The 70999-nt window shown below is 42.4% G+C and overlaps 5 protein-coding genes across 12 annotated transcripts; 1 reads left to right on the plus strand and 4 right to left on the minus strand.

Annotated features, from left to right (window-relative positions):
• Nucleotides 1-5753: 5753 nt before the first annotated feature.
• LOC133902982 (uncharacterized) lies at nucleotides 5754-7637 on the minus strand. Its single transcript, XM_062344316.1, has 8 exons — nucleotides 7351-7637; nucleotides 7224-7257; nucleotides 6963-7133; nucleotides 6722-6811; nucleotides 6392-6457; nucleotides 6191-6282; nucleotides 5951-5998; nucleotides 5754-5856 (listed from the first exon to the last, which is right to left on the minus strand). The coding sequence occupies exons 1-8, from the start codon at nucleotides 7635-7637 to the stop codon at nucleotides 5754-5756; spliced, it is 891 nt and encodes a 296-aa protein (XP_062200300.1).
• A 22949-nt stretch (nucleotides 7638-30586) lies between these two features.
• On the plus strand, nucleotides 30587-35611 carry LOC133900060 (uncharacterized). Of its 6 annotated transcripts, none has more exons than XR_009906500.1 (10): nucleotides 30587-31145; nucleotides 31248-31329; nucleotides 31670-31985; nucleotides 32475-32573; nucleotides 32682-32828; nucleotides 32929-33054; nucleotides 33261-33472; nucleotides 34325-34463; nucleotides 34572-34723; nucleotides 35470-35611. XR_009906500.1 is itself a non-coding variant. In XM_062341155.1 (4 exons), exons 1-4 carry the CDS (start codon nucleotides 33050-33052, stop codon nucleotides 34657-34659), a joined length of 444 nt encoding a protein of 147 aa, XP_062197139.1. In that variant the 5' UTR covers nucleotides 32880-33049; the 3' UTR covers nucleotides 34660-35579. The 6 variants fall into 6 exon arrangements, 1 of the variants encoding a protein (XP_062197139.1); XR_009906502.1 differs by having other exon boundaries at nucleotides 30587-30774; nucleotides 30963-31145; nucleotides 34572-35579; XR_009906499.1 differs by having other exon boundaries at nucleotides 34330-34463; nucleotides 34572-35579.
• Nucleotides 35612-39922: 4311 nt separating this feature from the next.
• On the minus strand, nucleotides 39923-42523 carry LOC133900079 (probable protein phosphatase 2C 2). The gene is made up of 4 exons (XM_062341185.1): nucleotides 41987-42523; nucleotides 41132-41326; nucleotides 40809-41044; nucleotides 39923-40716 (listed from the first exon to the last, which is right to left on the minus strand). Exons 1-4 carry the CDS (start codon nucleotides 42152-42154, stop codon nucleotides 40137-40139), a joined length of 1179 nt encoding a protein of 392 aa, XP_062197169.1. The 5' UTR covers nucleotides 42155-42523; the 3' UTR covers nucleotides 39923-40136.
• Nucleotides 42524-54624: 12101 nt separating this feature from the next.
• On the minus strand, nucleotides 54625-61435 carry LOC133900086 (probable tRNA N6-adenosine threonylcarbamoyltransferase, mitochondrial). Of its 3 annotated transcripts, none has more exons than XM_062341198.1 (13): nucleotides 61093-61433; nucleotides 60928-60972; nucleotides 60687-60761; nucleotides 60503-60599; nucleotides 60032-60122; nucleotides 59335-59384; nucleotides 58136-58326; nucleotides 57020-57105; nucleotides 56423-56501; nucleotides 56257-56340; nucleotides 56059-56173; nucleotides 55700-55788; nucleotides 54625-55039 (listed from the first exon to the last, which is right to left on the minus strand). In XM_062341198.1, exons 1-13 carry the CDS (start codon nucleotides 61351-61353, stop codon nucleotides 54902-54904), a joined length of 1401 nt encoding a protein of 466 aa, XP_062197182.1. In that variant the 5' UTR covers nucleotides 61354-61433; the 3' UTR covers nucleotides 54625-54901. The 3 variants fall into 3 exon arrangements, 2 of the variants coding, with proteins under 2 accessions (XP_062197182.1, XP_062197192.1); XR_009906504.1 differs by having other exon boundaries at nucleotides 54991-55039; nucleotides 55747-55788; nucleotides 56059-56163; nucleotides 61093-61435; XM_062341208.1 differs by having other exon boundaries at nucleotides 54991-55039; nucleotides 55747-55788; nucleotides 61093-61435.
• Nucleotides 61436-61699: 264 nt separating this feature from the next.
• Nucleotides 61700-66060, minus strand: LOC133900099 (brassinosteroid LRR receptor kinase BRI1-like). Its single transcript, XM_062341224.1, has 3 exons — nucleotides 63295-66060; nucleotides 62531-63193; nucleotides 61700-62217 (listed from the first exon to the last, which is right to left on the minus strand). The coding sequence occupies exons 1-3, from the start codon at nucleotides 65468-65470 to the stop codon at nucleotides 61868-61870; spliced, it is 3189 nt and encodes a 1062-aa protein (XP_062197208.1). The 5' UTR covers nucleotides 65471-66060; the 3' UTR covers nucleotides 61700-61867.
• Nucleotides 66061-70999: the final 4939 nt, after the last annotated feature.

The raw sequence follows: 70999 nt of genomic DNA on the forward strand, positions 1-70999 counted from the left end.
TGGCCCCAATGTTGCAGGACGTAGCCTGCCTTTTAGGCTTACCTTGCATCGGAGCCACTGTTGGAGTCATCGACGTGGATGCAGACTGGATGACCGTCATGCACCAGTGGTTCGCGTCTGTTCAACAGACAGATGATGCACCCGCCTACGTACCCGAGTTCCAGGTATAAGTGGATCATCCAGTTTCAGGTACCTTGCATTTTACCTTCCCATTTACTTTACAATTTCAAAGATATTTTACTCGTCATCATTTGCATTACTTCAAGCCTGTATACATCGCCCGGACGCCAGTGTGTATTCAGTCTCGAGGCACTTAGAGGCATACCTGCTTTGGTTGTTCGGCTAGGTTATGTTCATCAACGGCCAAGGCCACCTGGTGTCAGGGACTCTTGTTCCGTATGCAAGGGGGATCGCAGATGCGGAGCCTGATGATGTCCCCCAGTTGAGCTGGGCCTCCGTTGTCCTGGCGGTGACGTATCGGGTCATATGCGACGCGTGCGCAAAGAAGGAGCCACAATCCACATTTGCTGGGTGCCCACTCCTGCTGCAGTTGTGGTCATATGAGAGGTTCAAGATTGGCCCGCCCGTTGTGGACCAGTCCCCGTACCCTGAGGAATGGTACGGGGAACCCGAGGAGGACGGGCCCACCATGGACTTCTTGTGGTGTCGACATTAGATACGGATGAAATATAGCTCTGTTTCACTTGCCATATGTTTTAATTCTAGTTTCTTACTATTTTTCTTCACAGCCACACTGGGCGCACGAGTAGGCCCACATCGCATACGAGCTTTTTAGGTCGCAGTTCGACCGTCTGTGTCCAGAGGACGTGGTCTGGACCCCCTACAACCACTTGATGATACAAGCCCGTGCACCTTTTGGTCTGTCTATGTTGTGCAGCCGCAATGAGGACTACTGGCTTATGAAGAAGCCACTCGTCTTTGACATCTATGTCGAGGAGTACTCACCCCACCACATGATGAGGCAGTTCGGACGCTTCCAGACGTTCCCCCTCATCAATATTCGTACGGTTCTGGGCCACGTTCACATGTAACTAAAATCAAATATATAATCTATAGCATTCGTCTCATTTATAGTCTATCTAACATAGTTGACTTGCAGGTATACACGTAAGGACCAACTGAGTGGAACCCTCTGGGCAGATCGCTTGGCGTCATACGTCTCAGTGTGAGCCTATATCCTTGAGGATGTCGTCGAGGAGCCTCATCCTTTTGCTGACCCGAGCTTCAAGGAGTACCTATGGTGGTACATCCCGTATACACGTACATGGGTCACCTACACCCTGGATACTGTTCGGAAACATGTCGCTTTGACTACAAAGGCCTACCCGGGCCATGGGGATGAGGACGTTGCATTAGCGATATGTTTAATTAATGTCTCGTTTATATATCATATAATCTCATAAGAACCACTATAAACTGAAATTCCTATTTCATATTTGTTTCAACAGGCTGATATCATATATGATATCCATAGGGATGCAGCTGGAATCATGGAGCGGCTCAGGCAAGGGATGCAACGTAGTGTGGCAGATGTAGCGGGATTTGTCAAGCGGATTTTCAACAAGACAGCGCAGGCCCTGAAGGTTACCTCATGTCGATCCACCACAGACATCACCGGTGCTCCTTCCAGCTCGAGTGGAGTCCATGCAGAGTCGTCCAGGAGGTTTGATGTGCAATGACCTCCACCGAACCGACATCCACACCGCCACCTCGACCATAGCCTCCAGGGCCAGACACAATAGGTACACATTTTTCATATGCACGACAGTTAGCGATATTTTTTTGTCACTGATGCATTAATTTCAAAAAATATATTATGTACACCTACATACTTATTGACGCTGACACCTAAACCATGGCCAGTGCCGACACCTTCACCGTTCATAGACCACTCAGATAATGGGCACCAATATACTGTCGCATTCAATATATTCAATAGTATATTGAATATATTCCGCAGGTTACTACGGTGATGAAATCGGGACATCTTCATCTGCAATCACGCCTGGCCGTCTACTACTACACTGCATACCATACATATACAACATTGCATTCTATACTAATACATTTATTTGCACATTTATCGTATCTAATAAATTCATCCATTCGCAGGCCCCTCAAGTGATTATACATGGACGACGGCGGCATCATCGTAGTTGTCATACCCGAGTCAGGAGACTGAGCCTAGATCAGACCCCCTATTCGACCTTGTGAGGGACTTCTTCGGGGCTACACCAGACTGCGACGTCATCACGCGATCCCAGTTGCCCAATGCTCCACTACCGACGCAACAGACCCAGGAGAAGGGCTCGACACCTATGATAACTACTAGGCCTACCAGGTAGGTTGGTCCACCGAACATCCTGACCTACTCTAGGGGTCACGTGAGGGCAAACTAGTGGCAGCGGCTATGGGACCATGATGGTGGGAACGGCCGACGGCAGCGGGGGAGACAGCAGTAGAGTTTTACCTTTGCTATTGTAACTTATATGTTTGTTTCATGATGCATCTTCGATTCACGAACTAATCTTACATATTCGGACTGTCTACTTTCTATGTACTACTTACCATGTCATTACTGCATTTCTTAATCCCTCGTAACCGCACGCTAGTTGCATTTCTTCAACAGGTTGACCCATTCCTCGTCCTCGGCTTTGATGTCGAAGTTTAGGGTAGGTTTTAGACCCAACGATGAAATAACAACACATTTGTCCTGACTCAGGCTTTAGACACACCAATGCTTATGGTGGTGTCCTCTTATGATTAATGTGGTAGCACGAGTTAATGTTCTAGCATGAGCACCTTGGGAATGGCATAGACTGGGTTGTATCACCAGTACCTCTGGGACTAACATTGATTATAGCTCTAGCATCAACCATGTGATTGTATGTACCATTCAACACACAAGGATTGCTTGCTTTAGGATGAATGCTTAAAATAAGCTTTCACTTTGCATTAAGATCAAAGGGATAGATGATACTTCTACACCCATGCAAAGTCTATTCTCCAAGCAAAAGGGCATCCCAAATCATGTAATCACAGTCAATTACAATAAATTCTGAACCTTCAGGGATGAATTATTTTTAATTTACTTGTTAATTATTTATTAATATTTGTTACATATTAATTATGATATTTAATACTTGTTTAATATTTTTAAATAGTCAGGGACTCATGCTTCGGTGCAGAGCCATAACGTTGCAGTGAAGGATCAATAAATCTATGACGGGATCTTCAAGTACAAGCTTTCCATAGACACCTGATACCCTGATAGCATTGACTGGCACAACTAGCATTCTTCCGCTAATTTGTGTCGCCACTTTCCTTTGCCATCTTGAGATGATCTAGGTATTCAACATCTATCTATTAAGAACTATGTAAATGCCATCCATGACTATTTCTTTTGTTTACATTTCCATTTCATTAGTTTAGTTCGATGGGTATATGGTTACTATCTTATATTATATTAACGTACTATCCAAGTACAATTCTATCCAATATATGAAAAGCATTACTTAGAAAGCTACTGATACACGAAGTGACCACACAACAGAGCTTCAAGTATGAAATGATAACACCTCTATTGTGAGTTTGGCTTTAGAAACGAAGTGACCACACGACTTAGCTTTAACCATGAAATGACAACCTCTATCCTGACACAGGCTGTAAACATAAAGTGACCACACGACAGAGCTTTAATCATAAATTAAATGACAACACCTCTATCCTGACACAGAGAATCTCTATCTAGGACAAATGCCACAACTTTTCCATCTTTCACAGGGAATCATATGCTCTAGTCCCCAGCCAAGCCCATGCACTCAGTTTATGCACCAGCCTCCAGCCACCATAAATAACCTCATCCTCATCTATAGATAAACCACTCCTTCCTGAACTATCTTAACTGCAGTGTCTTCCTCACCTCCATCAAGCCCGCCCAAGGAACATTGGACGATTTTCATTCCTCAGGGGGTCAAACCGCCAATGTGCTTCTGTGACGATCTTTATAGGCTCCACGAGTCCCAAGACATCTCATACACCTATGGCTTACGCTTCTTCATATGTGCCAACTACCAATACGACAAGCCTCAACATGGACCGTATGAGTACCCATCGGGTATAGTGATATAGATCACTCATGTGGTATTTTTCATATGATTTTATGCACTATTTTACTAATCTCACATCTTATTTTATTTGTTCAGTCTCCTCCACATATCTATGACTTTATGGAATGGCTCAACATGGAGCAAAATAAAAACTAGAAGTAGTGGGTCGATATGAGCATACCGTGGAGCAGAGAAACGTACAAACGTCGGGAGTACAAGCAACAGCAAGAGGAACTACGGATGAAACGGGAAGAGGAGGATCGTATGAGGAAGGCAGTGGAGGAGCTCGCCGTGGCTCAAGCATGCGAAGCAGAGAGGATAAGGGAGCGGGAGAGAGCCCGTCACGCTAAGGCGGGTGGCTCTGATGCCCTGAGAAAGGGCAAATATCCTAGATACACTTAGTAGAGAGCATCTACTGTAACTCAGCATATTTGCACTCACTAAGACATGTTAGGATTAGCAACGACATACTATTAGGTTAGTCTTTAGGCATACCGTATATGCCAATATTTGTTATTGTCATGTCTTTATGGTTATGATCCATTTGCGCAGCAATAATAAACCCCATATCTCATGTAATATTTATCAGCTTATGTAACCTTCGTGCCGGGTATTATACTAATAGTGCTTCACAACTACAATTGTTAAAAAAATAGATTTTGTATCCTCCCAATATTACGTTATAAAAAATTACTCATATAATTTTACATCAAATAAATAAACAAATATCGAAAAATTTACATCGATCCATAATTTTCAAAAAGTAACTAGTCTGTGATGCTATTTTGACCACTTTTTGAACAACTAACATTTTTCATCGATTGAATGTGCACCATTTTTCAAATTAACAAATAATTTAAATTCCAAACGATGGGGCTAATCGCCGCTAAGAGGGCGGCAAAGGCTAACCACCCTATCAGAGGGTGGTAAGGGGCACTGCACAACGGCGCTCGGGGTGGGCCCTACCCGTTCTTTGAAAAAACGGTAAGGGGTAGCGTTGCTATTGTGACATTTTTATCGTCCTTTGAAAAGAGTGAGGATGGTATGCGTCTATTTGTGTAAGTATTATCATCAGAGATGTATTTATTTAAATATTAATGATAATAAATAAACTCTACGTGCTGGCATACGTTGGGCTGATCTCGCTTTTCCTGCCCAACTCTCGAGCAGGATTGTAGGGAAAGCGCAGGGCCGGCCCAAATGGTTGTTTATAGAAAGGGTCTCTTATAGAAAGGAGTTTGCGGATCGTGCGACCCCCTTCCAGCATCGTCTTCCTCCCGCCTACGTGTCTTTCTCAGTCTGTTAAAAATTTGAAGAAAAAAAAATGTTGCGTTGGGTCTCAGAGCTTTTTGATATCGGTCTTTAGAAATGTTGGATTGGTCTTCCAAAAATGTTTTCTAAAACTCACAAATGTTGCATTCAAGCTTCCTAAATTGTTTCATTATGTCGTTTAGAAATGTTTAGTAGGTATTTTTTTCGGAAATTGTTGAAATGACAGAGGGTACTCGAAGAGTTGACTTGATCATGGAGGTTCATAGACGAAATTACCCCCCCCCCCCCGGGACAAAGACATGCAATGGTCAGCATGCCAGTACTAATGCTAATAAAAGCTTCTATTAAAACCTAATTACAATCTGATAGTTTGTGGAGGCAGCTACTCTTTTCCCTAACAATCCACCAATAAACAAGGTAGCATGGGAAATGAAGCAATGCCATGGCGAAATACCTGCATTCAGAATTCGGATTATTCGTCATGACAAACAGAAATGATACCCTCTAAAAAATTACGTTTAGGAAACTGGCATATATTTACGACATACCACAGCGGTGCCCAGGAAGATGCGGGACTGAGAAAAGGGTAAGGCCACCTGCACACAGCATACTCATGCAAGTAAACTTTAGCGAGATGTGCATTGTGCTACCGAAGGTAAAAAAAAATTGGTTAATTGAAAAAATATGCAGCTAACGATGTTTATTACTCTCAGTTGGTTTTGTGTCATAATATTTCAGCCTGATATTAGCAACCAAGAAAAAGGTTGGCATGATATTATTATCCTTACCATATCAAGCCACACGCATGCGCGATCCACTGGGCAATCACGTACAAGCAAGTCCATAGAATGAAGTATGCTATTCTGAACCATAGGAAGGCCTGGAGAGACAGACAGATCACCGCAAGGTTGCATGATTTTGTGAAAGCAATTGATGCGTATATCTCAAAATAAATAAACGCGCCTTGTTCCGATTCCGACTTTACTAACCAAGGTGTTAAGAGCCGTCTCTATCAGTAGGAAGACAAGGTTGAAAGAGTGTATGCATCCCATCACCTGCATTTAAGTTGTGAAAATTATGCAGGTAATGAGTTGAAGTGATGTGATTTTGGCAAATGGATGCAGTGATTTCAGAGTTGTTACTGCTATAACAGGTTGGCTTTGAGGGGTCAGCAATTGGTAGTTGTTTACGAGCAATGTTTGCAGAGATCAAGTCAATGTATCCATTGCACGGGCTGTTAATATAAAAGGCTCCTACCAATGCATCGACAGAAAAAGTAAAGGAAGCAAAAAAAAAAAAAAAAAAAAAAAAAAACTCACTGCATTAAGACTGAAATGCGCTGATGACATGAACGGTACTATCAGGCCCCAGAAGACCACATCCGTCAGCACAACCGCGCCGGCGCTGACCTGCAGACGAAATGCCAGATCTCTTGTATATTGGCAATTTTTATGGTGCACCTCGTTAAATCTGTAAGTTACAACGGAAATGACACCACTCGCAAGAGCACGAACTGAACATGTCGTTGTGACTTGTGAGAGGGCAAATATGTTATACTACCTGGTAGACAATTTGCATGAAGTGTCTCAATCGCCCAGCGCTCTCCCCAGCACCGCCGTCAGGCTCGTCGGCACGGCTGCGGCAGAGCAATCCGGCGTTGCTCTCGGGTTGGTTCGCGCGACTCCCTGAATAATACTTCAGCCACCCGTGCGCGGAACAGAGCGTGGCAACCTGCACGCTCCATAAGTGACTTCCATGGCCGACCAGAAACACGTGTGTGTATGTGCGCCCTCGTGTTCTACGTTGTTCGCACGTACGTACCGCGAAATAGGCGATCTCTAGCAAGAGCGTCCACCTGCAAACGGTTCATGAAAAGTAACACACTGATTGTTACTTACACCGATCTAGCTAGGATGCTGGAGAGAACGGTTCATGTGCACGCGCGTACTCCGTGTAGTACATCATGATGCTGGGGTCGTAGGTCCGCAGGTCCCACAGCAGAACGGCGGCCAGCGCGACCACGGCCGTGGCTCTGAACGCCAGCAGCCACGCCGGGCGCACCCCGGGCCAGCAGCTCCTCCACAGAGCACCGATGCCGTCCTCGGGCGGTGGGTCACTGGTCGACGACGACGACGACGTGGTACGTTGCCAGTTCTTCCGGATGATCGCGCCGAGGGACGCGGCGACGGAGGCCGCGACGACGGCGAAGCAGAGGGAGCACCGCCACTGCACCATGCTTGCTGGGTTGTACGGACCGGTTGGATCAGACGGTATAGTAGCTAGTATTCGACCGGTAGAAGGCACGTACGCAGACAAGGACGCATGGACGAAGTAGACAAGAGGCAGCGAGAGCTGGTTGTTGGTGGTTTAATTTTGACCGGCTGGTGTTACCTAACTGAGCACGCCGTGTTGTTACGAGTAGAGGTGGGATTTGGCCGGGCTGGCTGGCACGGCAGGGTCCCTTGTGCCTCGTGCCGCCTCATGTCAAACAAATTTGGCCCGCTTAGCCCATCGGGCCGTGCCGTGCTAGCACGGTAAGCTGACGGCTAAGTCCAAACATGGCTCATGGCACGTCTTGTCGTATCGGTCTAAGCACGATCTTCTTATTTGTTAACTCGTATACAGTTGCTGCTGTACGATTAGGCATCGTCAAAGTTTCGATCTGACTGTCATGATAAGCAACCACGATTATTATGCTCGATAAACAGGAACACGCATTACATATTGGTAATAACCAGCAAACAAGTTTTGATCTATTCGTAGACATATCTAAGACTCTCTTACCTCAATTAATCAGCGTCACAATGAGAGGCTTTGATAAAATATTACAAGCCCAGTGACCTGCCAACTATGGAGCACTTGTATTAGTTTGATCCATCCTCAATGGCAATACATTTCAATCACTAACTAACAACTCTGCGAGAATCGGACTCATTCATGTCGGGGCGGTCTAGGCATGACCCATTATTTAGGCCAGGCTGGACCACCCATCGTGCCAAGACCCTGGGCATGGCACAGCCCGCGTGTCCGTGCCATTCTGATCGGACCAATTTTTCTCATGTCATATCATATCATGCCATGAACTGTACCAAATCATCGTGCCATAAGCCACCCTAATCGACCCGACCTAAATCCCAACGAGTGGTTGCTCCGAATCTCAAACTTATCCTCAGCTGATCTTAACTCTTTAATGGCCATTGTGTGTACGTAACTTCCAAGTATCAATAAAAATGTGCAGCAATACAATGCATCTAGAAGTAATAGTACATTTCAGGTTTATTTGGCAAAACTCCAACTTCAAAAATTCTTATTTATAGAAATTCTTAGTGTTAGATGTCATAGCTCCAGAAATTCCTGTAGCTGAAGTTAATAACAAACTAGAAATATTTTAATGAGCCGTTATATTTATATTTTATATTTAAAATAAAGACATAAACAACTTAATTTTAACTTACAAACTCAAAATCTATTATGAATATCAGAGATACAAATCTGCCAAACATGCCCTCAGTTGAATACAGTATCACGCTCCTGTGAATAACTGATGTGAAAGGTTGGGACTCGGCACGAGCAAATAAACTCCTCAAATAATGCGCAGCATCACATACGACACTTCATAGAACTTGTGGGGCAAAATGTGGAAGGAAACTGAGAAAAAAAGGTGACTGCCGCGGACCGTGTGGAGGCCCAGCCGCGACAGAGCGGGACAAGGGCGGTGCGGGGTAATTTTATCGCCGTTCCTGGTTTTGTCATTTTTTTAAAAGGGCCGCCTAATTTTATTAAATTAATAAAAATAAAATATATTTTAAATAAAAACTCCTGCAATGCACCCATGCAGTTGTTGTGCGCTAGGGCTCAGGTTTTTAGATTACACCAGTACAAAAGGACCAGCGGTGCTATTACATAATAAACATTAGGCATCAGACGTCAGTGACAACGTATTCGTCGCATAGAAGTCTATGCCGCTAGAGATCGGCATCCTCTCGAAAGGCACACAGTAGGCAGGGCATAGAAGGATCCATTGCTCGGAAGATAGTATCATAGCGGTGCTTCCAAATGTTCCAGCAGCACAACAACATAGTGGACACGGGTTTCCCAGAGATGCGCAACGCCGGGTATGTCTTTTAGCTCACCTCTATCTAGTAGTGTATCCAATATGTTCGGTTTATGGTAAATGGATCTGATGCTAAGCTAAGAAAGTAAATTTTAGTTGGGGCAAGTGTGTTATGCTAGCCACTTTAGTTGAGTTGAAATAATATGATTTTTATAAGGCAAACGTTAATTCTTCTATATAGTTGACTTTTAGAGCAATTCACTAGATCTGTTTTTGAGCTTTGCTATACAAGGAGGAGCAATGCACTATGCACACTGCATACCGCCTTGTAGAGATATAATGTTTATCTTCGTCAAGTATAAATGGACCTTTAGTAATATAATTTGTTTTTTATATTATCTCTTTCTTTGTGTGTTAAATGAGACTTTGGTCATTTGTTAGTGGTGTATCTAGTCAATAGCTTCAACCTTATAATAAGAACAGCTACGTACATCTTGGATGCAAAGGCTAAAATATTTTTTATTATCTTGATGAAATAAAAACCCCCTTTATCTAAAATATGTCTTGCGGCCTGCCTAGTATTGTCCAGATTGTCCAGAAAAAAGGGCATTGCCAGATCAGGTTGCTTCAGAAATATAAATTCGTAATGGAATGTAAATTCGTAAATATACAAAACTCTGTTATCTTCGTAGCTCAGGGGTGCCGGTTTCACACTCAAGCGCGATAGTTGACAGGTGTCAAGTACACTAATTCCTTCTCTTTGCCGTGCACTGTATGTATATATAGTCTGCAACTAATCATGTTTACGTTGGCATTTTACGGCAAGTAGGAAAACAAGGTTCAAAGAGTGTGAAATTTGAACGAACAGTAAGTTGAAGCGTTCAGATTTCGATAAAGTGGCTGCAGTGGATTTCAGAGTTTTTTTTTCTTTGCGGGGAAAGTGGATTTCAGAGTTTTTTTCTTTGCGGGGAAAGTGGATTTCAGAGTTGCTGCTACAAGAATCGGCCGGGTGATTTTGAGGGGTCAGCAACCGGTGGTCATCTAGGAGCAATGTGTGCAGATGGCAAAAATTTAAAAATAGATAACAAACATAACTGTATTTGTTAAAATAGATAATATATCGCGCTACTGCAAAAAAGACTATCAGTGCTAGCTGAAAAATTGCATCAGTACCGGTTTTTCAATCGGCATTTTTTACTCGGCACTGCTAGTCCACTACTATCAGTACCGGTTCACCACATGACACTATTGCTATTTCCAGTGAATAAAGAAAGCGAAAATTGACAGCGACAGGAGCGGCATTCGAGGCGACTTGAGGCTCATCTCCACTACCGCCGGGCACTGTTGCTCCCGTCGCCGCTGCTGCGCTCTCGGACCCACCGCCCTTGGAGCCACGGCTCCCCGCCGCACTCTGCACCCTCGGACCCATCGCCCTTGGAGCCACCGTCCTCAGACTCGCTGCCCTCGGAGCCGTTGCTCCCCGCCACGCTTATATCCTTCGTCACCAACTTCAAGAGCACCTCCGACGGCCACACCTGCAAGAGCAGCTTCAGCCCGAAGCTGCACCACAACAAAAGCAAAAAGCGCGTAACACCAACAGCTCAACATCATTCCGTCACTTCTGATTCCACGCACCTCAACACCAAACTTTTAACCCTCCAACCCACCTGTGGATCTGGCTCTTCATTGACCCCTCTGGCGCGCTCCCGAACCCGATCCACGCTCGGTTCATCTGCACATCCAAACCACGCCACCAGGAACCCCACACAAAACCCAAATGCAGGAGACGGGAAACGCCTAGCACCTTATCCATGACGAAGTCGACGACGGCCTCGGCGTTCTCCAGCGTCGTGCGTTCGCCGAAGGCGATGTCGCCCCAAAGGTCCTTCAGGGTCAGCTGTAGCGGAAGGGTGTCATCACCGTCACTCGAGAGCTCGACCTAACCACCACGAGCAAGCAGCAAAGAGAGGGAAGAAGAGACCGATCAATATGGGCAGGGCGTCATGCTGCGATAAGGTGACCGTGAAGAAAGGGTCGTGGATGGTGAAGTGGGAGCAAGTGAGGGCGGGGAAGAAGGAGTAGGTGAGAGCGATGGACGAGCGCAGGAGACAAGGTAGAGAGAGACAGAGAGGACAAGCACGCGAAGAGATAAGCTCAACGCCGATCAGACGTGAGAGAGATAAGATCAAGCCAAAATCCAATTGAAAAAAAAATCGGGTCTGGCTTTGCTTCAGTGTCGGTTGGAGGTTACAACCGCCACTGATAGTCAGTATCAGCGTTGGTTCGTGCCTAGAACCGGCACTGATACTTCAGTGCCGGTTCTAGGCACGAACCAACGCTGATACTGACTATCAGTATCGGTTTTTAGCGCCTCACTTATTGTTCGTGCGCCGGAGTTTAAGAACCGGTACTAATACATCTTTAGTAGCGGTTATTGTTAAACTGGCACTAATGGGGTGCTACTTTTGACCCCTTCTGTAGTAGTGTCGGTGTATTTGCAAATCTAGTATATGTATTCGACACCTTAAATACCGAAAAATCGATTCCAGTATCTCAGGTACTGAAAACTCCTATATTCGCCAAATATGGCACTGTTTATTGTATTTGGCACATCGGCTGCCGAAAACTCCCTGTATGCCGAATATGGTGAACAGGGTCGTATTCAGCACCTCAGGCGTCGAATACAGGCCAGTCCCGCTCACATCGCGTCAGTCAATGCTTTTGGCGTGGCAAGTCACATCGTGTCGCGTCATTTCACTTTTGCCGCCTTTTTGAATGCACACTCAATTGTGTTTCGCTATAAAATGCGAGGGTGGTGCCATGTTTCACTATAAGGAGCCGCAGCGCGACCAGAGAGCAAACGAGCAGCGCGAGCAAGGGAGGAGATGAGAGGAGAAGCAGCAGCGCTACGCGTGGAGAGGAGAAGCAGCACGAGGTGAGGAGTAGCAGCAGCGCGATGAGAGGAGAATCAGTCCAAGACGAAGAGGAGCAGTAGCATGAGTTATAGTAAGTACTTAAATTATATATTTAATTAATACTTGCAGTAATAATAGTAATTAGAGTACGTAGATTGTTTAATCTGTTCAATTATATTTGTATAATTATTTGCTTAGTTTGATTATACGAATTTGATTATTTGCTTAGTCAGTATAATAGTAATTAGCGTGAATTTGTATAATAGTAATTATTAGCTTAGTCAGAGTAAGTAGATCGTATAATAGTAATTAGTATGAATTTGATTAGTCAATGTAATTAGATTATTTAATTAGTTTAATAACATGATAGCCTAGTGGTGGCACTTTGTGCTAGTGGTGGCCTAGTGCATGCATGCTCTCCATAGGTGGAAGTAGGGTGTCGGTGTAACGAGAGAAAAGAGAGAAAAAGAAAGGAAAAAGGGTAAAGGATAAAAAAATATTTTTAGGAATATTTAAAAAACTTGGGTTGGACAGAAAGATTTGATAAAAATTACAATGGGCCAAAAAATTGTCAAATTGAATTTATTTATTAATAGTGGTGTGCGTATGTTTAATTAGTATTTTAATTTAATCTATTAAAATAGTGGTGCGCATAAGAACTTTTGCCCTTAGTTCAAGAAAAGAAGCAGCTATGAAGTCAAATAGAGCAATATTTTTAGTGTCTTCTACTCATTGTAAACTAGTTCCTTTCTCTCTTCAACTCACCATAAAGAAATCTATTAATAGATTAATAGTGTATTGTCAAATGTGAGCACTAAAATTTTACTAAGAACTATAGATATAGTAGTATTCACCGTAAAAAGGAGATGATTACCCGGGTTGAGAGGGGCATGTTGATGTTTCTGACTTCGGTAAAAGTAAATGTGGTATAAAGAAACCTAGCAAAACTAGCTTCCAAAATATTTTTGAAGTCAATTTATAATGAGATTGAATATTTGATTAGTATAACTTTCATGTTAGTTCAATTAATATTTTAATTCAATATTAATTATTAATTACTTCATTTGAATTCAATATTGATGATTTAATTAGCATTGTTAATTACTTAAATATTTAGCATTGTTAAGTATAGTACTATTTAATTTGAATTGTTAATTTATTTATTATTTATCAAGGGGCGTAATTAGTTGTGTACCGTACATGAATCTGATTAGTTATTTTATTAGATGTATTTTGTTTAGCAGATATGGTATGACTTTCCATATTTACTCTTATCGAAGTTTATTAGAACATCCAGTAGTTTTGCACGGGAGACTCATAACAGTTCAGAACTGCCAGCACATAGAGAGTTCGATTGAGGTACTAATGACCTGGATGGCATGAAATCACATGTTATGAGCCTTTTGCGTGTGAACCAACAATATCATATTGTTGTCCTGGAGGGTGTGCGGCTACGTCTTGTTCCAAATAGTTTGGTCGTTGTCCATACGTTGTTCAAGATGAGAAGAAACAACGCATGAGTTTTATACTCACACAAGGCATTGGAGGAGAACTTTGATATGGGGTTATACGTAAACATAGTGTCACGAAGACATACACATTCCACTTTTCTTTTGGCGAGATGGCCGTAACATTGAGGGACGTGGCCATGCTGACCGGGCTGCCAATCAAGGGCGCCCCGTTAGTAGTTTCGCGACCAGCAAAGGAGTATGGAAGGGTTACATTGATGGCAGATAATTATTTGTTATGTAATGCACTTCAAATATTGTAGTGCTATTCAATCTTCATTGACCATCTGTATCTTGTAGGTTTTGTATGCAATATGACAAGAAGGATGTTAGCCTCTCCATGTTCTAGATTCATGGGCTGCCACAGTTTGGTTCATGCCCACCAGATATGGACAAGGCTACAGTTTTACAGCACTATGAGGTGTACTTGTACGTCCTGCTAGGAAGCATCATGTTCTGCAACACGATAGACGATTATGTCGTCCCCCATATTGTATGGTTAGCGAGTCAGCTCGCACATCCTTATGAGCCGACATCTTACAGTTGGAGATCTTTTGTACTAGCTGCCTCATACAAAGGATTGTGTGATACAACCCAACGATCAAAGAAGAGGGGATCAGTTACAGGCTGCCTACACCTCTTACAGCTATGGAGCTGGGAGTACCTCCCAATTTGTCAGCCTTGGGTGCTCAAGAGCTACTATCCAGTCCTCATCTTCGATGGCATTACAGATGACATGAGACCTACGATGGGATATCGGTGGATGCATGGCAGGGTGAGATGGAGTCAGCAGTAAGACCATGGTAGCTATTTCCGAGTGATCAGTGATTTGGACGTCCTTAGCGTCGATCTCATGGAGTGGGATCCATAGCGTATGGCACGAGTGGCTGAAATTGCGATTGGAGGGCTCATCACATCATATTGTTGGTGTGACTTAGTCTTATGGATCCCCAAATACTTCTTATTGCACATGAACAATGTGGAAGTATATTCTCCTGAGTGTGTACATAGGCAGCTTGGGTACCAACAGGTGATGCCAATACCTCCCCCATAAGACATCGGTCAGGTGCTAAGTAAGTGTGTTATTGTAGGTAGCATTGGTACCTTTGGTGATGCATGTTAATAAATTATAGCACATACAGGAGGAGCGCACAGGGGGGTAGAGGCATGTAGGACTGGGCATCTGTGAATGTTGAGCACCTACAGAGGTGGATAGAGTCAGTCACGGTGGATATCGTCGTTACTGCTGGACAATACGATGATGCCACGTACTGCGAGTACCTTTCATGGTACCGTCCGCGTACGTATGCCACCTTACTCAATGGACTTGTAGAGTCGGGCCCCAAAACCTTCCCAGAGGATCGTGCCCGTCTTCTTTATGTTGTGGTAATTACTGCGGTACTTATAACATTTTTTATTGGTTAAATATTTGTATTACTGACATGACCCTCATCTTATACAAACCAAAGAGACGTACGAGATGCATACGTAGGTGGAGCAAGCTTGTCGGGAAGCAAGCAGATCATCAACACGGAGGGATCGGAACCCTCTCCGGGACTACATGAGGACGAGAGGGTCTCGCTTCTTGTTCACTATATGTGGTCTAGGTTGTTGTGCCCCGCGTTGGAGGGGGTATGACCTACCAGCCATGGACCCCTCCCGTGCCTCCCACAACAGGCACTCATCCGGTGCCCGTGACAAACTCGTTTGGGCACAGTCGTGAGAAGTCCCATACGGTAGGATATTGATGATGATGAGCAATAGAACACGAGATAGGGGCCAGCACAGGCCGTTGGGATGAGTCGCTAGTGCATTTGTTCGGTGCACTTGTACTTGTTAACGATACATGTATTATTGACTTTATTGACGTAGTCATTCCTATTATGTATTATTCATTATATTGTTAATTTAATTATTTTTAATTTATGTAATATTTGTTAAATAATTCTAACACACAATTTATATAATGTTTGTCAGATAATTGTGATATTTAATAATCAGGGATTCGTACTTTGGTACAGAGTCATAACGTTGCAATGAAGGATCAATAAATCTATAGCAGGATCTTCGAGTACAGGCTTTCATGGACACCTAGAACGATCCATATAGCACTTAATGTCTCATTGTAGGTTGTGCGTGAAGGGGAGGATGGTCCCTTCAAGGAGAGTAACATAATCCAAGTCGTGGCCAAATTGCATGTAAGGCTCTTCTGTTCCGCGTTAACCGCTCCACTCTAACATATAACCACTGAGGATCTTAGGGCCCTCTTGCATGAGCGGCGTCAAACGTATCTCAGGGTGTGCGAATTGGCCGACCAACCTTCTGTTCTAGGTTTCTCTAGTAGGCAAAAAAACGATAGTGATGTTACTCGACCAGTATGCATCCCACATTCAAGTTCGTAATTTCCTATGTGCTCACCCTACTTATATTTCTTCCATTGATTCGAATGCACCTCTTTTGTGTTATGCATTCCCGAAAGATGCACAGTTGATCAACAAAGACATCACAAACTTCTTGGTGATGTATATGCTCTTCGGTGGGGGTGTCATGCTTGGTTCACGTAGAAAACGACAACGGTGTGAACCTAAGGGGTACAGGGGCGCCCTCTACTACTCATCCAGAAAATAATGAGGACGATGAGGATGATGATTTCATGTCCCCAATTCCTCGACGTTCCAACAGCAACACATGAGAAGGTTCAATGACCACTCCAAGAGGACGTTCACACACCACACCGAGATGGCGTACAACCAACAAAGAAATAGGACGTGCTACTATCATGATAGCTCAAGATGATGATGACGACGATGATTTCATGCCACAACAACCCCTCCCTCCGAGGCCTCCATCTCCGGAGGACATTGATTGCACTGAAAATGATGGTGGATTTACTGATACACATCCAACTTCCAATTACCACTTCAGAGACGACAACCATATTACCCTGATAGCATGAACTGGCACAATTGATATTCTTCCGCTAATTTGCGTTGCCACTTTCCTCTACCATCCTGATATGATCTAGATATTCAACATATATTGCACTACGAACTATGTAAATGGTAGGTAGGACTATTTATTTTGTTTACGAACTTTTGTGAACTATTTATCTAATGAATGTGATAGTAAGTTTATTATATTAACGTACTGTTCAAGCACAATTTTTTTCAACATATATAAGGTATTTGTGAACTCAGGTTTTAGACATGTTAATGTATCACCAGCATCTCAAAGACTAACATTAATTGTAACTCTAAAATCAACAATATGATTATATGAACCGTTCAACCTCGGGTTATGCTTGCTTTAGGATGAATGCTTAAAGCAGACTTCAATTTTGGATTAAGATCAAAGGGATACATGTTACTTCTACACCCACTCAAAATCAACAGCTTTCACTAGAAATGCTTTCATAGGATTTTATACCTCCATGCAAAAGCAACAATAACTTATTGCTAAACTTTTGCAGAATAAAATGACCACACTAAGCAACAGTTTTCACAGAGAATCTCTGTCAAGCATCAATATCATAACTTTTCCAGCTTTCACAGAAAATCCTATGCTCCAGTCCCCAGCCAAGCTCATGCACTCAGTCCATGCATCAGTACCCAGCCACCATAAATAATCCCACCCATCCATGGATAGACCACTCCTTCCTCAACTCTCTCAACTATAATATCTTCCTCAGCTCCACCAAGCCCACCCAAGAAATATTATGGGATTTTCATCCCCTAGGGGGTCGAACCGTCGATGTGCTTCAGTGACAACCCTTGTAGGCTTCACGAGTCCCAGGACATCTCCTACACCTATGCCTATACTTCTTCATGTGTACCAACTACAAGTACGACAAGTCTCAATATGGACCGTACAAGTATCCACGGTATAGCGACGTATATCACTAATGTGGCACTTTCTGTACTATTTTATGCACTATCTTACTAATCTACCCGCTTGTTTTATTTGCTCAGTCTCCTCCACCTATCTGTGATTTCATGGAATGGCTAGACATAGAGCAAAATACGCACCAGAAGCAGTGGGTCGACATGAGCATACGATGGAGGAGGGAAGCGTACGAACGCCGAGAGTATGAGCAACAACAGGAGAAACTACGACTCAAACGTCAGGAGGAGGTGCGTACGAGGAAGGCAGTCAAGGAGCGCGCCACGGTTGAGGCACGTGAAGCAGAGAGGGAAAAGAAGCGGAAGAGGGCCCATCGGGCTAAAGCGGAGGACCCTAATGCCCTGCGAAAGGGCAAATATCTTAGATACACTCAATAGAGAGCATCTATTGTAACCTAGTCTATTTTAATTCTCTAAGGTATGTTTAGTTTAGCAGTGACACACTATTAAGTTAGTCTTTAGGCGTACCGTACATGCCAACGTTTACTGTCGTCACCTCTTTATGATTATGGTCCATTCGCGCAACGACAAAAAAACTCATATCGCATGTAATGTTTATCAACATATATAACGTCTATACCGAATTATATGATAATCGTTCACAACTATTATTATTTGACAAATTAGATTTTGTATCCTCCTGACGTTACTTTTCTAAAAAGTTACCTACACAAATACATTAAATGAATAATAAAAAAATCGATAAAATTACATTGAAATAAATTTACACACACTCACTTATCCGGTTTCTTTTTTTATTTATTTGCACTTACCTTGATAAAACTAAACTATGCTACAAAATCAGCCCGCTCATATTTTATAGCAAAACATGGTAGCACGTGGATCCAAAAAAGTGATAAAAGCGAAACGATGCGATCATCGCACCAAAAGCACCGACCTGAGGTGCCGAATACAGAGATTTTTCGGCACCTAAGGTGCCAAATATAGGAGTTTTCAGTGCCTCAGGTACCAGAATTAATTTTTTTGTTAGATATATCTAATATATGTGCTAAATTTATACATACACCAATATATTATCTATTTTGAGAAATACGTCTATTGCCTAGTTTTGAATTTTTGCTATGCAGATGGATACCAAGTCTATTCTTTGCATGGTGAGTTCACGTACTCACTGCATTGCGACAGAGGAGAAAAGAAGGTTGTGGGCTTTCTTTTCTTTACTATGGGCTCTCAATCGGCCCAACTATCCTGAGGAAAGAGTTTTTTATTTTTATATTTTTTAATATAAATACTTGTAAAAATATATCTTGAATGAAAATGTTTACCAAAAAGATGCCTACTATCCTCTTAAAGGGTTACAGCCCTTTTAAAGAGCGGTAAGTATGCCACGATGACACGGACAGTGCCACGTGAATCTTATCACCCTCTCATTAGACTATCTCCAACCATATTTCTTTCATTTCGTTCCTTTCTCGATTCCCTTCCCTGTTCACATTCCCTTTATTTTCTCTTATCTCCCACAACATCCCTTCAAGGGGAATCGCGAAAGGAAAGGAGAGAGAATTTCATCCTGGAGGGAATGACCTTGGAAATCCCTTCGTGACGGGAACCGTGAAGGGAAACCATTGGAACGCTGAAGGGAACGAAAATCCCTTCACGATGAGAATCTGAGCCGTGAAGGGATTTCCTTGGGCTCAGTCTTAGGTGGTTAAGCCTTACCGCCCTCTGAGAGGGTGGTTAGTCTTTTTCCCATGATGAACCGTACCTCGCAACTCAATTTCCTTTTAAATTAAAATGGTTTTAGGATTATGGATACCACATGAATTACGGAACACGTATATAACAAATTTAGGATTTTTAGAGCAACAAAAGACTTTTATTTTAAACAATAAAGATGAGAAAGAAAATTGAATTGTGGGGTATTGTTCACCATGTGTAAAAGAATAACCGTGCTCTTAGAGGGTGGTAAGGCCTACGTGCAATCGTGGTATGCTTATCCCCCTCCGAAAGGGCTACATCTTTTTGAGAGGACGATAGGCGTCTATTTCCGCAAATTATTCTATCTGAGGTATATTTTTGTAAATATTTATGTTAGAAAATGTAAAAATAAAAAGAATTCTTGAGGAAATACTCGACTGTGTACTCAAACTTTTTTATTTTTCAATATTTGTAAAAGTAAATGCTCATTTATAAAATTGCACATCTAGACTATTTCTGTCTGCTGCTTAAGCAACAACAAGGTGTTGCTCATCTAAGGGACGACACCTTTAAAAGATAAAAAATAACAAAATAAAAACACTATATTCTATTGCTCTCAAAATTTAAAATACTATCAAAATAATCATAAAATTTCTTAAAAAATATATATTATAGAGGATAGACCGGTCTAGCTCAAAACAAATTAAGACAAAAAATATTATTTTTACAATGAGAAAAAAGAGAAAAAATTCATTGTACACAGTTTGACACTGTATACAGTGAAATTTGTCTTTTTCTCATTGTAAAAATATTGATTTGAATTGAAATTTTTTGGAGAGATATATTATAGATTTCTCTACGATATACTTTTTTTCAGATTTTTTTTGACTATTTAGGTAGTGCTTTGAAATTTGAGAGCAATGGAATGTATTGTTTTTTTATTTTTTAAGTTGTCATCTGTTGAAAGGGTGATATCATTATTTTTTAAAAGGTGACATTTACTGTCGCTCAACCAACGAGTGACGATAGGCTAAATATGTAATATTTTAAAATAGGCATGTACTTTTGTAAATACACTACTGCAAAAAGCACATCAATGCTGGTTGAAAAATAGCATCAATTCCTATTTTTCAACCAGCACTCTTTACTCAACACTAATAGTTGACTACTATTAATATCGGTTCGTCACCCAACAGTATTGCTATTTTCACAGAATAAAAAATAGAAAATTGGCAGCGACGGGAGCGGCATCCGAGCCAGGTTGGAAAGAGCCAGCTCAAATGCAGATCCCGCCGCCGCTATCGCGCTCTCAGACCCGTCGTCGCTGCAGTGCCCTCAGAGCCACCGCAGCTGCCGTGCCCTCAGAGCCACCACTACCATGCTCTCAGACCCATCGTCGCTGCATAAGTTAGACAACATGCAAGTGGAGTACAACAGATCGAAGAACACCAACAACACAGGCCAGACGTGAGCAAGCACATGCCTGCACTCCATAGCGACCAGATCTGAGGATCAGAGCATGGGGCTTGCTGTGGTGAGGTTATGATGAAGGGGAGAGGTGGTGGGGCAGTGAGATGGAAAAAAAGCAGAGGGAGGATGGAGCGAGACAATGGCTAGGAGCTCTTAGTAGAGTGAGAGAAAGCAGAGGCAGAGTGAACAGATGAGCGCATGAGATAAGGTAGAGAGAGAGCGGACGAGTGCGTACGCGAAGAGATAAGCCCAGCGCCGATCGAACGCAAGAGAGCTCAGACCGAGCCAAAATCTCATTCAATAAAAATTTTGGGTCTGGTATGTTTCAGTCCCAGTTGAGGCTACAACCGGCACTGATGGTCGCAGCCAAAATCCCATTCAATAAAAATTTCGGATCTGGCTATGCTTCAATGACGGTTGGTATATGAAATCGGTACTAATAGTAACTATAAGTGCTGGTTCGTGATTAGAACATGTACTGATAATGACTATATGTGCCGGTTCTAAATGTCTTATTCGTTGTTCACGCTTGGGAGTTTAATAACCGATACTGATATGTCTTTAGTAGTGGTTATTGTTGAATCGGTACTGATAGAGTGCTACATATATGGTGTTTTATACCAGTGATATTAAAAACAATCTCCGTGTACCTACTTCCTGCGTAACGCCCCGGCCCGACCCAGCCCAGCCCAGCCACCCTCACTGCTGCCGGCCCTGACCACGACAGTAACAGTAACACTCTCTCCAATTACCAATTTGCTGCCCTCTCATAAGAAAATTTACTCCAATAACTGTGGAGAAACGGTTTTCCCAGCTAGTACACCAGTCAATCTCCTGACCTCTAAACATACAGCACCAACAAAATGATCTGACCAAGCTCATGGGCCATTGATTGTGCCGCGCGACCCCTGCTTCCAGGTGATGCATACATACACACACAAGTCCTAGGAGCAGAGATCTATCCATCTATGGGAATGACGACGGCCGTGCCTCCTCGTCCGTTCTCGTTGTTCTGGGCGGTGGCCTGGCGCATACAGTCAAAGTGCAGTAGAAGTTCAAGACTAGCTAGCTACCGACAACTGATGTAATAATGCAAGCAGTACTCATCAAGATCACATGCATGCTGCCGGTACGTTCCCTTCCCGAATGGCTTGGTTTCAGGCAACCCAACCCAGAGATGATATTTGATTTTTGACCGGCAAACAACAAGACCGTAGCTCAAAACGCCTAGCTGATCAACAACCTGCCCGTCAGGGTTGGAGGGCCTGGCTTACTGTCCCTACGCGTACATCGGTATATTTTTAATGAAATAATATCTTTATTCCAGTCTCTGTATAAGGCATGCATCAAGTCATTCAATATTACAAAGATTGAGCCATAGGCTCCGGAAGAAAGTGCCAACAGATAGCATAGTAAAAAAGTTCTTAAACATGATTGACAAAAACTCAGGAACAAATGCTTCTAGTTGGCTTCCATCCATACTTAGCGAAAATCTCCATTATTGTTGCTTCTAACAAATGGCATGCCCATTTCATCCTCTCCCTTAAGCATAATCCTTTTGCAGCAGTGACCAAAAATGGATCCAATAGATTCCCTGAACATCATCTGCATATACGGGTGAGCTTTTATCTTATAAAAAACAACATCATTTCTGCACAACCAAATTGCTCAGCAAAGAGCACTCGCTCCAACCTAAATTTGGAACTTATTTTTGAATCAAAATTTCTTAACCAATCCCCAAACAAACGAGCTACACTTCTAGGAGGTTCTAGACCCAGTGCAACTTGTGTACTACCCTCCATATAAACTTCACAAACTGACAATCGAAAGAAAATATGTTGGATAGTTTCATAGTTATTAAAAAAGAGCATTGTGTACTACCCTATCAACTATGTTTTACTAAGTTATCCTTTGTCAGTATTACTCTCGCTGTAAATACCATAGAAAAATCTTTATCTTTGGATGAAGCTTTAATTTCCACAAGAAGCGGTCTGGATGAATGATATCATGATCTATACATCGAATGAACGGTAAATTGTCCATGTTTGTGTAAGAGACCATATATGGTCATGCAACTTTATTTTATTCTATTTGGAAGATTGCCTTCTTAATCTCTTTTTCAGTAAACATCTGTGTAACTGTGAGAATCGAATTCTCCACATATCCTCCTCCGAGATTCCATCATCTAAAAATGGTTACTCTCAGTGGACCAAAAAGATCCTTATAATTAGGTACACGTGGATGCAATACAAAAAAAACAAAGTGCAGCAAGGCATGCACCTGTTGGTTTGTAGAGAGGAACACGGATGCTCCGGTGAATGCTGATGGGATGGGATGGGATGGGATGGTTGTGACTCGGCACCAGTGTCTCAAATAATGCGCAGCAAACCATTGGAACACAAGCTCACATAGGGAAGGGGTGGCCCAGTAGCAGAACGAGCTCGCGTCATCGACCATTTCTCCCGGCCGGCCCGAGACAGGAATCTTGCAGCCCAGTTTCCGCGCCCCTCGCGCTTATATTTAATATTTGCAAAATTACATGTACTTTTAAAATATTTTCAGAATTAGGCTACCGTCAGCATTTACATTTGATGAACATATGATACTTTGTAGGCTTTATGGTCAAATCGGCCCGAATTAATAAGGATGGTGGACGGGTGAGATTTTTCTCGCATCGCGCTTTAGTGGGCCTATTGAAAAGGTCATCCAGTTATCACCTGTTGGGTGATATTTTGTGGGTCTCACGGTCAAACCAGCCTGAATTTAATAAGTGTGGTGAACGGGTAAGATCTTTCTCGCATCATGTCTTTTCGGGTCTACTGAAAAGATATCGTTCTTTTAATGGGCGAGATCTTTTCAGTATATATGGCGTCACGCGTGCCCGACTGACGTTATCACTCTCATTTGTTGTGTGTCCGGTTGAGAGAAGAGGCAGAGAGCGTGTTGAGAGAGGAAGGAGAGGAGGAGAGAGGAGGGGAGGGAGAAAAAATAGGAGACGAAGCCTTGGTGGAGAAAAAAGTATTTTTTTTACTCTGTTTTTTTACAAATTTGATAGGATAATCACTAGTACTAGATTTTGATATAGGTTAGAAGTTAGATTTAAGGTTTAAACGTAGGTTAGAATCTAGAGATAGGTTTAGAACTAGTGTTAGATATAGTTTAACAATTAGATTTAGTCTACATGCATATGTAAGCAATTAGATGTAGTATTTAGACATATGTTAGATATTAGATGTAGGATTTAGACATAGTTTAGATAGAAATTACGCAATAAATGTAGGATTTAGAGGTTTTAGATGTAGCAGCATGAGGATTTTTTTTTCTTGCAATGTAGAATAACCGTTGGACCATGTTTTTAATCAATGCTGCAATATTGTAGACGTCAACTTACGCATGTTTTTTTTGTCAAAATAATGGTAGGATTTTATATTGATGGTTGGCAGGTACGTCAGATAAGTGGTAGTTTAAGATTTTTTATGAGGATGGTGAAATATTTTTATGGTCTGAAATGGGTAGTATAGTTGGTCTTTGAGTCAATAAACAAGAGTATTTTCAGACATATGCAAAAGAGTGTCGAGCATTTGTATGATTGGTTGATGCGGAGTTTCAAAATAGACATTGAGATTCAAGAGGTAACCATTAGCATTGTGAACGACTGTAGGAGAGATGGCGTGTACTGAGAGGTGTACCCCTCAGGAAAAATCAAGTATGAATGATGTACTTGCAGGATGTAGTAGAAAGAGATTGGCTACCTATGTTGCTTGTGCAATGAAAGAATAAGGAGGGAGTTAGGGAGATGCAGGGTGGGAGTATGTGGAGAAAGAGGAGGTTGATGAGGAAGAGTGTGATGAGAAGGGTAATGAGGATGGTGAACCGGATGCTGCACAGTCATCGAATGATTCAATTGAACTCACCGGTGAGGCAGACGAGGGGGAACGAATCACTTCTCTAATTGAACAGATAGAGCGGGATGATCTTGAGTCCGACGAAGATCTTGAGTATGACATGTCGAATGATGTTCCTGTTCTTGCGAACTAGAACAATCCAAACTTTAACAACCTTATGGTGAATTAGATGAATTAGGTGTCGTAATAGTATACGCAGAATGAAGTGACCGAGAGGCTAGGTATCATACCAGTCAGGCCATGAAGGATGATGTGATTCAATATGCGATATCGCTTCAACGATAGTTTTATATTGTGAAGTCAAGCAAGAAGGAATATGATATGAAGTGCGTGAAGGAAGGTTGTCTGTGGCAGGTGCATGGCTTACATGGGAAGTGGATTGAGTATTAGGAGATGCCAATTATGGTGAACTACACTTGCATGCTAGACGAACTTGAGCCCAGTCACAAGAACATCACATCAGTCTTTGTAGCTAATGTGATGGATGTCCAAATTGTGAACAACCTGAACTACTAACCAGGATCTATAATCAGGGCAATTGAGGAGGAGTACAAGTACACTATCAGCTATAACAAGGTACGAAAGGCGAAGAGAAAGGCAATTGAGATGAGGTTCGAGACCTACAAAGTGTTATATGAAAATCTTCCATGCTTGCTGTAGACCATTGCTCGAAAGAACCCGGGGACGTATTACGGCATTAATAAGTACTTATTGCTATTTGAACCTGGCAATTATGTCCTGAAGCGAAGCTTTTTTTGCCTTAGGATCAAGTATCAAAGCTTTCGAGTATTGTCGATCTATCCTCTACATCGATGGCACTTTCCTTACCGGCGTCTACAAGGGTTAGATCTTGACTCGTATTGGGTAGATGGGAATAACCAAGTGTTATTTTTCAACTTTGCATTTTTAGAGAGTGAGAACACTAACAGTTGGTATTGATTCATATACCATGTTAAGATGATAACTGTGGGTGCTCGGCCGGATGTGTGCCTTATACATGATCGGCATGCAAGGATACTCAAGGCCATTTAGGATCTGCGGAATGGTACGGATGATGGCATGATGGGTCATGTGTGGCCAGATCTATAGAGTAGGTGGTGTATGAGTCATTTGGGTGCAAACTAGATTTGGCAATTTAAGAACAAGAACCTCATGAATATGCTCAAGAGCTTGTACGGTCATAAGCAGCAGTGGAAGTTTAATGCGCTTTGAAAGACATTGGATGAGTTGACAAAGAAGCAAACACAAGAGTGTGCACAGAGGCCCGTTAAGGGATCAGAGGACGAACTAATTGCTCTTGAGTTCCTGCTAATGGATAATGAAGCTGGCATAATGCGGAGGATCGGGTCATCTTCTAGGTCATTTAGCAAGTGGATTGATAATTAGCCAAATAAGAAGTGAGCTCTGCTCTATGACACAAACATGGCTAGGTATGAAAAATGAGTACAAATTTAGCAGAGGTGTACAACTAGATCATGAAAGGTGTGAGAGACCTACAACTAGTGGGGATTGTAGAGTTCATACTTCTAGGAACCTGCAAGTATTTCAGAGACCGTTATGCATTAGCTCAGCCAACGCTAAATGATGCTCGTCTAATTTTTGAGACGAATATGACTAAGTACATGGAAGACAAGACAGAGAAGGTAAAGATGCACTAGGTGAAGACCATGGGAACTTCACAACACATATACGAAGTTATTTGTAGGGACAAAGGAAGGAGGGGGGGCAAACGTGAGAGAGTTATCCAAGAGTGCACCCTCTTCGATGATAGGTGTGATTGTCGTGCGCGATGTGATGGGCATGAGGACTCAAAAGCACTTCTTGGACTACTTCAAAAAGGAAGCTATGTTCAACACTTGAAATCATGAGGTTTATGGTTTTGGGATTTATGGTTTTTTGATGAAGGATCCTAGGCCAGATTGTGTGTTCATCCCTGATCCCAAGGAGATGAAGCAAGAGAAGGGATGACGCAGGAAAACGAGGATTCGTAATGACATGAACGAAGTAGAAGTCGGCCATCGCATGACATTATGCAGCAAGTGCAACAAAATAGGGTATACTTAGAAGAAATTCACCGTTAGTGTGCCAAGTGCCAACCCCGCTAAAGCAAGTCCTTTTGGCTTAGCTGCAAATGGGAGACACTCTCATGCTTGTCGATCATAGGTTTTGTCAAATCATTGAGTTCGATTAATGTTGTAATTCACGGTGTGATGGATATCCGTATGCGCAACATTATAGTTTGATATTGTAGTAGTGAGACTATTATTATGTTTGAGGTTGTAATGTGTTAAGTTGTGATTGTTATTTTCTTTGAGTATGTTGTGTCCCGCGGAATGTATGGGACTATGGTAACATATTTGTGTATGTATTGAATAATTTAATCTCTCATGTCATATGTTGCAATCTTACTTGTTACTTTGTATTTATTTTGCTTATGAAAGTATAAATAATTTTTGAACATGCAGGTATGACGCACCTGGAGTTGCTTGACACTCAGCTCGATGTGAGGCACCATTTGTACCTCACCACTGTGTAGGAAGAGGAGCTCCTAATACTACAAAGACAACCCCATGTACCGGATGATCTCATGAGCGTTAACGCTCATTGGATCCCGAGGTTTGTATCATTTTAATGTAACATTGTCTACGGCTTGTTGTCGCATTGGTTCGCTAACTGTATTTTGTTTGCAAGTTGCGTGCTGCTGGGCTTCTTCTGCTGTGTCGGATGGTGGAGGTGGACGCGTTGGTGGGGGCACCGAGTCGGCCATACACTTCAGCTACGACAGGGCCATGCTCACAGCCCTTGTGGACAGGTGACGTCCTAAGACGCACACCTTCCACCTCCAGTGCGACGAGATGACGCCCACACTTGAGGATGTCTCCATGCTACCAAGTCTGCCTTGCGCGAGTGCTGCTGTTGGAGTGAGGGATGTGGGCGTGGCGTGGTGAGGCAAGTTGCTTGGTCGCTTCTCTGTTGTTCACCGGAGGGACAACCTAGCCCCCTTCAGGCCTTTTCCAGGGTCGAAGAAGCACGACCCAACGAAGTCCTTTCTCATTTAGTTTGTGATATGTTCCTCTTGTACAGTTTTGTCATGCCATTTATGTTACTAACCGCTGAACTTATTTGTAATTGTTTCTTCATTGACAGGCAAACAACATCCACCCACTGGCAAGCGACGATGACGTCTCCCACAACTTGGAGGCCTACCTTCTGTGGTTGTTTGGGTGGATCATGTTCACCGAGACCCATGACAATACGGTCTCGAGGAGCATGATCCCCTACACCAGAGAGGTTGCGAACGCTGTACCTAAAGAGATCTTGTAGTATAGTTGGGCTTCAACTGGGCTAGCTGCGGTGTATCAGGGCCTGTGTGACGCATGCACAAATACTGACATGAATGAGATCCACACTAGTTGCCCATTACTATTGCAGTTGTGGTCATATGAGCGGTTCGCCATCGGCAGGCCTGTTGTCGACCACAGCTTGTACCAGCTTCCTGCCAACAGCGTCAATGGCCTCACCATGGGCTCTTTGTGGTGCTGACATTGTGTAAGAGCTAAAAACATTGCACGTATTTGTTAAATCCTTCCATTATTATGTTTCTCTAATTTAGTTTTGTTGCACAACCAACTTGATCTAGTGTGCAGACCCACCGCGCGTACCCGGACTTCGTTCACTAGTTCAATGAGCTGACGGTGCATGACGCCAGGTGAAGGCCGTACACGGAGGAGGAGGTACTTCTACGCGCTCCAGTTGGACTTTCTTTGCTGTGCACATGGGACCAGGAGTACTGACTGGCACGGCGCGCCCTTGTGTGCGACATCTACGTCGAGGAGTACTCCTCGCATCGCGTGATGCAGCAGTTCAGCAGGTTCCAGGTGTTCCCGCTCACTAGGACAATGCCTAGTAACATACACAATTGTGTATTGTTGTAATTAGCTCTTCAGCTTCATCATTAATCATATGTCTGTTTCTTATATTTATGCAGACTCGCACGCAAGGAGGCTCATAACACGAGCATGTTTGTGACACGTGTGCAGCTGGGGGTCCTCAAATGGGACCAGACTATCGAGGACATCATCGACAAGGATCAGAGAGACTGAAACCAAACATAAGTACGATATTAGGATGGAGGAACCACGACTGTAGCAAGAGGCAATACACAAACACCAACAAGAACATCAACACCAAGAACAAGAACGCAAGCGACATACCGAGGAACTTCAAAGGTGTGAGGAGGAGCACCGTCTTCGATAGGACAATCTAAGGAGGCAGAAGGTCGAGCTTCAAAGGCGTGAGGAAGAACTACAAAGGTGTGAAGTACTCCTGCATCGGCAAGAAAAGGCTGAGCGCAAAGCAACACATCAAAGAATGGGAAGACATCCCCGGTCCACCCAATAGAAGCTTTTTTCTATCCGCATCAATATAATATTACTGTCAACTTTATGTTACCCACATGCATCCAACTGTGCCAATAAAATTGACGGCTTGTACTAGAACTCGTCACATTAATAAATATGTACTCGATTGAAGCGTAGCCTTTTCAAAAGTAGCAATTTCAGACTTAACAATTGCAAACCTAGCCTTTTTAGAAGTAGCCTTTTCAAATCTAACCTTTTCAGAACTAGCCTTTTCAGAAGTAGCATTTTCAGATCTATCATTTTTAAAAGTACCCTTTTCAGAAGTAGCCTTTTCAGACCTAGCCTTTTCAGATGGGGGCTGTTCAGAAATAGACTTTTTTAGTTGACACGACAACTCCTTATAGTGGAATCAATTGCTTTTCTTGAGCCAATTTCTGTGGACTTAGTCCATGCACCAGCACGAAACCGCATTATAAATAGATGATCTCTTAGCCACATGTATAACCAAACCACTAGCCTCAACCTCCATAACTCCTATCAAAATGACATCCGATTATTTCCCCAAGAAATATTTGCTGGATACTACGCCTGATAGGGTCGAAGTGTCTATATGCTGGTGTTGAGACCTTTGTAGGGTGATGAAGTCATTCAAGTTCTTCGACACCTACGAAAGGATGTTCTTCATGTGCCGCAACTACGAGTATCATCCACCCTAGGAAAGCACCAATGTTGGCTCCCGCCGTCAGGCAATAACTTCTGACCAAACTACTCCAAATACAACTGAGATTTAACACTGAACATCCACGGACAACACCTTGCTCTCGCATGTTCAACGGATGACGATGGCCTATTCATATAAGATCCTGAAATAAGCATTTAATTTTACAAATATTAAAAAATATATAAAAAAAAACCGTGCACTTTCTATGCACCGGCCCAGAGGGACGGTTGTCTGATCCCTATTACTTGGCGGAAACCCGCGCCCCTGTCGCGGTCGTGTCACCCTATTTTTTCAGGACCGTCCGTTTCTCTCGTGACCCGCCGTGCATCCATGTATTTTTTCGAAAAAGCACTTGCGTTTTCTCAAAAATCAACCCGCGTTCCAACCCATCCCTTCTCAGTGTCGTCCTCTACTTCCCATCGTCAGCGAACCTGCTCGTGCCATTGGTCCCACCTTGTCTATGGAACCAGATCCTCTGACTTAAGAGAGTGAAGTCACGGGTGAATAGTACATGTGACTTTACCTCTCTGCGAACCGTCAGATTGAAAATAAACGAACGAGATCTATCACTACAGTTCAGATACAGTATGTTCATATACAGTATGTTGCTACAGTAAAATCACCGCAATAGGCACAACACTGTTTACTTCCGCACAGAAAAATACTGTTCATTAGTGACTTCTATTCTTTTCTGCCCATTCCGCGGACCAGGTGCAAGGTGGAGCGGCAGCGCGCGGAGGAAAGTAGCAGCTAGGGAGTGGAACCAGCGGGACAGCCGCCTTCACACGCTCGCCATCGCCCGTCCCTGGCGCTCCTCGGCCTCCTCGCTCGGCGAGGGATTCATCTGCACGCCACCTATAAACTCCCGTGAGCCTTCCCGGTGAGCTGGCCGACTGGTCTCTATTGTTTGTGAGCTCAGCTACCTGGCGGAGAAGCTCGCGACCCCTCCTCGCCAAAACCAGACCAGCCGCCGACCTCGCGCCATCAGCTCACTCCGTTCCTTCCACTCTACAACGTGGTTTCACTGCTTGGTCTTGCTTCCATGCTAACTGCATTTTTTTTGTTTAGTTGAATTTGGAGATGGTGGCCTACGAAGGACGATGACATGATCGTTGCAGGTTTGGTCCTCCCCGTGTGCACACCAAGTGTTTGATAGATTGCAATTCTCCATTCAGCTTGGTGGTACTTGCTCTTCCAGCTGGTTTCATGGTCTTCCACCTGATCCTATGTGCCTATCTTGAATCTTCATAGGTATTCGATGTCTATTAGTGTTCTTAGCTTTGCTATGTTCGTCAACCACTGTTACGTTTGAAGCACAGGTAATAATTATTATTCATGAACTTCTTTGCCCAGTTGAGCTCAAGGAGACAGTAAGGGCCTTGACTGATAGCAAGGGCCGTGGTGGTTAAAAGCTCTCCATGAGATGCTTTTGCAGGTATGTTATTCTCATGCATGTTTCCTTTGCTAAATTGGATAAGCTCGCTACAGACATTTAGATTGTCGTATTGTTTGATAAAAATGTATTCAGATTCATGGAGCAAAGGCATAGGTTTTTTGTTTTTAAATATCTTAGTTCTGCCTACAAACCTATTGTTAAGTGTCTAATTGTTGCACGTTGTAACTACATAAATCTTAACTCTATAATTTGTTTGGGATTTAGGCTTAGCCACTCTTCTCAGTTTCAGTTCTACCTTTTTTGTGAATTATGATGGCTAATGTATGGTGAACTCATAGCAGTAGATGATCTAACTTGATCTTTTCTTGATTGAACCTAGCTGATATTTATATTGAAGATCATTGGCCCTCCCAAAGTTGAGAAATTGTCCATCCCTGGATGCCAGCACTAGATTTGTGGTAATCCGGACATGTAGATTTGGATTTGGCCAACTTGAGGTTTCTTTCAAGAAAGAAGTCTACCGGCATGTTACTTTCTCTCTCCTACAATAGTAACTACAAATGTGATTGGCAGCAAGGCAGATTATGTGTGATTGTCTCATGCTTACCAGGTTTGGACATGTAAGCAATAATATTACATTTCATACAATGGAGGCGTGGTGGATCTCAAACAGAGGAGAAAGGGGCTAAGGAAAGGTTGCTGAATGCCAAGGGAATACAGACCTGAATGTAGTGCAGTTTAAATTATAGTTTAGCTTAGGTTACACAGAATTGCCATTTGTATTTACTGTTGAGTTGTATACCATGTTTTTTATGATTGCTGCTTCTCTTATTATATTTCTTAAATAATTGAAGTCCCAGAATGCTTTAGGCCTAATTTTGAATAGACAACATAACTATGAAAATATGAAATAAACACTTCAGGACTCTATGTGCTTCTTGGTTTCAATGGTTAGTGTCTCGATTAGACAACTGAAATGGGTATATTTCTTATGTTACTTTCATGATTGTATGAACAGAAGAAAAATATATTTTAACAGTTATGTATTCTGGCATGTGTATGTTATGATTGTATGAGTGGATGAAAAATACATTTCTTATGTTGGTTTCAACGATTAGTGTCTCGATTAGACAACTGGAATGTCCAATATATATATATATATATATGATTTTTTATGGCTGCAGGTCCACACATTATTTCTTCCTGAAATTTTCCATGATAGAGCTCCTAAGAGTTAAATATAGCCTGCTAACAAGAAGGGGATCTTAGATTTATCTCATCAGGTTTTTGTATAGTTCATCCTTTCCTTTCTCTTTTCTTTTTAGTTCTTTGTAGAATGATGTAAGAATTATAGGGGAAATTCTGACTTGCATTCCGGTTTTAAAACATAGTGGATTTTAGGTGTCAATGAGGACTTCGTTTTGGCAGCATAAACCTGGACCAAGGCAAGGGTGATATCGTCGTCATTGGAGGAAATGGATGTCAATAGAGGATGGCATGAGGATGGTGAGGAGCAGTGGTGATCACTGGGCGATATGGTCAGAAATTGGCCGTTGCAAGAATGGCACTAGCCAATTCAGGTAAGAATTGGTAGTTCCAGACTAATGGCTGAAAATTTCCCTTTCTTCATTCATGTAGCATGATTGCACTGCCAAGGGCTGGAAATTCACTTGTGATGGTCCGCTCTCGATCAGAAGCAAAAGATGCAGGAAAAAGCTTCTAATGAGTCTAATCCGATCTTTGATATTGGCGATTGCAAATGTTGTATGTGCTCTCCTTTCTGCCCATATGTATCTCCCTTCTGCCCACATGTGTACATAATAGGTCAAATTTCAAATTACTGAATGCTGAATGAAGAATATTTGACTTGTCTTGTATTACTTATCAGAATCCCTTTCTTTTAATTTAATGGCTGAATAATTTTACTGGTGGTTGCATCTCTTGCTGATATGGCCTCAATTAATTTGCAGTGGTGTTGCCATTGCCCTGGTCCCTCTCTCTCCGCCAATCTTTAGAGCTAGAGTGCCATGTGAGGATGCAAGCAAAGAAGCCCTAGCACCATTGAAGGCAAGAGGATATAAGGTGTTGGTCATGCTTACCCCTAAGCAAACTGCGGAGTTCAACCTGTTTCAGCTGGCAGGGAACATGATCTGTGCCCTCGACGTGGCTGTGCTGGTACCAGGTTGGGATTTTTCAGGGTGTGTCAATTGAGGAGCCTTTCAATTGCATTGTATCTATCTAAGTAATTTGTTGCGTAACTGGAGAGTGCTGCAAATATTTTGATCTTAATATGAAAAGATTTTGCAAATTGTGCCTGAGTTGTGCCGTGAACTTTTTATTTCTATGTTCTTTAGCTCTCTTTGATAGACTGATTTCATTCACCTACTGAGTTGCAGCACGTAAGTGAATAATTTGATGGCTTACTTTCCTTCACATGATAAGTATAGAAGTTTAAGAAAAGATGACCAAAAGATGCAAAATGAGTATAATTAGAGTATATTGTAAGAGACTAGCTTCAAAAAAGATAGCATGTGACATTGTGGCTTACAGAATTGAACAACATAATTAATATTACCTTGTTCTGAATTTTTTTTTTGTAAACTCATTCCAAGCCAGTTCTATAAGTGTTGGAGGTATGTCACACTCTTTTCTTTAGATAAGGAAAACATTCCGGCCTCTGCATCGTGAGATGCACGTAGTCTCTATATCTCACACTCTTACCAAGGCTAAAGTTATTCTATCAATTCTTTTAAGTAATTTGAGTGATTTATTGATCGTAGTACATGCTGTGTAGTTAGCAAATGGCTATGGCATGCAAACTGTGCTTTCGAATTTTGCAGACGAAGAGACTTTGAGTTGAGGCTCTGTTTGTTGTTGGTGTCTCATTGAGGATATTCCTGAAATAAACGGTTTATTTGAGAGTTTTCCCAAGCCTTCTTTTTTTGTGTTAAAAAAGAAGATAAAAGACAGAGGGTGCGGGAGTTATCATTTGTAGTAGAATATCGAATCACAGAATACTTCTTTGTTGTTCAAGGTCAGGTGATGATTTCGATTTCAAAATGGCCAAGTGGTTTCCGGCTGATGAAAAAGTATTTAGTCCAAACTGCCGATCAAATAAGCTCCAGCATAAAACTGTGCCAGAATTTTGCAATGCAGATTTTTGGTATGCTGAGGTAAGTGCTAATCCAAGTCAATCTCTTTTTTCATAAAATGCATTGTAGATTAAATACTCAATTTCTATTACCGTTTTGTTACAAGACAATTTCATTACTTATTTGCAGAACATCAATTGTCTGTGGACTGTCACTAGCTAGGCTACCTCATGGGGGCAGTGTGGGGTTTCCTCATGCTCAAAATGTCAGAGGGTAGCAAATTCATATGGATCTAAATATAGATGCCCAGGAGGTTGTTTGTGAACCATTGCAGTTCGAAAGTAATATTACAGATGCCCTTATATACAGAAACTTAAGTTTTTTATGTACAGTATATTAGAGCTGATATATGTGGATGTGTGATGAGTTTTCTTTCACCTTTTTAAAAGGTATCGTCTCTGCTTGTTTGGTACGGATAGGACTGCAGTGCCGAGTTCATTCTTTTTGGTCCAGTAGTTCTGAAATTAGTAGGCAAATATGTTATGTTTTTATGAGTGATCATAATCTGCGTGAAATCACCGCTATATAATCCCACAAAAGTTCACTTTTAGAGTTTCTGTTAGCCAAAAGTCTTATGCAGGGGCGAATTTCATTTAGAGTCAATGGAATTGACTTTTCCTGGAACGAGCAGTTTCTGTTCATAGTATAGATGAAGTTGAACTTTCAGAGCCCCTTCATCTCATAGTTCACTGCCCTATGCTCTACATATGCTCTACCACGCATTTCTGTTCATGGAAAAGCATAAAAATGTGGTTCATAAAAAGGAAAGTACTGATTGGCGATCCTTTGAACGTATTGTAAGTTTATATATAGTGATGCTTCTATTACCTTTGCAGATGGTGTGTTTGTACACTAAGTATTTCTAGAATAGTGCTACTGTGATTGTTACAGAATCTTAGTTTGTACACCAAAAAGGAGGTATTATTTCATTTATGTACCTTCTTTGCGTATTACGCCAAAATATTGGTCCATGTAGACAGAGTACATATTCATTTGAAGCTAACGACGTTATAATTGTATATTGTAGGCCTGCATTGGCTGTTCCTGCAACAGATTCATCATCAAGCCACAAGGAAATGTCTGCTGTAAAAAATGAGCAACTAACTATTTTCTCCATAGCTGCAGATGCTTTTGATTCGGAAGGTTAGTTCACGACCTGTAGTGTCACTGTGTCAGTTCATTATGATTTTATATATATATATATATATATATATATAGGAAAACTAGTATGTACTCCTGGGTGTATGTACTCCCACCTCTCATATACCACTTTTACACGTGTGTTATACTTCTTTATCACTTTAAATATACTTCATTAGTAATTACAAGATACTACAATACATTGAATTTTTTTTCATACAACTCATATTGGAGTATCTTAGAATTAGTATTAGAGTATACTAAAAATGATAAAAGAGTATAAAGTGTTTGTTTAGGTGGTATATTGCATGTGGGAGTACATACTCCTAGGAGTATAGAATAGGTGTCCTATATATATATATATATATATATATATATATATATATATATATATATATATATATATATATATATATATATATATATATATATATATATATATATATATATATATATATACACGGTTTTTACATAAGAGGAATGTAAGACTTTATAATCCTAGAAAAAATTATGATACGACATGCAGATGTTTCATATGCAATTCACTTGACCACTTGTTATAATCCTGTTTATGAGGGACAGGTGTCTTCAGATATGTTTCTTTATGAGTCTTCTATGCTCAAATTATTGATAATATCTTATCAATGCATTCGTATCTTTGGAGGACAATATTCCTGATAGCTTTCATCTTTCAACAAATATGTCTCTTTATATAATCTCTCTTTTTAAGATTCGATTTAATTATATTCTTTATAATAGATGAAATTACAATACGAGACCTATATAAATGATGATATGATAATTGGATTAAAAAATTTATAACATTCATTACAAATCACAATAGGGATGGTAGCTAGACCCTTGGTTCCGGGTCCCGTGGGTTCTGCGCCCAGCGGGTTCAGGTGCTAAATCCCGCCCACAAATCTGGTGGGTCGGGTAGCCGAACTCGAGCAGGTAAGTCGCGGGTTTTTACTTCCGCCCGTGTGTGTCCACAGGTCAACCGAATCGCTCAGCAAAAGGGCGGATAGCAGCCCAATTGGCTAGCCTAGCCCAACACTCCGCACTCGCCCACTCCGCACTCGCGCGCTGTCACTATCAAATCTCTAAATCTCTAGTTCATGTCCATTCTGCCATTCGTCCTTCCCAGATCTGAGAGTGCACTGCTCGACCTCTCCCATTCATTGGCTCGCCGCACCGGGACATCGCCACTTCGGCCTCGTCGGCGGTCGTCCGTCGAGGTCTCGGTGCTCTCCATTGAGGTCGCCGATCACGCTCATTGTCTTCTCCAGCCGCATCTACCACAGGTGCAAACAAAAGGTGTCAGGCTCTCTGCATCTACCACAGCCGCATCGTCTTCTCCAACCGCATCTACGAGCACCATCTTCTCCAGCTGCTGAGCCGCATCTAGGAGCATCGTCTTCTCCAGCCGCTGAGCCGCATCTACGAGCAATCGAGCATCTGTTGTTTCTATTGATTATGAGCTATTGATTGCTATTCTGACTTTCTGATCTACTGAGAAACTTGGCCAATGGGCACATGTGGTGGAGATGAGCACACACCCACCTATAGGATACAGGCTATCTTCTTCAGAAGCAGAGAGATAAAGTTGGCATGACAGAAGTTACTCGGTTGATTATGAGCTATTTTATTGTTTCTGAGCTACTTTGTTGTTTCTGATATGAAGTCCTGATCAATTTGAGATATTATACTGTTTCTGTTGTAAGACCCGATGAGTCTCTGCCGGGTTTGGGTGCGGGATCATATTTTAACCCGATTAGTCATTTGAGTGCGGGTCGGGTTTTCAATTTCAGGTTTCATAGCGAGTGGGTTTTAGCTAAACCCGCACCCGATTCGACCCATTGCCATCCCTAAACCACAATCATACATGAACAAGATATTACATTTATTCCACAACAAGACATTGTTCCATACATCTCAGAATTATGAAAGCGTGGTGGAACACAATACTAAAAAATTATCAATCTAGATCTTGAAAGTAGTAATCTTGAATATGATATAGACAATGAACTCCCTGAAAAACATAAAGAAAATGAACTTAATACAAGTAGAAGAATATTACATAGCAAATTCTTATGTAAAATGCATAGGATTACAATCATTTGCACCAACTTTTTTCCTTTATAATTATACTAGATGTTGTTGGTGGAATTTTTTTATACTTTGCTCTTCTGAATTTCTGAATATAATCTTTAGCAACTGGATCTTTGTAATAATTTACTCTAGAATTTTCTAGGCTTGATTTAATGCTTCATCGATATTTGCATAGGTTTTCTACGACATTCCTCCTGCCAATTTTGCATCTATCTTTGTAACAATTATTATTATTATTATTATACACACACACACACTAGAGAGTAAAACGTGCGCGCGCTTATTTTCCTTTTATCTGTGCACAGTTGGGATAGCTTTTCGGGTCGCTCTTTATTGCTTGTCAGTAAACCTTTTGTTATGAAGCTTTTCTCCAGTCCTCTACATATCCAATGGAAATATGCTGTCAAAGCAATTATCTTATGTGGTTTTGCATCCTATGTATATATTCAAAAGAAGACGCTATGCACTTCAAAGCTGCTCTGCAACAAAACCTGTTCTATTCCTCTTTGTATACAATGGAGAGATGCAGTGAAAGCTGGTATCTTATCTACTTTCTACCTTACGTATATGTTCAGAGGAAGATGCTATGCGCTCCTAAGGTATCTTGCACCTCTGGTACATCTAAAAAGAAGGTTGTGTAGTTGGTTTATGAACCAACAGAACCGTCTATTCAGTACTATCTTCACTATGTAAATAATAAGCATTCTGAATTAGAAGGCTCTCTTATGTAAACATTATGCATGACTCGACTCTACTATACGCTATGTTTGATGAATGCGTGCCCTTCTTATTTATCTATCTGTTTGTCTCTGTGAAAATAGTTCATTTGGCCTAATCTTTTCTCTGATTTTATACAGAAATACTATGTTTGACAATGGAGGAGTCGTCTATCATAGAGAACATGGCAGAATAGAGCGATCAATATTTTGAGTACTGGGATGAGACCATCTATCGCGGGCTAAATTTGAGCACCATGCTTAAGGATGTACTTGTGCAATTACCAATCTAGAATCGAAGTAGTACCTATGTTCAGCCTTTTCGACGAGTACTTTGAACACCGACTCCCATACCTTATCGTCGACAAATCGACAAACACTGACTCCAACACTCACATCACTCAACAAAATACTTAGAACAGCGGATCATCTCTATACTCGTCATAACATTCTTATTTTTTTTATTAAAAAAGTCCACCCTCCTCAGCCACATAGATGCTAAACAGTGCTCTAAATACGAACATCAGGATCGAATCCAAGTCACCCACCTAAGAGGTGGCTTGAGAAACCATCTCGACTCACCACCTCTCTACATAACATCCTTACCTAAACTTCACAACACTCAAATCGACCGCAGGAGTGGCGCGCCAGGGGCGTTCTAGTGTGACATAACGGTGGATACGAGTAGCGGTCTAGCCAGCAGCAACTGTTGCCGGCAGCTCGACATGCATGCTTCAGACCTTTGCTAGACACCGAAACATCATCACATTCGTAAGGCGAGGTAAATTCGTGAATCTAACAGAACTCTGGTGTCACGGATTCCGTGAATATTGTGACTTGGAAGCGAAGGTCAGCCTGTTTTCTTGACTCGACGACCAGGCTGAGATTACTGTTCAAGTCGGTCAAGACCGTGGGGCCAAGTTAATCGCACCGAATCTGCGCGTCCCCTACCTCCAACCTCGTTTATTCCTCCCCGCTTCACTTTGTGGTCAAACAACGCGGCCGCACCGGTTTTCTTTTCGCCGACGGCGACCGTGATGCAAGTTGTTCTGGTTGCTGTCTTGCTGATCTTTCTCTGTGATGCAGTAAAAGCAGTCTCATCTCGGCATCTCCATCTGGCCGAACAGCATATATCTTCTCGCAGTTTTTTTTTTTTTTTTTGGTACACTGCATGAATTCACCAGTAGTGGCTTTTACCACATGCTCAACCGCGAGGTTAAAAGAGATGAAAACAGAAGCTGTTCTGTTCAGCACTATACCTGCTCAAAGCCATCCGTCGCAGCTATTCAGGACCTCTGAAGAACACTCCCCGATGAACACTAGCATCACTAGCGGCACCATAACTTTTTCGAGACTGGGATATGATTTATTCCATTATATAAAAGACTAGCAACACCATCACGTTTTCTCATTCTCATCAAACAATCTTGCTCGAACCAAACATGGTCTGTGCACCACATGACAGCGAACTGGAAAGAACAATGCTAATACCAGGCATATATCCACCCCATCTCAAGTAACTGGGCTGCAAACTAGTTACCAAAATAAATCCTCTCTGGCGAGCCGAGCAAAAGCACGAAACAATGGTATGTGCAGCCAAAATGGTGTAAACAAAGAAGCTAGCCGAGGCCAGAAACTCACTACAAAATTGCTGGCTGCGTAAACACAGCCGTACTAGATGGAACATCAGCGATATTTACAGCCATGACGCAGGCCTCTACAGCATCTAGTGGTCAGATTCCAGCCATCTCCTCAGGTTGCAAAGGGCCTCCGGAGACAAGCTCTTGCAACATCTTATCCTCCCAGCTGGCGCCTGCTCTGAAGGTGATGCCGAACTCCCACCAAGCTCAGACACAAAGCAGACAACGATTACTGTCAGGTTGTCAAAGGTTTCGAGCCTCTTCGCCTCCATGGCAAGCTCCCTCGCGCACCTCTCGGGGTCATCGTGCCACCGGAGCCCCTTGCGGACGGTACTGACAGCATGCTGGCTGGTCATCACGTCCCATATCCCGTCACAGCCTATGATGAGAAACTCGTCGTCCTCAGTGAGGGTGGTCCAGCGGATCTCTGGTTCGGCAATAAGAGGTGAGGCCGAGCCTTGAGGCATTTTCATGTCCCAATCCCCTAGAGCCCGTGTCACAGAGAGTACTCCATTGAGGTAGCCATCTTCGATATACCCACCAGACTCGATGACCCTTTGACGCTCTGCATCATATGTTGGCCTGTGATCCCGAGACATCTCCACTGCTACGCCTTTCCTACACAGGACTGCACGGCAATCCCCGGCATTCGCAACCAACAGCTGCCTGCAGGATAGGAAACACAAATTGGCATGAACATCACTGTGTTGAACCATTCATTGCAGTCTGCAAAGGCTTGGGTTGCACGTCCATCTTACCTCCCGAGGACCAATGCTGTCAGCGCTGTGGTTCCAGCAGAACGGTTGATGATCGAATCATCAGCCAGAGCAAGGTCAGCCCGCAAGAAAGCTTTGCGGACTGAATCCTCAACACATTCGGCAAACGTTTCATCTTCTTGTGATGCTTGTGCGAATTCAGCATCTTCAAAGAACAACCTCATTGCATGCTTTTTCATGTAGGCTGCTGCATCTGAACCCCCATGCCCGTCAAACACCTAAAAGGCAACAACACAATCAGTTAATTGGGTTACCGAAATTTACATTGCGATCAAAATCATCTGAACCTTGATCACAGTACATACCCCATAGAAGGCACTAGGCACAGAGCACATCAACAGTGAGCCAAGATGACCAGAAAGATCATCAATTTGGATATGTTCATCTTCCATGTACCGCCTAGGTCCAATATTAGCAAAGCTACCAGATCGAATGCTGGGGACAAACTGCAGTGGCTCGGCAGATACACTACTCCCAGCATTAGAAGGTCTCTTGAACGCCTGCATCAAGCACAAAACTGTTAATTACGCACTGGCTGTCTTACAGTACCACATAATGAGAACAACCTAGACTTTGCTTCTCTAATATGTCAAATTAACAGATACACCGTAAAGTTCTGATATTTCTGAATTGAGCTGCTAACCATCACGTAGTGAATTGACCAGACAACTATTCTTTTTTCAGACGAAAACAATCATTATTTAAGGGGTAAAAATATGAATTCTGAAGACCAAACCAGCAACACGTCACAAGATGGCAAAATTCAGATAACTTCGATGAATTTAGGGGTCATACATATACGCAAACAATCAATTAGTCCTGGTGTCCTAAACAAATCGACACCATTCCAACAACCATCAGGAGTTGAACAAATAGAAACAGCAACATAAGATGAAAAAGGATAAACTGGTCTGTATATTTGAGGAGACAATTCCTGCAATCGCCCCTTTACCGTACTCAGAATCAGAATCAATCCTGCACGAAACACCATTAAAAATTATCGAAGAAACATTTTTACAGTACAGCCTAAAAATTCTGATGGCCATACGAAGCTCTAGGACAAATCTAATTCAACGACTTTAGGCTCTAAAATCTCCTATCAAAACATTAAACCGAACAAGAAAGCCTAAACTCTTCCTTAGCTGAAATCAGGAACTCACCAGATCGGGTACCTCGACGGCGACCTCAGCCAACGCCTTCGGCGACGGAGGCGTGGGGGTCACCCCGACCGCCTCCTCGATGACCTCGACGCTCTTGACGGCGCACCGGTGGAACGGCGCCTCCAGCAGCGGCACGACCTGATGCATCACCTCCGCTCCGGCCACCATCTCCGCCTCCAATCCGCTCAACAACCGGTCCCTCCCCACCGTGCGTGGCAACACGAAAGCCTCCGAAATATCTCGCCTTTCCGCACCGGGACGCCAAGAACTCCCGATCCGACCTCTTCTTAACCTCCAATGTTTTTTCTCTAAAACCGAACTGCACGATCCGAACACAGGTCGACTAATCTCGACGAGAAGCACGCGCGAATCTCCAAAAGGAGCGGCCTTTCCACAATAAAGGCAACGCGAAAAAGGAACCTTTTTTTCCTGGGACACAACACGGAGCACTGCCCGATCCGAAGAGGAAAGGAGTGGCGGAGACGCTGAGAGGTGTTTGCAATTTATGAGCGCGTGGGAGCGACGCGAGAGGACGGCGGCTGCCGGTGGTAGGCAGGGGGTGTGACCGGCAAGTGCCCATGGCGGGGCCGGTGCCTGGCTGCCTGCCGGGTTGTCGTGCGCGGGAGGGAGTGCCGGGCGGCACGCGTCCGCGGTGCCAGTGTGTCACCGACCTCGTTTTGGCTAGGGCATAAGCGATGATGCGTGCACTCGTTTCACACCTTTGGCGTGTGGGAACCGGGGAGCGCCCGTTTTGGCTTGTCTTTTTTAAGTAAAAAATGTTTTAAAAATCATTTTACTAATTTTAAATTGTCTGAGAATTTGTCATCGCTCAGTAATCTGAATTTATAGCTAGATAGCTTGAAATTGTAAATTTAGGTGAATTATTGGATGTTGATGAAATAGTTAAAGAAAGAGCTAAAAAGTAACAAATTCTAAATATCAATTACCTCAAAGTTAGACATAAAAAATTGTTTCATGAACTTAAAAATTTCCACTTTTATAGCTGCATATAATGTTGCTTCTGCGTCGCAAGGTGAAGTTCACAGTTTGATTTAGTAATTAGAGTATTACTACTATGAACTCATTTGTCAGCATCAGGATCTCCAACTCTTTAATAAGTGTACTTTTTCTTTTTATCAGCATTTGAAAACTTAAAATAAAACAGAAAACACTTCTAAAATAAGGTATCGTTAAGTATAAATGTGCTCATCACTTATCACATTTGCAATTATTTTTTCCGATCCATTTGCAATTGAGGCAGAGCCATATAAAAGATTAAGGGGGTGTTTGGCAGGGATCCAGATCTTGGATTTTTTTGGAGCCGGTCATATCCAGCTTCAAAAAATCCAGGATCTGGAACGGTAGATGGATTGAGGGTATTTGGTTAAGTTATTTAGTTAAGAAATCAAAAAATAAATGTTTAAACTATTTTATTTTATTATATAAATTTCAGATTCAACATGAATCTCGAATCTGAAGCTGTGCCAAATAGATCCTAAATAAGTTGAGAATGGCGTTCTTTATTACTCCCGCCATTTATAAACAATTGACACTTTTGATTACACTGTTTAAACTTTGACCGTTTAATTTTCTCTCAAGTGTGTGTACAAACTGCTAAAAGTATGTAATAGTCTTAAAGTGGTTTTGATGGCAAAACTAACAATACCTTTTTCTATTTTAGTTAACTAAATATTTTAAAATCATTGTTAGTCAAAGTTGGAACATCAACGGTCAAAGTTATCAGTTGTTTGTTTAAAATATAATGTTACTTAGTTAACTTAATTTTAGTAGAAGCGGAACAAAACCTCTGTCAATCCATACAGTTATTTTTGGAGGATGTTGATTTACGAATGAGGCATGTGTTTACAACAGGGAAATGTGCTTAGTTCACGTAGCATTACCTAATTATAGGCAGTAATCTTTTTCTCGTTTCCCATCTGTTGCCCGTTTTCCCCTCTTCCAGCGGGCCTTCCGTTTAGCAGAGAGTGCGGGGAACGGGTGGATCGACATTTGGTGTGCTTACATAGCTATTTAATAATTTATATGTTGGTATTTTAGGTAGTTTGGTTAGTTTAAGGTTAGTTTTTTGGGAGGAATTCTCTTCTCGTCAGGTTTTGTTTTCCTGTTGGCCTTCGGCAGGTTCATCGACGTCTACGTCACCTCTGGTGATGGGCATGGCAGGCATGTTCAGAGATATGATATTTATGTGCGCGGGTATGTGGTTTTAGGAGTGGGTCATACTTTCTTATAGGTGCGTCGTCGACGGTGGTTTTTCCACTGCAATCGAAGTTGGAGGCGCTGTTTGGCCAGATCGCAAAGCCTGTGCGTTCAGAGTTTCCAAAATCTGTTTTTGACAAGTCGTTCAATGTGGTGCAAAAAACTAAAGTTTCCTCACCGTCGGAAAGTTCAGCTTCCAACTTATTCCTCGGTGTGATGCTCCGTCCAACTCCGATGAGACGTTGCTATGTTCGGCTGGGCCAATCGGAGAGGAACCAAAAGAATAACACCTCTCTGGGTTGATGTTGCTCTGTATCTTTTCTTTAGGGATCTCTGTGTAATTGATGTTATGTATTTTTTATGGTTCATCGATGAAAACTTGTACCACATAAATTTTCAATTTTCTCAATAGTTTAAAATTTTACTATAATTAAATAAGAATTGTAGATTTTGTTTAAATTTAGAAGGAAATTAGTTTCTAAATTTAATTTGCCATAGGATGTATTCATCCTTGATGCATTTATGCTGCAGTAGTTACATTAGGTTTTTATGTGTGAAAAATATTTGAAAAAAATTTGCTAGAAGGAGCTCGTTTAAAATCTCTTTTGAAAATAGTTAAAAATAAAAAGGAAAGCTTTTCCTAATTCATAAAGCTTCGGGGTCTTTTTTTCTCTCTCATTCCGGTCCAAACATCTTTTTCCGCCTTTCCTTCTCTCCTTTCGGCCTAGCCCGGACCGCCTTCTCTCTCCCTCCCCCGCTTGGGACACAACCTGTTTCCCTCCCTCTCTCGCATGCAAGCCGCCTCCCTCTTGTCCCTCTCTTTGCTGCATCGGACTGCACCGAGCCGCCGAGACACCCCGCTCAAGCCAGTTCCCTTTCTTCTACCTCTGGCGATTTCGCCTCCCGCCGCTGCCTCTTCTCTCTCTCACCGACCATTTCGGAGCCAAATTCACTTGTCTTCGCACGTGTTAATGCCAAATGAAAGCCAGAATGAAGTCGCCGTTGAGTTCTCCCACGATCTGACCGTTTTGCATGGGTTAAACCCCCTCAACGGAGCGTTTCTTTAGAGCTCTAAACCCACCGACGGTTTTAACTCGGTCGCCTGCTTGATCTCCCTTCTCGATCTATAAAAGCCCGATTAGATCCCCGACCAAGCCTTCCCTTGCTCCACCGCACTTTTCCCCTAACTTTTCTTAGCCTCACCGCCGCCCAAGAGCCTCTGCACCTTGCTCGGGTCACCACCGAGGGCCACTATCGTTGCCAAGCCATTGCTGCCTTCCCTAACGCTCGGTGACTCGTTGAACGACTTCGCCGTCACTTGGTCAATGTGTTCCTCCACTCACCGGAGCTCCGTGACCACCCGCGCACCGAACCGTCGTCGCTCCGACCGTGCGCCACCATGCCTAGCTCGCCATCGCCGTTGTCCAGGCGGGAGCTGAGCCAGGTGAGATAAGCGTCGTCCGATCTAAATCGTAGGGCCAATATCATGTACCCCCTTCGTTCTTATGTAATCGGTCCACCGTGGAGCGTGGACCGGCCCTCTGGCCGTGGTCCCTAGGTCCATGGATTTTTTCATGGTTTTTCAATAGAAAAATAATTTGGTTTGCTATATGACGTCAGCTTACACAATAAAAAAGGATTTTTATTATAAAAGAAATCTAGAAATTTCCGGAAATTAGGTAAATTTTGTAGATATGCCCTAAAACTTCAAACCATCATAATTTTTTGTTCATAGCTCCGATTTGGGCAATTTTCATACTTAAATTCTCGTAGCGTCGTGTAGAATCTTTCTATAGGTTTTTACTGAGTTTTTATTACTATTTGGTGTACTGTTCTTAGTAGTTTCTTTTATGTGCTTTTTCGGTATGCTGTTCAAGAGGTGAGCAGTTGTGAATCTGCAAGACTAAGCTTTTGAAGACTTCGAGCAACCCCCAGTTGAAGATAAGTGTCCTTAAATATCTTACTCCTATTTTTAGATTTTATATGTTAGTTGATTATTCTTCATTGCATGCTTATCTAAATTGAACGCATATGATTAGAGTTTATTAGATTTTGTATGATTATCCTTGTCACCGTTGATGAATTATGAAAAATGAAAGGGTAGATATGCTAGTTGCTGTCATGATTGGGGTAGATGTTAAACTTGACTAATGTTTATGCAACATGAATCGGGTATGGTAATTTTGTAGCAACATGTTATAGTGATCCTAACAGGATGGATGTGTCATGATAGTGCGAGAATGCACGTGTGCTAGAAATATACAGTTGGTTTGTGGTTGTTCCTATGTGAGATCCTAAGGACCATCGCACACTCACGAGGTTTATATGGATACGACCTGATCAATTAATTAGCCACCCCTCTAATTTTGTGGGCACTAGTGTACAGTTGAGTGGCACAAGATGAGGGTTCTGCAGTGATGGAATCACTGTTAGTGGTGAAATTTTAGCGGGCTTCTACAAGTCAACGGGAGCTTTGTAAAGGCCTTTATAGTGAAACCCTGACTTCACACTCCGGAAATGTGAAGCAACACAGGAACCACGACCTGTGGGGAAAGCTATGCAAACTCTGCAAAGTATAAAACTAATTGATTAGCCATGCTCAAGGTGAGCGAGTTTGGACTTCTTCTTGATTAGTTGGAATCAAGATTTTAGTATGGTTGGTCGGGTAGTCGGGTAATGAAATTACCTGGTGAGTCTTGGTAACTGGCTGGAATCTGATGAGCTATTCCTCCTGTTTAAGTTGTGTCTTCACATATAGTAAATATGATATTTTTTTAAGTAATAGGTTAATGTTGCTTAATACAGTAAATCAATGTCTAACTTTTTCTTGACTTAAACCTATATCATGCTTTTCTACATTTACAAGGTATATTATGTATTCATACTCGTTGCTTTCTCTCTTGCATTCTACTGTTGATCAGAAGCCACCAATTACATCCTTCTTCGATGGAGGTGACTTCGACTCGAAGCTTCTTTTCTAGACTGGTGTGTCCCTAGTTGACACATGTGGAAGGTAGAAGACCCTCTAGTGCTAGAGTTTTTTTTTTCGTTGTGTTTTTCTTTTAGATCTTCGGATTTTTTTTAACAAGTTATATTAAAATATAATTATGATACTGTGATAATACACTGATGATGTAATATATATATGAAACTTGATTTTAGTATACATATGATTATATCCAGTTTTGTTTATTTAAAACGGGGTGTTAAAAAACAGACCCGCTGTCTCTAAATAAAACTAGTGTACATAGTATTCCAACTGAAGTGCATTGGGAGGACATTATACTCCAGCTTATCGACCAAAATAATTCGCAGGCCCATCCGGGGAGATGGAAATGTAGAACAAATGTCCTAGATGATTCCGGTAGGTTCAACTGAATTTATGCCCAATCTCGACGCTCCTACGCGGTAAGATTGAATTGAATTGAATTTATGCCCCGTTCATGAGTGACGAGTCCCGAAGGCTGCACGGGGAAAAAGAGATGGACACCGCTGACCCAATCTCCAAACTGCCGTCGCAAGGACATGGGCGAGGTGGAGTGGTTCGTTGCTTCGAGGAGGTCAAAGAACGGGAGGTCAAAGAACGGGAAGTCAAAGTGCCTTCGAGAGCAGTACAATAGGTGCTTGGATTAAGTGTTCATGGAAAAAGCTGTTTTTTCACTACAGTAAACAATATAGTTAACTATACTGTTAGACGGAGAGCAAAATACTCATATAAATCATCATGTTTATATTAGTGCTAATAAGATAATTAATTATAATTAAACATATATAATATTTATTTATATTAAAAATTATAATTTTTATATAAATATTTAACACTTTTTTTCTTAAGCATCTAGATCTAGTTTCATGTCCGAAGCTGAGACCTGACCATCCTCGCGCGGCGGGGGGCGGCGCGTGCCTTCCACGCTACCGCACCCGCGACGCCGCCTTTTGGAGCCGAGTCAACGGGGGCGGGGCAGCTGAGCTAAGCTATGGCAGTTCCCGTGGTTTCCGACGCCAGGCAGGCCGACCCCGCGTTGCCTTTCTTTCCCGCGGCACCCTGGCAGGCGCGCGCGTGGACGGGACGGCCCGATAGGTGCCGAGCAGAGAGACGAGGGTCGTTTCTCGTTTGGCCACCGCGTGACGGCGCGAGTCGTGATGCCTCCGGCCTTTGCTTCCAGCAGCGGCTCGTTGTGCGTTGTTCTTGATCACCGGATAGTCCATTTCTTCGTGCGATTGACGATCGATCACGGATATATAGATAGATTACTCAGACTTTCATGATCCCAAGTCAAAGGTTCCTTTTGATAGCTTTTTTAAGTTAGAGATTATTTATGGCTTTTTGTTAACCGAAAAAAAAGTTATGATCGAAATGAATTAGAAGTTGAACAATTAAGAGAAATTTTTTAGTTTTTAGTCCCTCTATGACTTTTTTGAAAAAATGATATCACGTAAGGAGGTAAATAAGTATTTTAATAAAAATTTCGCACCTTTTAATGTTTAGTCTAAAACGGAAATAAATAATGATTTTTTCACAAGTAAAAAATCTAAATATACTAGACCCAACTAGTACACAATCAATGATTATTCAAATCTAGCAAAATAACTCTAATATAAAATTATGAAATTACTGTTCATCAGAAGTTCCGATACTGTTTATGGAAAGTTCTGATTTTACTGTCCATTGGATGTTTTGATTCCTAAAATCAAAAGTTCCGATCAGTTCAAAATAATAAATTTTATAATCATAAAATTAACTCTATGCACATATAAATAAGCATAAAAGTATGGATATCAAAGTAATGCACAAGAGTAAGTAAACATGAAGACAAATAATTTGCTACAAAAATTCTTATATCCACTGATATCCTACATCTACGTTGAGAAAGCTCGGTCACACATGAGTCAGGTCTTTTTCAATCATTTTTCTTATGAGATTATACACATGCACTCTTCGCCTCCACTATGATCAACTCTTCCTCCACTCTGAAGATGGTAAGTTTCATAACCACTTTCAGATCTCCTTACAATATTCACTTGAAGAGATCACCAGCAATCCACCACCAAGCCATCCAGAAGACGGTGGTTTCCAAAAGTAACAAACTCCTGATCTCGTGCACGATCAACGCCGAGTGCTCAACACATGAAACTAAGGTGACAACCGTGGGATACCAAAGCACCACACACTTCACACCTCTCTCCCTCTATTCACTAAGATATAAATGTTTGATTCTTACCAAATCTTGATAAAGAGGGAAGGAGAGTACTCAAAGATGAAACACCAAGTTCAAACACCTCACACAAGGATCACAAAGCTAGCCAAGCAACCAGCCTTACAAAATGAGGTTAAAGGGTATAAATATCTCACTCTGAAAAACTATCCGTTAGACTTAAACTGAATATATCGGAACTTGCGATCCCACGATCGGAATTTTCGATCCCATGAATCCCAACATGTGAAAACTAGCCATTACAGCTAATTTCCAGCACACATCAGAACTTCCGATCCCCTATATTCAAACTTCCAATTAAAAGCTAACTCCAAACCTGAGAGCTCCATATGTCTAAAACATCAGAATTTCCAACTGACATCAGAACTTCCGATTTTATACATCGGAACTTCCGATTTCAGCACAACTAATACTCTAAAAACGGCGATAACTTTTGACCCTGAAGTCCGATTTCGAAGATTTTGGACTATACGGAAAGCTTATTTAGAGGGCTACACATCCCTACTAAATTCATGATCTCAAACACATTGGATTAAAGTTAGAAACACTCTAAAAACTGATTCAAACACTTCCTCCAATTTTTCAAAGCTTAATACCTTAAGATTAAACTAGGAACCACATGAAACATGCCAAACACCACAAAGGCTTGGCCAAAACTACTTTTCGCCACTAAGACCGACAACACAAAGGGTTAGATCTAAAACACCTTTTAGATACCCTGAACTCCTAAAAAAATTCTCAACATAAACCCATCCCGCACTAAGCAAATGGTTTGAGCACTCGACACAACAATCGAGCAACGCTTTCAGCAGTCCCTCTTGATAGTACAGCTATCGATCCTATAACCCGGTCTCCCACCAAACTCCTTAAGACTGGTAAAACTAGAAAATATATTCTAGTTATACCTTTACCTTGAGCAATCTTGTCAGACTTGACGAACATATCATCCAAGCCCTGATGCTTCTCATAGCTCTTCAAGGCTTATCATCAACTCCTCTTATTTTAATGATGATGATCATCCTCGTTTCCATTTTGATCTTTACTTCATCTTCCAAAAGCTTGATAAAGTTCACTTGATTGCTTCACATGCACCAAGCATGGAAGACTTCTCTTTTCACATTATCTTCATGTAGACTATAAAATGCTATATTTTTTATCACCATGTTCGTAATTAGTTTATATTAGTCAATGCTTGTGTTAAGGCTAGTTCGATTAATATCTTGCTCTAGACCTCTTGGTTTAAGACAGTGGATTGAGGAATATTGTACTATATTTTTTGTCTTTATTAAATGTTTAGCTCATGATAGAACTTTAGGGGAATATGTGTTTCTTGTGTCGCAAAGACACTACTTGACTTGATTATATGAAAATTTGATAATTTGTGCAATTTTGAATAATATTGAGAAATCAAATTTCTTGTGTTAAAATATGATCCAATACAATTGTCTTGATGCTTCATATGTTTTGTCAAAGAAGCGAACCTATAGTTGCTAAAGTCAACTTTAGGATAAAATACATTACAAAGAAATGTGCCAAATTATTCCATCATTTTAATCACTTGATCTAATAAAGTATTAATTTCATATGTGAGCGTTTGCAAAACTTACTATTATGAATGCTTGTTTGCCTAGTTTGAGATTGAAGTTATCTAGCTCTTAATGCTTGTATTATCTCGGCACGAGTAGATGCTTATGTAGTGGTCACTTTTAACATGATTCGGCTATATGAACTTAAATGCGTCAATAATTATTCAGTTTAGTTTGTATAGCTTTATGTTCTTGTGGCACTTTATATTTTTGAGCTTTGTGCACTTATGAGCTCCACATTCTACTTTCCATAGCTTTTTGATGTTTCTAGCATTTACAAATGCTTTGTGATATACTTGTGAAAGCTCATTAGGATTGCATGTTCATGCATTGCATCGTGTTTTATCCTTGATGTTTGTATTGCCAAAGGGGAGACAAATATGCCTAAGCCACAAAGAATAATCTTGCATGATACAAGGGGGAGAAAATATGTGAAGAAAAAGCGTGCATTCATCAAGAGAAAGCATTTGTGCTTTTATTGAACTTTTGCATTTGTCTTTTTTTGCCTCTCTTCGGGTTTTTGCAATCATTCTAATGCCAAGTGATATTTTCTGCTTCTTTTTTAGTTTTTCGTAACTTGGATGAGCTTCTCTTATTGGATTTCTTGAAACCAAAATCTTTGTGCATTGAGGTTTGTCAATGTACTCATCAATGGGAAGATTGAGAAAACAAGTAGAAATATGCATTGGTTCGTATGTGATGAGTGATTGACAAGTGTGTTGATTTGATTTGATGATTTTTGGATTGCATGAGTGTGTATATATATTGCAACTATAATCATGACTAACCAAAGTTGCAGAGAAAATAGAATTGATATTTTTGTGACTGAGTACAGGAAAAATGTACACGCCGGATGATCCAAGCGCTGAAGAAAATGAACTCATCGGATGATACGGCATTCATATGCAGTATATGCTGGAGCATTTCAACAAAGAAGCAAAAAATGAAGTACACGCCAGATGGTCCAGCGTTAGGCATCAATGAACGCCAAAGCTTTTTTTTACAAATAGGTTGCAAACTAGTTCTGGTGGACTTTTACTCGTCGGATGGTCCGATGCTTAAAGGGATGAACATTGGATGCTTCACCACACAAATTCTTGTAGAGAGGTTGCAAACTGGGCCGACTGATGAGTTAAATACGCAGGATGGTCCGACGCTTAGAAGGAGTGTACACCGGATCATCCGGTATTTACGTTTTCACTGAGATGTGCTTTCAATTGATAATTTTGAGCTTTATTAATCTATAATGGGGTTGGAGATGTATGTGTGTTTGTTTTGTGGTGTGCAGGTAACGGATACAACTTGGCGACTGACAGCAGGATGATCGAGGCTAAGCGGGTTGTTTGGTGCTGAACGATCGAGGAAGCCGGGCGGAGTCAATGGTGATCTTAACTAGACACATGGAGGTAAAGCAAAGTATGAGAAGATGGATGAATACAACATGTTGGTAAAGTCAAGAGAAGGGGATACCAGTGCAAGTAACAAGGTGGCATGAGGGATTAGGAGTGGGAGAGACTTGCTTGGGGTCAGAGCAAGCGACAGTGAGTCACGCTTTGAGAAGTGTGCGAGACGGTTTTACGGTTTGACCTCAAAATCGTGGAAGGATGGAGTGCATGTAACATCATCGTGAAGCTAGTATTGAGGCAAAGCTAAGTCGTAAAAAAGCCACAATCGTTCGATGGATGGAGCGAACAATAGACCAAAATACCCCGATAGTAGGTAGGAGGCTATTGGAAGAGAGATATGTTTTGGGAAGAAGCAAACTTAAGAACTAAGCTACCTCCCTAGGCCTATAAATAAATAGGTAGTGCTGTAGGGAAGGGGTGAGTTAGCTACTTGTGTTTGTGTCCTAGGGTTTTAGATAAGGGATAGAGAAGAGCTTAGTCTTTATAATAGGTAAGAGCTTTTTTGAGAAAATCATCTTGTAATCTATCTAAAATAGAGCTGATCTCTTGAAGAAATAAAATGCATATTTCCTCCGATGCTCGTGTTCATCTCAGTCTAGGTTTCTTCTATTGATTTCTTTGCTTTGTTGTGAGTTTTTTCTTTTTGGATGAGATTTTCGTTTTGTTTTTTAGTTTAATTTTTCCTACCTTGTGAAGTTGCTCTCCTTGTTGCTAGAGATATAAAATTTACATACAAATATATACAAGTGAGTCTTGAATTCCCTTGCTTCAAGAATTTCTTTTACCAGTTATCTTTTCTTTGCTTTGAAGATTTTTTTTCTCAAATTGCCATCTTTTATGGCTATGATCCGTGAGATAAGTTTTAATAGAACCTAAAGTTTATATATATCCATGAGAGCCATATGTTTTACTGGATATTTTCTGAGTAACTTGATTATCTCTTATTTTACTTTCGCTATTGGTCTTTGAGTACGTTAAGTGATAAAAATAGAAGATTATCTGTTTCTAAAAAATTGATAAGACGGCTATTTACTCTCTAGTTGTTATTCTCCATCCGACATAAGTTCATTCAGTGTGTGTATTTAAGCAGGCCCTGACGCAATTGGGTTTGCTTTCTCCCCTTTCAAAAAAAAAAAAAAATATGGGTTTGCTTTCCGTGGTGATAACTGATAAGAACAGAGATCGAGCGCTGCACGCCTATGTTCAAGCTTCGCTCTACACTGGTGCTCACCTCTGCCTATAACTTTTTTTTAGATGTGTTCACCTCCGGAATTAGTTCCTGAATAGGTTATAGGTGCATACATACATATGCGTTCAGGGATATTATGTGTTTCCGTTGCGTTGAGGATTAGAGTCCTCTAATATTTCCCTATCATATGTGTATATGTGCGTGTGAGGTGGGTGGAGAGTATATGTGCGTGTGGTGTGGATGGAGAGTACATCCGTTGAATGTATTCTGTAAAAAAATGGTAAGAACAAACCTGTTGAGAACACTCGGCGCAGTTTGCTTGCTCTCTTTCGCCGATGGATCCCCTTTCTATAGGGAACACTTGTTGCGTCCCCAGTGACGGCGAGCTACACTTGTCGCTTCCTCTGCGACGGCGAGCTACACAAGACACGCAGGGCGAAAAGGCAGCGACACATGGCAATGCATGCCTTAGAGTATCAGATGTGCAGCAAAAATATGAAACCTCGAGTAACCTGCCTGGATGCTTTCGGAAAAAATAATACTGGGGAATGTGATTTGTTGATTGAATACTAGTTAACATAAAGTTGACGACAATTTCTGTAGCATCTCCCTAAGCCCGCAAGAAAGATTGTATCCAGATAAAGCTGAGTCTTGTCAATTGTTTATTGGCATTTTCGCCTTTGCAAGTCAACAGGTCGTCTCCGTAAGACCATAATCGTGGCGCACAAAGCTTCGGGAATTAGGCATGTTGGAACCGATAAAAGAAAGGAGCAAGTTCGACTTTCCCAGACCCCTTTTCCTGGTCAAGAAAGAAAAATCTATACCCGATGATTGATTGAGGACTGGAGAGAGATGAATCAAAAGGAATCAAAAGTTTATGCTGTCGCGTAAATCCTGTGTTTCATAGGGTCTTCTGTGACAAATTTGCAACTGGGAGAGCTTCGTTTGTGGGCTGTGTTGTAAATTCATGTTTTCCCAGGTTGCTGTCTGTAAAACAGGGCTGTAACCCTTTTGGCATCGCAAATGAATGACAAGTTAAGATGGAAGGAATATACACCACAAACAAAACATGGATGTATTGTTACAATATTTTCAGTACAACAAATTATGCAATAAACATTTTCTAATCTTATATGAACTGTGTCGGTGTATTGCCTCATATGTACAATTAAACAACCAGATCAGCCCTTTTGCAGCTTATTGCTGCAATTCGGCAAATACAAATAAAGGTTAGCTACGAAGATTGCGGTCCCAAAACTGGAAGATGAGAACCTCAACAGCACCAAGCAGCTAAGATCTCATCAAAGACTATACTTTTGGAGAGAACCCTGTATCATTGACGTAAGTGACGGGTGGACCCGAGCTGTCTTCAACGATCGTGCAACACTTCTTCCTTCTGAATGCTCCTCACCAAGAGGCCATCTTGGACGCAGGTCATACTGTACCAGACAACAACTGATCAGTCAAGGCAATAGTGAAGCAGCACATGAAAGTTCTGCAATAGCAGTTTAAACTCTCCGGTACAAGACACCATTCACAACAAAGAATAACGCCTGATTCAGAAATGCTGTCCATTCTAATCAAGGAAATTAGACCTCGTGATTCTAGTTTCTGACAGTGCTGAAATTGCATGATACTGGACATGTGAGTTGAGCTGATTTAAAGTTACCAAACTTCAACAATAGAGCAAAATGCAGTTATTTGGGATAAAGTAAGCTAAAATGTACCTGTGTTAGTAGTATTCAAACCAACTTCAATATCTATCTATAGAATTTATTCCGAGCCTCCCACTTGGATCACAATTGAATTGTTGTGCATTTGTTCACTAGCTTTTTCCTTGCCATATCAAATGTTTTTGCGATACGAAAATTCTTTGGTTTCAACAAAGAGTTCATCATGTAACTAAATTGACAACACGGCCCAACTATGCTTTATTACTTTGGCGGTCATGTAGTAAGGATGTTAAAGAGCCCTGACTTTAAAACAGTAATTAAAGTAAATACAAAAAAATGGTTGAATGAAACAAAATGCATATTGATCAAACATAAATATTAATCACAGAAACCTTAAAGTAATTAAATGCAAGCCTAGCTGCAGACCTGCACATCATCAGGTTCATCAGCAGCAGGTGGGTCATCAAATCTACCTGCAACGAAGTGCTCAATCCCAGTCCAAGCAATCATGACACCTATGCAAATAAAGCAACTAATTATTCCTCACTCTCATGGAAAAACTAAGAATAAAGTTGGTAAACACAGTCAGAATAATTAGTTCACATGCTTCAATTTGATAAACAAAAAGCGAAAGAATAGTACAGCCAAGGGTCTGATGTGAAAAACAAAGAACTACGATGAGTTCTATGGTAGCTGACTTTGAATACTAGACACTTTTGTTGACAGTACTACTGAACATTAGTATATTATACTAAGTTTACTACCCTTGTCAATAAACTTATTACCATTGTCCGTACAAAGGCTTGGAGGAGGGGATACGAGTTGTAGGCCATTATTCTCAGCAATATGATTCAGGCGAGTCCTAACATACTGGTTCGACGCAACACCTCCTGAAACAACCTTTAATGATTGGATCAATCAACATACGGAATGAGCTAATGTAAGCAATTCGAATTTAACCATCATCAAAATATCTGAATTACAAAGTGTTTAATAGAAGGTTCCATCTTCAATGCCCATTCAACTGCTCGCTGACATCTTTCTTCCAAATGTAAAACAGCAACTCGCTGCATAGGTCAAAACTATCAGGAAACCATCGTAATCCTGAGTGAATAGTAAACTATGAATACACTATCCATGGTGTAGAACCTGAAAAGAGGCAGCAATGTTCGCCCTTGATTGTCTGTCTTCTTCTGATGCGGAAGAAATGGGAATATCATCTGTACATCTGCCATAGTGTAAAAACGATAGACCAGTTAACAGAAATAACAATCATTACCATGTAAACTACGAAGATCTCCTCAAGAACATGTTTTCTAAAAAAAAGAAAAAGAATTTTGCATTTTCTTTCTCGAACTGGCAGGAGAGTTGCCCATCTTTATATTAAGTAGGAATAAAGGGTAACAACTCTGCATTTTTTTGAGACTAGGTTACTAAACTTGCAGACTTTGATACATGTACTACAACTTGAAACAAATATTTTGAAGAGTAAAAAAAATTAAAACATGTGCATTTAAGAGTTTCAAATGAAGTACCTATCTGTCAATAACTTTGAACTTTGAGGTATAGAAACATTATCAATACTACCATCTCAAAGATAAAATACTAGAAAATAAATTCCTCGCAAGAGGTAACCAGAATACTAAATGGAAGATTCAAGACTCTATTGCACACACCAGCAAGCATATTCATATGAACAAGGAGAGAACACAAGCACTGAAACCAAAAGGGATAGTATATCCATACAGATTCCTAGATTCAATAGCCAATCGAACTTGAGTCTTCAGACCAGCATAAGAAAAATTGCAATCTTTATGTTGTCGCATTGGAACCTGAAGGTATACAAGAAAAAGGGTAAGCAATTACATCATGTAGCCTAAGAATAATTTAAAAAATAATAAGTGGATAACAAAAAAGATGAGCAATTACATCATGGATACTTTAGAATTGAAAGGTTTTAGACTTAGTAGGACTAAAACCGAGTATATGAGATGCGATTTCGGTGCTACTAGGCATGAGAGAGAAGATGTTAGCATCGATGGAGAGGTGGTTCCCAAGAAGGATACCTTTCGATACTTGGAATCGATGTTACAGAGGGATGGTGATATTGATGAAGATGTTAATCGTAGAATCAAAATCGAATGGATGAAATGACGTCGAGCTTTTGGCATCATCTGTGACAAGAGGGTACCACTAAAGCTGAAAGGTAAGTTCTATAGGACGACAATTCGACTCGTGATGTTGTATGACGCCGAATGTTGGTCAACTAAAAGGCGACATGTCCAGCCTTTAAATATAGCAGCGATGCATATGTTGCGATGGATTTGTGGCCATACAAGAAATGATCTAATCTGAAATAGTGATATATGTGATAGGGTAGGGGTAGTGCCAATTGAAAAAAAGCTTGTCCAACATCGGTTGAGATGGTTTGTACATATCCAATAGAGACCTTTAGAGTCACCCGTACATAGCGAGATACTAAGGCGGAACAATAATGTGAAGAGAGGCAAGGATCAACCAAACCTAACATGGAAGGAGTCTATAAAGAGATATTTGAAAGAATAGAATATCTCCAAAGAACTATCCATGGATAGAAGTGCGTAGAAGTTAGCAATCCACGTGCCAAAACCATAACTTATGCGTCAATCTTCTTATACCGTTATTACTTTTACTTTTTTACTATTACTAGTACCTTTATTATTATTATTATTATTTTCTCGTCATTTTTTAGTTGGATCTTGTGGTTTTTATCTCTAGCCTACCCCAACTTGCTTGGGACAAAGGCTTTGTTGTTGTTGTGATAAGTGGATAACAATGTTTAGCTGTATCTCAGTTGAGGAAAATCTACATCAGCAAACTTACTCTGAACTTAATAGCGTTTGGATCACCCTCTAGAGCAAGCTCTTCAAGAGCAGGACCACCACCTTTTCGCATATCAAGGCCCAACCACCTTGCTGACTTGTCATATGCCTCACCGATCGCGTCATCTATTGTAGTCCCCAGTTGAACGTATTGACCAAGGCTCTGAGCAAGAACAAGAAGATTGTGTCCTCCTGAACATAGCAACTTGTTAAATGCCTTAAAGCCATGAGAGATAATTCAACAAACAAGGATGTTTCTTCTGGCCTGAATATTAGCACTAGTTTTTTCTGCCAGATTAGCACATATGGTGAATGAACGTAGGTTGAGGTAGTTTTGCATCAATTATATACCCTTTTTCAATTGGCGTAGGATTCATTTTGTATTTGAGTGAAACTATCTGTCACATATTGCATTTCAATAATTGTGATAGGAGTATAGGACATAACACAGTAGTTAACTTATACATTGGAATAAAAGGGAACGTTTTAAGTATTGGATGCACTGAAAAGAAATAGTTAAGATGTGATAAGTGGACTTGGCATTAACAAATGAAAATATTCTATGATCATGGAATAATGTCAAGTTCTAGTGTATTGAATGTGACGGCAGATAAGATGTACACGTGTGAAGAAAGGTCTTGTTTGATTCGAAGCCAAAGCTTACAAGTGTCCTAGGCCATAGACACATGGAGTTGTGGAAAGAGTGCCTTTGGTACGATTAATTCTGGCGCCATGTCATGGTGGGTTTACTATCAGTCAAGGAGGGGCCGGGCGGCACAACAGTTTTTTTCTTAATCCACTAGAAGTTTGGCTAGTTAGGTAAAAAAGAAGTTTGGCAAACCTAGGCACTCTTATGCTCAAACCAAGACAACAAATGGAAATGTCATGCCTCGTAATGTTGCAACAGGCAAGTCATATTGCAATTAATAGCTTAGCGTAATTCTCTATTTTTTAGAAAGGTTATTCCCAAAAAAATATATATTTTAGCAAAGGTTGTTTCCCACCCGAGGTGGATGAGGATCAAACCCAGCCCCCCCCCCCCCCCAAGTTGCCGCTCCAGGCTCAAACCCATCGGGAACTAACCTCAATCCCAAAGTCCTTGTATGTCTTGTGAAGACCTATTACTTATATAGTGTCATATAATATTAAGCTAAATAGTAATGTACAGTGTTGCGACATAGTAGTGTAATTAGCATATACCTGAAATTAGAAGAGCCAAAAATGGGAAATCAAGGTCCTTGTTTACTAGCCTGAGAAGGATCAAACGAAATTAAGAGTGAGTGCAATACATGCATACAATTAGAAGTGCGGTGAGACACTGAGCAATCGCTTGTTTATGTTTGTAAAACGTCATCTTTAGCATAAACATGTTTGTCATACTCTAAGTATCTGAGCTGCGAGTTCCATATCTTTTGGTCACCACAAGACACTCATTTCATGATTGATGTGACATTGAGGATTAGATAACTCTGAGGTACAATTTGTTTCTACATTAAACAACAATTAATGTTTTCTAGACAGGAATGGGAATTGAATCAATGTTTGAAAGTTGTATCATCAAAAATAATTTCGATTTTTCACAGCTTATGCTACTATACCAGCCTAATTTAGTATCTGCATAAGTCTATGGATATTATAAATGTAAAAGGACATCAGAAAGTAGCAAAGTCTAAAGTTTAAACAGATGTGCAAGTTCTGATGTAAAACCAGATTTAATAATAAAAACACCAAATTTATAACAAATGACATTCAAACAAACATGCAGTTCCTTATTCTCAAAAAATAAGCTACTAAACTTCTATTTGATGATGAATTAACAAAAATAACTGGCGCAGCAACCCAACAGATTTAAAATCAAGGCTGCACTGAACAGAAAAGGGGCCTCTGAGTTAAATACCTGGAAACTAATGCATGTGCCTCCATATGATGAACTCCAACAATAGGCAAGCCAAATGCTTTTGCTATCTGTCTAGCTTTGTGAACACCAACTGCAGTTTATACAGGCAATTACACCAACATTAGGAGAAAATAATAATATGGTCATGGAAACAGCAAATAGAAATCAGACTTCCTGCACCAGATACTCGTTGGCATTTATCCGAAGTATGGCACATTGCAAATCATATAATATCATGGAAATTCCAAGCAAGTCAACAGCAAAGTTCTATAGGATGGCAGAACCAAAGCAGTTTTTAATTGAACAATGAGTTTCTAGTCTGATTCAATTCAACACGTTTGGACCACATGCTACTATCAAATCAGTAAAAGGCTCATGTGCAAACTGGAAATGATATATTATGAATAGACATTCCAATAGTCAATAGCGGTGAAAAAGGTGGTCAAGAATAAACAAGAAGTGACAAAATACCTCTAAGGCACAGACTAAGTCCTGGTCCAATGGTTACCGACACTGCAGAAAGATCACTTCCTGACAAATTTGCATCCTCGAGGGCCTTTTGGACAACCTGGACAAGAAATAAGTACGACGCAGCTAGCATAAACGTGAGTGTCACAAAAGGCCGCAGAACCTCTGTTGATCTAAGAAGCCAAACCTGGTCGATCACAAGAGTGTGAGCTTCCTCGGCCATCTTAGGAGCAACACCCCCATACCTCGCAAGCAAATCTTCCTTCCAAATGTTGGCCAAGGAAAAGTCATGGAAAAGCAGAACCGGTCAGCAATGCACAAAGGTATCCGACATACACTAGCAATCGCCACGTTGCATCAAATTACAACCGGAATCACAGGTCGCCAATGTAAAAGTAGAACTATAGAAGTGCGCGGAAAATGCTTACTTGGGATGAGACCACTTGGCTAAGGATCTCCCCGTCGCCTCTAACCTGCAACCAGCCAAACAGCAGCGAGGCAGCTCAGCACAAAAACCTAGGACGGGTTCATTCCGTTCGCTCCACCACAAGCAGAACCGACAGGAGATTCGAGGAGAAAGGAAGCATCCGTACCACGGCGGCGGCTGTGTCGTCGCAGCTGGTCTCGATGCCCAGCATGAGGAGGTCCCGGCGGGCCGGGGCGGCGGCGGAGGAGGACGGCATGGTGGAGAGGAGGCGGAGGGGAGGGGTTGGTGGGGAGGAGGAAGAGGAGGCGAGGAGGCGGCGGAGAGGGTGAGAGCGGAAGGGCTTCGGTGGGGCCCGTCGGAGGAGGAGGAAAGCGGCGGCGGCGCGGGAAACGGGCGGCGATAAGGTCGGGAGAAGAGTGGCCGCCATTCTCTCCGGTGGCTCCCAAGCCTCACCTCGGCTCGGCCGGCCGGCCGATACAGGATTTGAAATGACAACCCAAGATTTTGCTCGGGCCGCAGCCACAAGCCCACGAATCGATTGGGCCACTTCGGCTGGCCGAACTCAAATTGGCCACTTCATTGCAGTGTACTATCCAGCCTATAATATATCACACTCCATTACGGAATTTTATTTTTTCAAATTTAGCAATTTTAAGTGTCTGTTAGAAGTGCGATAGGCTTATTTTTTAAAACCTATCCCTCGTTGAAAAGGCGATAGAACAGATGACAGATGCTAATTTTTTTCAAATATTGCTAAATTTGAAAAATAAAAATAAAAAATTCTTCATTACGGCTGGTAAACTTTAGGAACAGGAATCATACAGCTTCGTATAAAAAAAAATCATACATGTCACGCGAATCAACTTAAGCACAGTATTATGCAGATTCAACCAAACCCACATCACTGAAGCTCAAAACGAAGTGACGGAATCATGCATGCTCTAAGTGCGTCCAGTGTTAAAGATGTCAGTATGCAGGTAATCAACATCCCCTGTTCTCAGCAGTGCAGAAAGCTTCTTCATGCCAGAATGCATTGTCGGACGGGTCGCTGGGTTGGGGTCTAAGCACCAGAGGGCGACCGTGACAAGCCCAAAGATTTCTCTTGCTGTCTCACCTTCAGGAAGCGGGAGCCGGGTGTCTAGCAGATCCTTCAGCGATAGGCTTTTCCTGGTCGTGCGCAAGAGCGTCGAAAGAAGATCACCGGGATGGGATCCCATGAACAGCTCAAGAACAACCACGCCAAAGCTGTAGACGTCGCATTTCTCAGTCACCCTCGTCGTATACGCAAGCTCTGCAGTATCAAAGAGTTTAGTCAAGGCTGAAATAAATGCTTACGATTGTGTTTATTAATATTCATTAACATTATCGATAAAATATTTTTCGACAGGTAATATGGCTGGGTGCAATACAATAGAAGTTTATTTACATCTTAAGAATAAAGTCGAGAGCCAAAATCATGTTTCAACATTATAAAAATTGCTACTCAGTTGACCCGACGTGTAATATTAGGACATATCATACTCTTCTACAAATCATATGTGAAATACTGAAACAATATGATACAGAAAGAATAGCAAGTCCAACATCGAACCAAATTTGTTTACCTGGCGCACGATACCCTGTTGTCCCGGCGAGCCTTGTATAGACCGGTGCACCAAAGCTCAGTATTTTAGCTAAACCAAAGTCAGATACACATGCCCTGAACTCCAGATCAATCAAAATGTTATTGCTTGTTATATCTCGGTGGACTATCGGAGTTGAACAATCATGGTGCAAGTAAGATAGAGCATGGGCCACACCCTTGGCAATATTTAGCCGCTTATCCCAATCCAGCTCGATAGCACTTATGTTGGTCATGAGAATAGCTGATAGGCTTCCTCTCTCCATATATTCATATACAAGAAACTTATCTTGATCAGTGGAGCAATATCCATAGAGCTTCACAATGTTCCGGTGTCGTATCTGCACCAAGGCCTCTATTTCACGACTGAACAGTTCCTCATTTTTCAAATTATCATTTTCTGTTTTCCGTATCTTCTTTACTGCAAAAATTTCGCCTGTTGGTAATTCAACTTTGTAGACAGATCCGTGATCTCCTCTTCCCATGCAATATTTTTCATCAAAGCTCTCCGTTGCTTCCACAATCTGCTTGTACGCATATCGTCCATTGAAGTTCCAGATAGAGAATAGATTTCCCTGTGATCTAAAAGCTTCGTTCGCATTATGTGCCTTGGATTTCTTCCTTTGATATAGGCATATCACTAGTGCTGCAACACAAACAGCAGGATTTGCAGCAAGTTAGAAAGTTGTAACCCGAGAACATTAGGAGCAATTTTCTACAGAAAAAGACAAAATATAATAAACATACTGAACAGCAAGAGAAAAAACGCTGCCACGATGCTGCTAGCAAGGGATGCCTGCCTCTTGTGGGATTTGGACTGACTGGTGCTGACAGCACTGTGCTCGCACGGTGGGAGTGGGAACCCACACAAGCCGGAGTTGTTCTCAAACTGACTTGCAGGAAATGTGGGGAGCGACCCAAGTTCTGGAACTGTTCCACTCAACCTGTTGTTCGATAGATCAACCTCCGACAGCGATAGAGTCTCGAATGAGCTGGGTATTCGTCCCTCCAGCATGTTATGAGAAAGGTCAAGCACCGTGAGCCGCTTGGCGCCAGCAAGCTCAGCAGGGATAACACCTGAGAGCCTGTTGTGCCCAAGGTTCAAGATCGTGAGGTAATACATGCTCCCAAGATCCATCGGGATCTCTGAGTCAAGCTGATTAAATGACAAATCCAGAAATATCATTGAAAAATTTCTGTGGCTGACCGGCACCATGGCTGACATGTCAATTAATGTGAAGTTGCATGCCTTCTTACTTTGCATCCGACTCAGATCACCATGTCGGATGCCTGTGAGATCGAGCAAACCTCCTGAGCCATGGCATTGATAATTACTTTTTTCGCCATTGTGCAAGAACCAGAACTGTCGTGTGATAGTAAGGGGTCCCATTTTTCCAGACTGCTTTGCCAGCTCCGGTGGTATATCCCCTTTCAATTGATTACCACTCAGGTCCAACCATAGCAGACTCATGCAGTCGCCCAGCTCCGACGGTATTGGCCCTGAGAACGAATTATCACCCAGACTCAAGAACTGAAGCTTGACAAGTCCACCGAGCCAGGAAGGTATTGTCCCAGAAAGCCGGTTGCTGGCAAGCGACATCCATTTGAGCTCAGTGCAATTCGCCAAGCTCGGAGGGATGATGCCGGAAAGAGCATTGTAATCAAGAATGAGATTCTCAAGTGCAAGAATTCTGGACAGAGAGTCTGGTATCTCGCCCACCAGTGCGTTCTGCCAAAGGACCAGGTCACGAAGGCCAGAGAGCATGCCAAGGGATGAGGGAATGTGCCCGGTGATATAGTTAAGGCTGAGGTCAAGTGAAACAAGACTAGTGCAGTTAGAGATGGCCTCAGGGATGCCACCGGTGAGGTAGTTGTTCTGCAGGTATAACACTTGGACCTTGCTGGTGATGTTTGAGGAGCAGAGGGTGGCTGGGATGGTGCCAGAGAGCGAGTTGGAGCTGAGGTCAAGTATCTCAAGCTCTGGAAGCATGCTGACTGCATCTGGGATGGAGCTATTGAGATAGTTGAAGGAAAGGGCAAGCGTCCTAAGCTTAGGAAGATTGACAAAAACCTTGGCTGGAATCTCGCCAGAAAAGTTGTTGTTTGATAGGTTTATGGCAGTAAGTGACATGAGGCGCGCAATATCTGGTGGGAACATGCCTACAAGACTGTTGCCAGAGAGGTTGAGCGAGCTCAGGTTGCCGCATCCGGACAGGACCCCTGCTGCCACGCTGCCAGATATGAGATTGCCGGAGAGGTCGAGGTACTGCAATCTAGTGCAGTTGATGAATGCTGGAACTTCCCCAGAGATCTCGTTATTGGAGAGGTCCAGCCACCGCACTCCACCAGCACCGGCACTAACCATCCACTGGAGAACTTCCCCAGAGATCATGTTTCTGGAAAGGTCAAGAATCTCCAGCCCTGCAAATGCCATGCCACCTTCCCCAACAGCATTCACAACACCAACTCCGTCACCGGAAAAATTCAGCACCCTTAACCCACGGCAAATGCTGGTCAATGCAGCCATGTCGGCCACAGAACCCATAAGCCAAGGATTACCGGAAAAGTCAAGCAAGGACAGCTTCTCCCCACATTCCACTCCCTTCACCGTCGAGAGCACGCCGGTAATGTTGGCATCACGGACTGTGATCGCCTCCACACTGCTCAGCTGCAGCAGAGTGCGTGCCGCAGCACTAAAGTTGGCGTTGAGCTCGACACCGGTGAGGGACACTGACGTGACCCTGCCGTTCTTGCAGTCGACGCCGGGGAAGCTGCAAGCACCGTTGCTGCTGTTCCAGCCGGTGAGAGCCGTGCCATTCGGCACGGCGGCCTTGAATTGCTCCAGCAGCTGTAAGTCGTCCAGCACCGCCGCGGCGGCTGCCGTGACGAAGACGAGCAGCACTATCAACCACCGTGAAACCATGGTGGGGCGACGGGACTGCTACGCTACGCCATGCAGGTCTGACCACACTGGGAGATTTCACGGCGAGAGGAGAGCGGGTCAGTAGCGGGAAAGCCTGGAGGAGGGAGGCTGGCACATGGACATCTTTGGGCAGGCCTTTGCCGTGCTGCGGAAGCGCGGCGCAGTTGACCCAATGCCCCAATCCCTGCCCCGGGATGGCCTGATTTGGAGGTCAAAGTTGAACAGCAGTGAGCAGCATCTGGTTTCTGCTTGATCGGACTAAGTCAGAGCGACGAGCTTAGTCGGACAGGTTGGCTATAAACAAGCGCGCGGAAGGTTTTTCTTGAGGTGAATTGATAATCGGCTACTAGGATGCGTGAACCATGTGTTGGTCGGTTGACAAATTAGCAAGCCCCATCTCCCGTCCTTGATCTCAAACCTCGCTCCCAAGTCCCAATCGGTGGCAAATTAGTAAATTTTCTGTTTCGAAACTTTCACACCGGAAATTAGCAAAATCAAGATGAACCTAAAATTCCTAATGAAGCCGGGAATTCCAAGAATTCGAAATTAGAGAAGGTCAAACGAAGTTCTGGGGTCACACAGAACCGAACCCCCCCCCCCCCCCAAAAAAAAAAAAGAAGCAAGCGAACAGATGAGCTAGACCCGAACAAGCAAAACGGCGAGCACCTTGCCTGCAGTACACTAGAACCGAGCAGCACGGCTACACCAGCGACGCTGCGGGAGGTAGTGGCTGCGCGGAGTCGCTGGAGAACCACCCACCAGAAGCGCCGCGCGTCGGCGCCCGCTCGCCGCGTACGAAGCGGGAGCGGAGGGGGCATGTCGGTGTAGACGCCAGAGTTGGCTAGGACAGCAACGAGGTAGGCTCCGGTAGGGTAATTAGGGCTTCCATGGCCGCGGTGGTAGGGATGGGGGAAGACATTGCTCGAAGACGGAGGAGGGCAACGACGAGGATCTGTGGAGGTGGGGAGTTGGCTGGAGCCGGCGGTGATTTCACCACGATGGGGCGATGGCCTCCTCAGGCGATGCCGACAGGTGGCTAGCGCAGGGGCCGCCAATGTCTGTAGGATTGCAGTGTAGCTTCATGTCCGGAGGCGAGACCTGGCTAACTGGGCCTAACGGGTCAGCCTGGTAAGGGTCTAGCTAGGTATGATTTGATTAGGTATGGCTTGTTAGATATATCTAACTGAAGGATGTATTGTGTTAGTCTTGTGTGTTGAAGTATGGCTCACAACACGATCTATGAGTCACCGTGACATGCCGTAAAGTAGGACATATCGTGATATGAATGGGGAGGAGGAAAAGGAGGAGGGTGGGGTGGTGTTTAGCCGGATCGTGTCGTGCTGTCAGCTTAGATCTAACCCAGTTAAGTATGTCATATCGACCTAACCTGTCTAGTCCTCGAGTGAGTCTACAGTAGTGAACCTCGTGTCGGTTCACTTGGCCAGCACTATTAGAGCCTAACATTATCAAGCGTCCAAGCTGTGGCCCATCTGAATGCGTATACAGAGGTGGACGAGTAGTTCCTCCACGGGTTTCATTTGCCGAATTTTTTATTTATATAATTTTTAATTTAAAAAATTGAAAAAAATTATAAGATCCTTTTGAAAATTTGCAAAATTAGGCATATTTTGCAGATTAGTGGGTGGGTTATTGGTTTAAAAATCATAAAAATGCCGCACTCCACTCTCTCAACCTTTAAATAGTCATAAAAATTTCTAAACAATTTATAATGTAGAGGATTCTATTATCTATCACTCCACAAATTCGTCCTAACCTATGAAAGCCCGGCTAGCTTCTGATTGTGGATTATTGATCCATTTTCTGATTTAGGTGTTTAGTGTTTTACTGTTTAGTGGCAGTGATGTTCATTGCTTAATTGCTCCTGGAGGCAGCAAGTTAGAAATTTGTAACCCAAGGGCATTAGGAGTAATTTTCTACAGAAAAAGACAAAATATAATAAACATACTGAATAGCAAGAGAAAAAACGCTGCCACGATGCAGCTAGGAAAGGACGCCTGCCTCATGTGGGATTTGGATTGACTAGTGCCGGCAGCACTGTGCTCGCACGGTGGGAGTGGGAACCCACACAAGCCGGAATTGTCCTCAAACTGACTTGCAGGAAATTGGGGAGCCACCAAGTTTTGGAAGTGTTCCACTCAACCTGTTGCTCGATAGATCAAATTCCGTCCGCCCGGTGTGGGAGCAGGACTTATGTGTTAGAAAGATATGGTGCGGGAGTATAGCTCTGTCGGTCGAGTTGTAAGGGTGGTGTATTGTAGGAGTAGGGTTTCGTCGATCAAGTCGTTCAGTTGTTTGATTGGTTAGCGCACGAGCTAAGTTGGATTGATCTAGGCTATCTATCTAGTTGTGTATGTTGGTGTGTGTAGGGATCGGTGACGTCTTAAAAGTGAATTATGACACTTAGAACTATTTTAGTTCCAAAAATAGCATAAGATAAACATATATCAATTTATATCTAAATATGCTCTAAGTTTATCCAGTGTGTCTACTATATCGATTAAAATGCTTGTAAGCTATCTAAGAATGTAAATTATAAGTAATTAAATGCGGAAACGTAAATAAGATAGAGAGAGTAAACTCGGCACAACGATTTTTTTCCGTGGTATCGATGATATGAATGCCACCTCTAGTCCACATTGGAGCTCCACAAAGGATATGCTTCCGATCGGCACCCGATCACGGCTCTTGAGTCACCAAGTCGCAAAGACAAGACTTTCACCTGAACGAGCCACCAAGCCACTTAGGCAAGGTCTCATCACTAGCCTTTCTTCCGGTTCCTCACCACTGTGATCACTTCGAAGCTTGAGTCACCAAGGCAAGGGCTTCCGCGTCCCCGTACACGCTTATCATCGCCGCTCCACACCAAGTCAGAGGTCAACAAGCTTGAGCAACTCTGGCTTAAGTTACCGGTGAGTCACCAAAACTCCAAAGTACCGATGTACCACTTGATGCAAGCTTAAATCACTCTTTGATCCACTCTCTAGGTAGCAATCACCTAGCAGCACGCTCTTTAGGCCGGAGAGTGTCATGCCATTAGGCACCGCGGCCTTGAACTGCTCCAGCAGCCATGAAGAAGAAGAGCATAGCCATCAGCCACCGTGAAACCATGGTGGGGCAATGGGACTACTACACCATACAGGTTTGATGACACTGGGAGGATTCAAGGTGCGGGGAGAGCGGGGCAGTAGCGGGAAGGGCAGAGATGGGGAGAGGCTGGCACATGGGCATCTTTGAGCGTACTGTGGCTGCGCGGCGCGGTTGAACAAGTGCCCCAATCGCAGCCCGGGGATGGCTTGACTTGGAAGTCGAAGCTGAACAGCAGTGAGCTGCATCTGATTTCTGGTTGATCGGATCTAACTCAGAGTGACGAGCATAGCTTGATATGGGAACTGCGGACAAGTTGGCCATAAACAAGCGTGGTGGTCAGTTGGCCATAAACTGATTTCTGCAGTGAACTACTAATGTGCTAGCGTGAAACATGTGGTGGTCAGTTGGTTGACACGGCACCACACCTCCCGTCGCTGATCTCAAACCTGCTCCCAAGTCCCAATGGTTGGCCAATTGGCAATGCCGTTTGGCAAGCGAATAGACGAGCTAGATCCGAGCAAGCAAAACGGCGAGCACCTTGCCTGTATCGCACTAGAACCGAATGGCCCCGGCTTCACGTGCTTGCTGCGGGAGGTAGTGACGGAGTCGCTGGAGACCCGCTCACCAGAAGCGCAGCGCGCCGGCGCCCGCTCGCTGCGCACGAAGCGGGGGCGGAGGGGATGTCGGCTTGAGAAAATTGATATTTTTTTCAAGATAGCTTCGCCTAGTTGTCACTTCTATTGTTGGCTCCGCCTATTCGCCACTTAGAAGAAGAGTACTTTGATATTGTTGCTATTATCCCATTTTAATTTTTTTCTTTTTTTTCCCTCTCAAGCTAAGTAAAAGTGCAGAATTTCCCCTGAGCTCATCGGCTGAACCATATGGATTTCCTCCCCGGCGACTAGAGCTCATCCTCCAGGTAATGTTGGCATCAAGGTCCTTTGCGATTTTTCAAAACAGAAACTTTTTTTATAATTTTTCAAATTAAAAAATATGAAAAATCTGCCCTTAAAAACGGACGGGATAAATCATGTCCTGTTTCGATCTATTTTTCTATATTTTTCTGATCGTTTTTGAATTTTTAGAACTTACATGGATACAGGATGAAAATGGTTTTGCTGTTTTTCTGATCATAGGGTCGATATTCCGTTTTTAACCGGCAATTTCTTGTTTTTTCAGTTGTGACCGTACTTCACAAATCACAATATATTCCACAAGTCAAACCCAACCGGTCAGCCTAAACATCACCTCTATCCCAAACTTTACCCAAACCTAGTGGCTTAGTCTCGGTCGGCTAACAATCTAGCGATATCGTTCAAGCTCCTACGCCTGTGCCATTTCTAACCCTAGTCTTTATGTGACTATATGTTGTATCGAGTATTTGAGTTATGACATAGTGACTGTTTTTCAGTTGAGACATATGTTATTATGTAGTCTATCTGTATATACTATAAATTATTTTTGTTGGTGTGAATTAATTATATATCATGTTGATGTTTGAAGTCATTGTTCTACATGTCGGTGTTCCCTGTTTGAATTATCAGTTCCCGACTGATATCGGCGTGTTTTCGTTCAAATTGGTTCATTTTTTATATTCTGATATTTTCAAGTCTGTACTCGTTTCTAGCTTTTTCGTTTTTGATTCTATTTTCGAGATAAAATGTGAAAACGGTTTAGGGTTTTTTCAGACCGTTCCTTTCTATTTTCATCCTAACCCTAACGGCTTTGAAATCTCTCCGTAATGACGCGTTAATCTCCCTTCCGCAGACCGCAGCCCAGAAATATACTCGCCGCCGGTCGAAAATGATAGCCTGTAGGTACAAGCTCGTCGTCTTCTTCTTTCTCCTCGCAGCTGCATCCATGTCAGTACGATGTGCTCTTCGTTCTTGGTTTCGAGATGATACGAGAATGATCCATCCATTGCAGCGAGAGTCGTGATGGGCTTGCCTCGATCGCTGGCTCGCCGCCGGCCACCGCACCTGCCCCGTCATGCAGCGACTTGCGACGTGGGAGCCGTGCTCGTGCGGCAGAGCTTCAGCACAAAGACCTCCACATGCTGTTCAAGAATCACACCACTTCTGGGGCTTGAAAATTCCAGATCGGTGGAGGAGAGCACAAATCAGATTTGGATTCGGTGATTCGGCAAGCAAGGTGAGATTTATTGGCTCAATACTACAGGCAGTTCTTAGGCTTGTGTTTTCCCCAGGCACATTCCCCAGGGTTCAAACCAAACAGGCAATGCCTCTCAGGGGAAAGGCATCACAAGACGACGAACAAAAAATCAATCAATGCAGCCAATCCACATCAATTTCTAGCAAAACTCCAAGCACCTGGCCCAGGCCCGACGCGCTCCATGCATCCCAGAGAAGGAGGACGCCCCACCCGGGAACGCGCACATGGCATTCCGAGCGAGCACGGCCG

This window comes from Phragmites australis, chromosome 2 (genome assembly GCF_958298935.1).
Source record: "Phragmites australis chromosome 2, lpPhrAust1.1, whole genome shotgun sequence".
Classification (NCBI taxonomy): domain Eukaryota; kingdom Viridiplantae; phylum Streptophyta; class Magnoliopsida; order Poales; family Poaceae; genus Phragmites; species Phragmites australis.

Bases quoted from the DNA above. Each gene is read 5' to 3' on its own strand.
- LOC133900086 (XM_062341198.1), bottom strand. From the start codon at position 61,353: ATGGCGGCCACTCTTCTCCCGACCTTATCGCCGCCCGTTTCCCGCGCC. The intron at 60,973-61,092 runs GTACGGATGCTT...GGCTGGTTGCAG, and splicing joins ACGACACAGCCGCCGCCGTG to GTTAGAGGCGACGGGGAGAT. The intron at 60,123-60,502 runs GTATTTTGTCAC...TATAAACTGCAG, and splicing joins ACTTAGTCTGTGCCTTAGAG to TTGGTGTTCACAAAGCTAGA.
- LOC133900079 (XM_062341185.1), bottom strand. From the start codon at position 42,154: ATGGTGGCCGGAGCGGAGGTGATGCATCAGGTCGTGCCGCTGCTGGAG. The intron at 41,327-41,986 runs GTGAGTTCCTGA...TGCTTGATGCAG, and splicing joins CCGTCGAGGTACCCGATCTG to GCGTTCAAGAGACCTTCTAA. The intron at 40,717-40,808 runs GTAAGATGGACG...CCTATCCTGCAG, and splicing joins ACAGCATTGGTCCTCGGGAG to GCAGCTGTTGGTTGCGAATG.
- LOC133900099 (XM_062341224.1), bottom strand. From the start codon at position 65,470: ATGGTTTCACGGTGGTTGATAGTGCTGCTCGTCTTCGTCACGGCAGCC. The intron at 63,194-63,294 runs GTATGTTTATTA...TTTGTGTTGCAG, and splicing joins GTTTTTTCTCTTGCTGTTCA to CACTAGTGATATGCCTATAT. The intron at 62,218-62,530 runs GTAAACAAATTT...TTGATACTGCAG, and splicing joins AACAGGGTATCGTGCGCCAG to AGCTTGCGTATACGACGAGG.
- LOC133902982 (XM_062344316.1), bottom strand. From the start codon at position 7,637: ATGGTGCAGTGGCGGTGCTCCCTCTGCTTCGCCGTCGTCGCGGCCTCC. The intron at 7,134-7,223 runs GTACGTACGTGC...TGGAGCGTGCAG, and splicing joins TAGAGATCGCCTATTTCGCG to GTTGCCACGCTCTGTTCCGC. The intron at 6,283-6,391 runs GTTAGTAAAGTC...CTGTCTCTCCAG, and splicing joins AGACGGCTCTTAACACCTTG to GCCTTCCTATGGTTCAGAAT.
- LOC133900060 (XM_062341155.1), top strand. The intron at 33,473-34,324 runs GTTGGGATTTTT...TTGTTGTTCAAG, and splicing joins CGTGGCTGTGCTGGTACCAG to GTCAGGTGATGATTTCGATT. The intron at 34,464-34,571 runs GTAAGTGCTAAT...ACTTATTTGCAG, and splicing joins CAGATTTTTGGTATGCTGAG to AACATCAATTGTCTGTGGAC.